Raw genomic sequence first — 72,089 nt, 5'->3', positions numbered from 1 at the left:
GGAACCATCAGGTTTGTTTGTACTTGTGCTATAATGACGTTCTGGCGTAAAGTGTCATTCTGGGTTGACCTAACTTTATTTATAAAATCTGAAATATATGTTTTGCGTATTTTTTCTTTTGTTTTAAAATCAGATTTCGTGCTTTTTCCGCTAACTTTTTGCCTATTTGCAAGTAATCACGCCTCGCTTAAAATGGTCGTTGTTGCGAGTCATGCATTTTTATAATCGCACGTCTTAGCATTATATTAATTTATTACCTTTTTTTGTTTATACTTTAGTGATACGCCGGATTTTGGTGGGTGCATTTTCTGTTTGTATGTTTATTCATTAATGTAAATGCGTTGTTTTTTTTGCAAATTTGCGTAAAATTCATTACTAGGTTGACTATCAAAATTATATTGCATTCGATATATATTACATTTATTTAAACCACAATTATAGCCAACGGTTAGCTTGATGTTCAGTTGTATACAAACTGCAAAATTGTTGATTTACTTGAATGTTTATCTATTATCTTTATCAGGGTGCAGTATCAATGGGTTCACAGGGGTTTTTACGAGGGCTGAACATAATAAAAAGACACCGTTAAGAAGTGTATTTTTGCAAATCTCTTAAAGTATTATAATATGTTTGCAAAAATCTTAAGTGCATATAATACAGTTGTTCGTGCAGGTTTTTGTCGATATCTTTAGACATAAGAATACGTTACTGAATACGTCTGAAATCGGTGCCAACATTTAACGTTGCGTGCAGCATATAACCGTGTATATGAATGTTGAACACATCGACTTTTTGGCCATCACCACATGCTTATTGAATAAAGTAATTCTGATGATTTTCATATTGTCATGAGCCGCATAAAAACTGTCGTTTATGCAATAGTTAATATTCTTCAGAAAAATTTCTGTAAACAGTTATTTGAATAAAGCACCACTTGCCGGTGTGTTAACATCCATTAACATCCATTTGTGAACTCCATAAAGTCGCGTGATCCTGCATCCAGAGTATTGTTTGCTTGTTAAGCCGAGTGTTCTTTAATAGAGAACCACTGACCAATCCCATTCACCAATTATGTATACCTATACATATTTATATTTTTGTTATCCCTTTAATTATCTTTTAAACCTGTATCCGGTTAATTTGTCCCGATTGTCACATAAACAGTATCTTTTTCTTTTACATTAAAACATGTATAAGTTAAGGTTCATAACAAAACAATTCATAACCTAAATTAAAAAAAAAAAACACAACATCACATGGATGCAGCTGGTTCCAGTCAAATCTCTGCGCGAGGGTTGGGTGTTGTAGTTGTCAGTATGATAAACTCATACCTAACAATTTGATTTGGCTTCACTGTTTTGTATATATTTAATATGTATTGATGTCCCTTTGAATGTCCTGTCCTGCAATAAATTATATTCCATTATATTGACCTATATGGTTCATTTGGACAGTTTGTGGATATCGCAAAAGCATAGAAAGCAAAACACTACAATCAATCTCATTTATAATGCTATACTTATTCGTTTATATCATATTTATCCTAGTGTTTTCAATTATTCATCAACGAACGCCATCGAAGTTTGTGACATGTTTAAATAGGTAATGTGTTAATGTTCTTACTTTTTAGTTGACTTGATAACCTATATGCCGAAATAACATCAAATAAGCAATGTCTTTCTACTAAGCCAAGTCATACAATTGCGGAAAAATAATATATTACATTTCATTTGAGATCATACAGCAGTTCACCAAAGCAAGTTGAGTGTGCTAAATGTGTATTAATAGAAAATTCATGTAGCGTGAACAAACGATGAGGAATTGTGAATTATAATTAGTAAATTGGCATTTACAACAAATCAACCTATATTTAATGACACATTTCACGGTTAACTGTACACTAATAATTAAGCCTTCACGGAAACACTCACGAAGTGGTGGACGATTGGTATACGTGATTTAAATCACGCATAAGTATTCATTACGGGTATACTTTATTTATACGATATATACCGAAAATATTTCATTATGTCAAAGTCAAACAAACCATAAATCGTGCTAACTCGGCCTATCCCGGCGAGCTGCGTTAAGATACTAATCTAAGTCGGACGGGGTGATAACAGTGAACGAGCAGGTGACGAAGGCACAAGGTCCAACGGTGTCGTCTCGATTGTCCCACATTTAAAAAACCAATACACCCTTTCACTCTGGATCAGCAGACGATTTATTTCATAAATCAATCTCTGGGTTAATAGTCGCCATCTTTCGAACTACTTTCAAAAGTACAACAACAACAATAACAGTAGAAGACAATTTTAATTGCGAAAAGTTGAAAAATTGAGTACATGTGTCACGGTTGTTGAGTGGAATAGTATTATTTTCAACTGTGTACGAAGCATGTGAACTGGTAGTGGAATAACCGAATTGTTGGTGGAAATGGAATTTAGAAATATATCTAATAATTCATCATTTTTCATGTCATGATCGTGTAGAATTATCATCAGCATCATTTATGTGGAACATTGCAATATTCAAAATACAAGTGTTTCATAGCTATGGTGCTTTTGACATAGTTCACTAACCATCAAGACTGAAATGATTCATGCACACAGGTAAAGTAAATAATTGGATTTGTGCAGAATGTTTATTTTTTACAAATTATTATTTAATTTAACCAATTTATTTTAGATAGATTGCACTGAAACTCATAGTCTAAAGCTTAGTAAGACACTTAAGCCAGTTTTCTGAGAAGAAACAATACTTGTTCAGAGTATAGCAGGCTCATGCGGACTCTGGTTTATTTATTTGGCCTCGGCCTTTAACCTGGGTCGCTTTGATTTCAGGTGTTTAGCCCCCATATCAACAAGGCTTTCTCGACCCTATATGTACTTATTCATATTGTTTAAAGATTTTGAGAACCCTCGCTCAGTGTCAGTGGGGATAAAACAGGGACCTTCTTATAGCTAGATGAATGCATCAAATATGCCAGCAACACTTTATAATCAATAACTTTATAATTGATGATTCTGTTCTTTTAACTACATTACTAATTTACCAAAACAATGTGATGTAACGTAACATAGATTAATACATAAATTAATTATGTATCCATATATAACATAAACATTATGTTATATTTAATTACAGATAGACATTAGGTTGATTTCTTGCATGTAGAAACTGGTTCAAATTGCCGGGTCAGTTTATCAAGAGAAAGTAAACATGACCTATCCCTGCACTCATTGTACAGTTCAATAAGTCAACATGGTGAAAGATCAAAGATAATTTATATCTTAAGTCTGTATGTTTAACGAGGCATTTATTTGATGGAGTGACCAACACTGTTGACATAAGGGATTTAGGGTGATGCTTTGTTTGCATTTAAGACTTTATATCACCATGTTTGATAAGCGTGTAAAAACCTGAATATTAGTCTCTCAGTACAGTACATTAAGATAGTCAGTTAAGGAGACTTGGTTTGGGTTTCGAGGAGAACGGATCGGTAAAGATCCAATCATGTAGCTATCAGACTGTATTTGTATAACCAAAAATATTAAGTATGTTAGACATTAAATTGGACTAAAAACTGATACGTGGTGTTGTTGAATATTTTATCCTACATTATGCAGAGACATGCGTGACACGAGAAAATGGTAGTTAATGCAAATCTCGTCATCTTGGCAAAACGCGCATGACGAGATATCGAATGATATGCTACACACCGGTAATTAAAGAGTAATGAACATTGTTAGTAACTATGTGTCGTCCATGAACTATGAACGATTACGTGCCAGTGAAACACATTTTTATGCTCCCAAAGGAGGGCATATAGTGATCGCACTGTCCGTCTGTCTATCCGTCACACTTTGCATTTAGGTTTCGAAAAAATGCTCATAACTTCTATGTCGCTTCAGATGTAACATTCATATTTGGTATGCATGTGTATATGGACAAGGCCTTCCCATACACACACAAATTTTGACCCCTTTGACCTTGAACTTAGGGTCGGCGTTTAGGTTTTGAAAAATGCTCATAACTTCTATCAAAGCGTTTATCGGGGGCGTATGTCATCCTACGGAGACAGCTCTTGTTTTTGCTACTGTCCCCTGCACAAACCATGATATATCTGCATATATGCATCCAACCAAATCAGTAAAACTATTTGTCACTTAATTACAGTAAACTTATTGCATGTTAACTTTTCAACAATATATATATATATATATATATAATTATATATAACAGATCTTGAAAAAAACACACATCAAACTTCAAATTGTTTTAGTAAATTATAGGCTTTAATTGGTATTGTGACATTGACAACACTCATGCATGCAACTATACGATTATACAACTATGGAACACATTATTCATGAGAAATTCCAATACATCAACATCAGGGCTTTTTTTCCTTCTTTAGGACACGCCGAAAAACGGCCCTTTCCCCTCGGATTTTTTTTCCCCCTCAGCTGGTTAATTTTCCCCCAGACTTCATTTTTTTCCCCTTTAAAAAAAATGTGTTTTTTTAACTTTAAATACATAAGTTAACCTGATCCAGTGTAGAAAAAATAACATATTGCATAATTAAATTATCTGTTGCCTTGAATTTGTTTTAAAAACAGCAAAATATGTTAAATTGATAATTTAAGACTTTCCTTATTTTCCCCAAAATCTGGAATTTAGCGTGATTTTTTCCCCAAAATCCGGAATTTCGCGCAATTTTTTTCCCTCAAAAAAGGCCAGGCTCTTTCCCCTAAATCAGATAAAATCCCCTGAACATAACGTCTCAGATTTAAGGCAGATAATCTACTGCTTTTTTGCTGCCATTTTTACTATTACACATTTTTTCATTTTATGTTATGTTGCATTGATCTTGTTTCTAAATTAACCAAGCAATCATGTTAAACTTTTGAAGAAAGATGTTGTCTGATAAATATTGAAAATATAATCACTACAACATGAACAAAATTCAGTTGAATACTGTGACCAAGGAAGATTTGCCAAAGAGCAATTCAGATCATGATTTAAATTAAATACAAGTAATATGAAAGTCTGCCTATTGGATCCCAGTTATGACTTATTTGTCAAATCTGCACATTAATTTGCCCTTGGCCATGTAGAATTGGGGACTAAATACCATCAAGTCATGTAAAAAGGAGCAGGGTATAGCACGCTGCTATTGGTCTCTTGAGCTTTCACATGAATTTTACGGGTAATTTTCATACAACAAATGATATTATACAGTGTAATGATAAAGCATTATGAGCACAAATTATATCTCTTACTAGTGGTGCAAAAATCAATTAAGTGTCACATTTCAAAAGAAAATTTATATAAAAAGGTATTATTAATTGTTAAAACGTTATAAAAGGTTATTTCAATTCACTAAAGCATTTAATTACAAGAACAAGTGCATTTTATGTCCATTACAATACATGTAACAGTATTGGCATTGTATTTATCTGCATTTGATGTGCATTTAATACACCTAAAAATGCAGACCAGGCACACTTCTAACAGAAACAAATGTATTTTTTTTTCTGCATTTTTCCAGCATTAATACTCTTCAAGTGTATTTTTTATCATCCCAAATACACTTTACCAGGAAAAAGGTATGTTAAAATGCATTTTTAGTTTGTTTTAAGTATATTTTCAAATGCATTAAGACACTCTTTTGCAAAAAATGTTGAACAAAAACTTGAAAATATTTAATATACTAAAGTGAAGTAATAATTAAAGTTTTGTATGAGCATCAAAAACAGTGTCAAATTCATACCAGTGCCTATTTAGTAGCAGTAGGCCTTATATGGTCTACTTGTGGTAGAAATAATGCATTTTGTATAATACAACATACATAAATTAAAAAATATAGCTGCCCATACAGTTCAATACAATGTTCAATTAACTACACTATGCAAAGTTGAAATATGACATCAAGCTTGGAATAATCTTTTCAATAATATATAATATGCTGTTTTAATTTATAAGTGAAATAGACACTTGCATATAAAAACTGATTTTACATCAAAACTAAATGTTTAATTTGATTTTTAGCTCCACTGGCCTCCTGTGTCCATCGTGCGTCCGTGCATTAACTTTTCCTTTAAACATCTTCTCCTAAACTACTGGTCCAATTCTGATGAAATTTCTTAGGAATGTTCCTGGGTGAACCTCTTTCAAATTTGTTCAAATTATGCCCCTGGGGTCAAATTTGACTCTGCCCCGGGGGTCACAAAATTGAAAACTTGCTTATATAAGGCCTATTTTGTGAAAACTTTCAAAATCTCCCGTCCATAACCATTGGGCCAAGGGCTATCAAATTTGGTATGTAGAGACATCTAATAGTCCTCTACCAAATTTGTTCAAATTATGCCCCTGGGGTCAAATTTGACCCTGCCCCAGGGGTCACAAAATTGAACATATGCTTATATAGGGTATATTTTGTGAAAACTTTACAAATCTTCTCGTCCATAACCATTGGGCCTAGGGCTACCAAATTTGGTATGTAGTGGCATCTTATAGTCCTCTACCAAGTTTTTTCAAATTATGCCCCTGGGATCAAGTTTGACCCTGCCCCGAGGGTCACAAAATTGAACATATGCTTATATAGTGCCTATTTTGTGAAAACTTCAAAAATCTTCTTGTCCATAACCATCCGGCCTAGGGCTATCAAATTTGGTATATAGTGACATCTAATAGTCCTCTACCAAATTTGTTCAAATTTAATCCCTAGGGTCAAATTTGACCCGGCCCCGGGGGTCACAAAATTGAACATATGCTTATATAATGCCTATTTTGTGAAAACTTTAAAAAAAATTCTTGTCCATAACCATTAGGCCTAGGGCTACACAATTTGGTATGTAGTGACATTGTATAGTCCTCTACTTAGTTTGTTCAAATTATGCCACAGGGGTCAAATTTGACCCTGCCCCGGGGGCCACAAAATCAATTATATGCTTATATAGTGCCTATTTTGTGAAAATTTTAAAACTCTTCTTGTCCTTAACCATAAGGCATAGGGCTACCAAATTTGGTATGTAGTGACATGTAATAGTTCTCTACCAAGTTTGTTCAAATTATGCCCCTTGGGTCAAATTTGACCCTGCCCGGGGTCACAAAACTGAACATACGCTTATATGGGGCCTATTTTGTGCAAACTTTTAAAATCTTCTTGTTCTTAATTATAGAGCCTAGGGCTACTAAATTTGGTATGTAGTGACATCTAATAAACCTCTACCAAATTTGTTCAAATAATGCCTCTGGGGTCAACTTTGACCCTGCCCCAGGAGGTCACAAAACTGAATAAACGCTAATAAAGCGCCTATTTTGTGAAATCTTTAAAAATCTTCTTGTCGAAAACCATTCGGACTATGGCTACCAAATTTGGTATGCAATAACATCGCATAGTCCTCTACCAAGTTTGTTCAAATTATGCCCTTTGGCTCAAATTTGATCCTGACCCGCGGGTCACAAAATTGAACATTATATACGCTTATATCTTGCTTATTTTATGAAAACTTTAAAAATATTTTTGTCCTTAACTTTAGGACCTAGGGCTACCACATTTTGTATGAAGTGAGATATAGTAGTCCTCTACAAAGTTTGCTCAAATTATGCCCCTGTGGTTAAATTTGACCCAGCCCAGAAGGTCACAAAAGTGTACATGTCCTTAAATAGGGCCTATATTTAAGTATTTGCACATGCAGAGAAATTTGTTTCAGCCTTTTTTTCAGCAGTGGAGCGATACAGGGCCATAATGGCCCTCTTGTTTAAATACTCAAAAAATGAAACCGTGTTCATGCTTGCATGAACACAGTTTATAAATGCTGTCAGAATAATAAAATATGCAATTACTATAAATACAAATGCCAGGGAAAAGTGCTTTTGTACTAAAAAATTCGAATGACTATTACAATAATACATTCTGAATACTTTGGTATGTAATTAACAATTTTGTCTGAGAAAATCACTAAATTTTATATATTTATTCAAATTCACATAAATCATATATCAAAAACACATAATTACTTCAAATCCTTTCACACAATACTGAAAAAAATGCACAGTTTCTGATTGTTATTGATTCTTTATTAATTTATACTAGGGATGTCAACGAATATCCGAATATTCGAATATTCGGTCCCGGACCGAATATTCGGATACTGTTTTCCGAATCGAATATTCGGAAGAAAAAAAAATCGAGTAATTTCAAAGAATTTGTGTTCGTAAAAATCGTTCAAACATTGTCAAAAAAGTTGTTCCTCGTGTCATAATGTTTATTCCGGTTGGCGCGATAATGCGTCGCTATGGTGATGACAGTATACCGGTCATAAATCCCGCTAACAAAGCCAGACACTTTGTGTCAAAATTATGATAGGTGCAAATTGCGTCGGCAATCAAAACACCGACCTGCACTTGATCCAATGACTCGAATTACATTTAAAATTATCAAAGATTAAATGAGTAAAGGAAAAGCCAAGTTTGTGTAAAAAAACAAATTAGACCGTATGGCAATTAAAACACCGACCCGTCATGATCTAATAACTCGAATTACATTTAAAATGATCAAAGATTAAATGAGTAAAGAAAGAGCCGAGTTGGTGTGAACAACAAAACAGATCGTATGGTTATAAACACGTTGTCCAATCAAAAAAGCTTTAAGAAAATAATTTACTCAACCTCTAATGAGTATTTGCGTATCGTATGGTCCAAACATTAATTAATTACTCAATATTCAATCAGATATTATACTAAAAGAAATGTTTTTGTAATTGCACCCTCATTTAATTGAAAATATTATAATTGCTACACGCATAAAGTAAATATCTGTCCAAGCAAAATGCCACCTACGCCTTCCGCTGCTTGGAAGTATTTCACGACATCATCCGATAAGAAGTCGCCGATCCAAGTGTCTTTTAAACGTGGCAACTTTAAAAGACTGACTGTTTAGTCTGTTAAACATGTTCAAAGTGTGTTGTGGCTATGTACATAATTCGTTTAAGTTCAGCTTTAACTATATGTAGATCTAACTTTTTTGTCATGTAATTATTTTGTCGTCTTGTAATATAATGTTTCTCGTTCTATTGTTGATGAACGATATTAATAGTTTAAAAACAGTCTTTGTCATTCAATTTTAACAATAAAAAGTAATCAACAAAATCAGCTTCGAATTAGCGACGGCAACGCTGTGTCAATATTTAGTCACTTCCGGTGAACTTCCGGTAAAAACGAAAGTAGAATTCATGGAGTAATGGTACGGTAAACAAAGTTGACTTTTTTCCAACAGATGTTGACCGAATATCCGAATATTCGTTCGGAAGGGTGACCGAATATTCGAATACCGAAATCGGTATTCGTTGCCATCCCTAATTTATACATGTACCATTTTTTAATCTTGATGCATCCTCAATTGTATTATGCACATCTTAATCTGTTTTAACAATTATAATATAAAGATTAAGGCTGACTCAGTAAAATAATAATCCATGATTTCTGCAGTACTTGCAGACAAACTAGGAATACTGCTGTAATATCATCTATCTATCTAATGGGATATTAATTTGGCTTCAATAGAAAAAAATCAAAGCATACACATGTATATAATGTGTATGTATGTATTTATATATATATATATGTATATATATATATATATATATATATATATATATATATATATATATATATATATATATATATATATATATATATATATATATATATTAGTTAAACTTAAATTGATTGACCATCGATAAAAAGATACAATAATATATGTGTATATATATATATATATATATATATATATATATATATATATATATATATATATATATATATATATATATATATATATATATATATATATATATATATATATATACTTGTAAAACTAAAAATTTAAAATGTATGTTTCTATTACATCATTTAGGACTTTTATTTTCAGACAAAGTAGAGTGAAGCTTAAAACAGTATCCAATTGTAACAGTCAATTTTGGGAAAATAAACCTTATACTTATTTTCTGTGTTGGTCAATGTCATAATAGGTATAAAATGTATATTGAACTGGAAGTTTTCTTTATTTTAAATGATAACATTTGCTTGGTCAGCCATAATTGTCACAATCAAGTGGTCTTTTTACACTGTAGTTTTCTCACTGACTATGGGTTTGTTCTGAGAATGAGCCACACAAAGTATCGTTGGGGAGATGAGTTGTCAATTTTATGTTTATCAGTCTTTCATAATCCAGTATACCTGTAAAAAGTGAATTTGTAACTAATAATCACACAATATACACAATTAAAATTGTATGCATTTAGATTTATTTAGTACTGCACATTAATCATTTTCCAAAAATATGTAGCAACATTATATTATATAATGCTGCAATACTAAAGCAATTTACTTATTAAAGGTCGCTGATGTGTAATGGATGTGGTGTCCACCTAATGATCTGGAGGTCACTTGTTTGATCCCCAGTGTGGGAGCATTCTTAAGAAATCTCCAAGAGACACCCAAGTACTGGTTCTAGGCCCAGGAAACGAACTCAAGAGCATTTTACATACATGTATGTAGTTAGTACTTTAAATTTAATCGAACTAAAAATTGGATAAAAATTAAAAACTGAAACCCTTATTAATACATTTTATTTTGAATCAAGCAAATGTGGAAATTCGTTAAAAATAATGAGAAAAATTTAAAAATTCTACTTTAAAGTAATCATGATAATTTAGATTATTTTCAGAATATTTAATGATGATAATGATACAATTATATATTACCTAAATGATAAAAATAAAACATGTAATGTTAATTTATGAAAAAAACGTTTTAATTTTATCAATATCATGGTAATTACAACTAGATACAGGCAATTAGATCACAAACGTGCATTAATTATATTATTGATCAACCCAGACATTTGTAGTGATTTATGGTCACTATTTTGATTAACGCTCTATACATGACCTGTCATAAAAGGTATTTTTTAACCAGTACTACAATCGGCAATGATAGTCTGAATTGCATACATATTCCACCGTCTATTATCGATTCGCTTCCTCAAACTGAACAAATATTTAATGTTTACATCGCGAAACGTAATGCATCTAGTTTCACTTTCGGTTTGGTTGGTTTTGTAAACACCGTAATTTCATCTTAAAAATTGGATGATAGGGTGATTAAATAATAATGGAAAAGTAAATCACTTGGATAATTGGTCAAAATGCAACACAAATGAACGTTAATAGTGCTCTTAATATCAAAGTTTCGGTAAAAAGTTTGGCGCTAGTTCAACGCGCATCGTATACAGCCTCATAACAATAGACTGACAACCTTTTGAGTAGTAAAGTAGTAATACAAGGCAATATGGCGACCGTTAGCCACGAGGCCTATCTTACGGAGGAATCCGAGATAGCCGATGTATCACGATTGACACCCTTTATGTAGGTGTGAAGAGGGGTAAGAAGGGTAAAGTTATAGGTCGGTACACGAATTACACTTCAAACACTTAAAGGGATCTTTTCACGCTTTGGTAAATTGACAAAATTGAAAAAAGTTGTTTCAGATTCGCAAACTTTCGTTTTAGTTATGATATTTGTGAGGAAACAGTAATACTGAACATTTACCATGGTCTAATATAGCCATTATATGCATCTTTTGACGATTTTAAAACCTAAAAATTATAAAGCGTTGCAACGCGAAACGATTGAATAATTTGGAGAGTTCTGTTTTTGTCGTTAAATTTTGTGAAACTACGAAGATTGCTTATATAAGGTATAAAATACGCTAAGGAAGTGTACTCGGCGGAATAGCTCAGTTGGCTAAAGCGTTTTTACTTCAGGACTCTGGCAGGACTCCAGGGGTCACTGGTTCGAAACCTGGTCCGGGCAATGTTCTTTTCCTTTTTTTAATTTTATTCTTGATTTTTTACTGGAGCTTTTACGATCCCAGGTTTACATTTATCGATATAAAGCATTTAATGAATAAGTTAAAAAATGCCAAAATCTGTGAAAAGGCACCTTTAACAGTAATACCAGAACTGGACAAACATGCATGCGTTATAAACATAATTAAAGTATTATTTTGATTAACTACGAACAAAGTATAAAACGATAATTATATATTATTTGTTTGTCACATAAACACACAATTGTTTAATAAATCTATAAACATAATTAAAGTATTACTTTGATTAACTACGATCAAAGTGTAAAACGATAATTATATATTTTTTGTTTGTCACATAAACACACAATTGTTTAATAAATTAATCGATCAAAGTATAAAAATTAGCCGTTGATAGTATTTAAGCCGTAACAAACCTACCTAACTGCAGATCAGAAAACATGGCAAATGCACAACTTCACGTTGATTTTGTTCCTAATAAACATGGAGGGATGAGCCTTGTGCTTCACGGTTTCAGATTTGTAGTAAGTATTAATATTGGTTTACTCAACGACTTTAAAACATGGGGAATATAATGTTAGTCTGCCGTAATAATAAAAGTAAACATTTACGTTGATTTAAAAATAAAATATTGATCGAGAAGCATTTTATTTGTTTATTTTATGTTAGTAAATACATAAACAGAAATGAGAGAACAACTCCTCAATCATCGCACGGTACATCGTCGGTATCGATCGAAAAGGATGTTATTTCAGATTGTTACAAAATGCAGTTTTGTCCTTTTTTATCGAGACTGACGATATGCTGAAGTGTAGAAGTTGTAGATGGTGGACAACAAATTGAACCTAACTGTAGTTGGATTTTAGCCCCAGGCAGTCATCTTACCTGCATCTTCTGATATCGATTTTGAATCCTAAAAATCAAAATGTGGGACAATCGAGAGTAAACCGGTCCAACAGTACGCCCCTCTTGAAAGTGCGCATAAGTACTCTGGCTATTGACGTGTTTTTGTCGGCTGAATAATAACAGGTAATTACTATTTCACTTCTTGCCTGCTGTTGAATAGATTGTTGTTTGATGTATAACAAGATAATATTATTGTTATTATGTCATCAAAAAAACTTCATTACCGGAGTTAGGGTTAAAATTAATATTTGATGCGCAATTTAAAGGAAGATACAACGCAAATGCTAATTAATGTTTAATGTAACGTTTATGAGTCTGAAAAGGCCTAACAACGAGTTCTTAGGACCTATTCAATGTTTGGACAACGGAAATAACCTTAACCAAACGATTAAATGGTGTTCTTTTAACACATCGATTTCTGACGGATGCGTTCTTTCTGGAGAATAGAAAGCGTCAAGCATTGCGTGACATATGAAGATTAATTCAACGTGTTGAAATTATTATAAAGAAATGCTCGTCCAAGTTATTATTAGTTAATTCATAAAACATCATGCAGAATATGTATCCAAAAGCGATAAGAAACCATTCCGGAAAGTCAATTGAATTGGCGAAATAACTTGCAATTTAACAATAAAGTAAGTTGTCACATTATGGTTAGAAATTGTAGGTAGAATATGTGGGTTTACCTCATGTAAGAAATATTGAAAATTTTATCAAAAGGGCCAGTAAACATGACGGTCACAAAGTGCACATATGTTCAAATAAGCTTATCGATGAGGGAGAGATTAAAGAATAGTATAGTTGACACAAGGCCGGGTATGTTTGTATTGGTCAGGCAAAAGTGTTTATTCAGTTAAATCTTTCATCAAAAGGTTGGATAAAGCTTGTTAATATTTGGGTGGTTTGTTTATCCCGTTCCCAGGGCTTCATTGATTCAGTATCTTAAGTAATGTATCCAATCAGAAACAACCACGCATAGAACACTGACCAATGGGATTCGTAACTGAGTTTCACGGGGCAAATGTTAGAGGGAAATAGGCGGTTAGCGTTTAGACTTGGAGGTGTACGGATCGAGAAAGATACGATCATGTAGCTATCAGACTATATTTGTATAACCGAAAATATTAAGTATGTTAGACATTAAATTGGACTAGAAACTGATATATGGTGTTGTTGAATATGTTATCCTTCATTATGCAGAGAAATTAATATTACTAGATAGGGACGGACTTGTCCCATGCGTGACACGAGAAAATGGTAGTTAATACAAATCTCGTTATCTTGGCAATACGCGCATGACGAGATATCGAATTATAGGCTACACACCGGTAATTTAAGAGTATTGAACATTGTTAGTAACTATGTGTCGTCCATGAACTATGAACGATTACGGGACAAAGTATTATCAAACAAAACATACCAAATAAACGTTTTCGTAAACCCCCGTACTAGTTTGTTTGAGAGCCTGCCATCACCGTCAATTATTTTAACCGTTCACTGATAGTACATCTGACAATACCAATACTCCACCTTGTATGTTTTATGGCGAATCTCATATGGTTACGGACGCAAATATATGCAACGATTACTTGTGTACAACATATTAAGCTGTTATTTTTAAACACCGATAACCTCACTTTGCGTTAAAGATCAAAACTAGTTTAAGTGAAACTTATATCGCCGAAAAAGACGATGCTGATTTTGTTTACAGTGTATTTGTAAAAAAACGTCAATTGCCTCAAATGAATATTTCACAAAATGCTACGCATTTGCAACAATTTTTAACACCTACCATTCAGTGAATATTGCGATGCCAAACTTTACAAAATTATAGACCTCTGTTTTTCATTAGTTGAGCAGGTAATGTTTTTGAGCCTGCTTATACAATACATATTTGTATAAGAAGTTAGATACGGACATCATGCTTAAAAGGCTTACAATCTAAGGAATAATGAAGGTGAAATTTTATAATTGCCACGTGCAATTCAAAATCGATTGTATATAATTATGTCATCATCTCCTACCCATTTGTGCACGTTTCGTCATAAACAAATCCGGTGCACAGACTAACCTTAGGGGTACAAATTAAAAATCAGTTTTGAACGCTTCGTCATCAGCGTATATGGTGTTCACGATAATCTTTTGTTAACGCATAGTAATCTACTAGCCTATTGTGCATACTTACCTGTTGTGAATGCTTTATCATGTACTAACCTGTTGTACACGCTTACCTGTTGTTCTCGCTTCATTATCTACTAACGCGTTGTGTATGCTGTATCATTAAATAAACTGCTGAGCACATGTTTTCTAACATTAAGTGCAGGATTCATCACCTTCTAACCTTTGTGCTCGTCTCATCATCTACTTACATGTTGTGAACGCTCCATCATCTACTAAAATGCCGTGAACGATTCATCATCTACTAACCTGTTGGGAACGCATCATCATCTACTAACCTGTTGGGAACGCTTCATCATCTACTAACCTGTTGTGAACGCTTCATCATCTACTAGCCTGTTGGGAACGCTTCATCATCTACTAAAATGCCGTGAACGCTTCATCAGCTACTAACCTGTTGGGAACGCATCATCATCTACTAACCTGTTGTGAACGCATCATCATCTACTAAAATGCCGTGAACGCCCCATCATCTACCAGCCTGTTGGGAACGCATCATCATCTACTAACCTGTTGTGAACGCTTCATGATCTACTAGCCTGATGTGAACGCATCATCATCTACTAACCTGCTGTGAACGCATCATCATCTACTAACCTGTTGTGAACGCTTCATTATCTACTAACCTGTTGGGAACGCTTCATCATCTACTAACCTGTTGTGAACGCTTCATCATCTACTAGCCTGTTGTGAACGCTTCATCATCTACTAGCCTGTTGGGAACGCTTCATCATCTACTAACCTGTTGTGAACGCTTCATCATCTACTAATCCAGTGTGTTCGCTTCATCATCTACTAATCCAGTGTGTTCGCTTCATAATCTACTAGCCTGATGTGAACGCTTCATCATCTACTAATCCAGTGTGTTCGCTTCATCATCTAATAGCCTGTTGTTAACGCTTCGTACATGTAATCTACATATCCGTTTAGTATGCTTCATCACACACGAACCTGTTGTGAACCACTCGTCATTTCCGTACATGTTGTACACCCCTCGTCATCTAATACCCTATTGTGTACGATTCATCATCTACTAACCTATTGTGGAAGCTTCATAATATACTAGTCTGTTTTGTTCATGTAATCATCTACTAACCTGGTGTAAACGCTTCATCAAATGATATCATATTGACTACGCTTAATCATCTACTAATCTATTGTGAAAGCGTCATCATCTACATACATGTTTTGTCCACTTTTCATCGTCTACTAATCTGCTGTGCACTCTTCACTGTCTACTTACTGGTTATGCACGCTTCATCATATACTTTCCTGTTGTGCACGCTTCATAATTTACTAACATGTTTTGAACGTCTTATCATCTACTTACATGTTGTGAACGCTTCTTAAAGGGGCATTTTCACAGTTTTTGGCATGTTTTGAAATAAGTCATTGGGAAAATAGTCATTAAATGCTTTATATTGATAAATGTAAACATTGAATCTTAAAAGTTCCAGTAAAAAAATCAAGAATAAAATTTAAAATAGGAAAAAAAGTAGCCGCAGCTGGACTCGAACCAGTGACCACCGGAGTCCAGGAGTAACCTGGAGTAAAAACGCATTAGCCGGCTCGGCTAATCTGCCAAGCATTCTTGGATAAAGTATTTTATGCACTATATCAGCAATCTTCGTAGTTTCACAAAATTTAACGACAACAACAGAATACTACAAATTTAATCGTTTCTCGTTGCAACGCTTTATAATTTGTAGGTTTTTAAATCGTCAAAAGATGCATATATTGGCTAAATTAGACCATGGTAAATGTTCAGTATTACTGTTTCTCCACAAATATCATAACTAAAACGAAAATTTGTGAATCTGAAACAACCTCAATTTGGACAATTTACCAAATCGTGAAAAGATCACTTTAATCAACCAATAGTTGTGAATGCTTCATTACTACTTTCATGTTGTACGCGATTCATCATCTTCTAAGTACTTGTGAACGCTTCATTATCAACTAACAAGTTGTTTACGCTTCATCATCTACAAACCTGATGTGCACGCTTTGTCATATACTTACATTTTATGAACGCTTCATTATATAAAACCTGTTGTGAACACTTTATTATCTACTTACATGGTCTTTCTACGTAGTTCGGTCGAGTTTATAATGTTGATTTACTCTACACTATCAAGTCCATGGGGTATTTTAACCAAACAATGATAAACACGGGTCCCGTATGGAAGGTCCCGTGTCTGTACGAAAACAACGCCGAACTCTACCGCCATTAGAAGTTAAGTGTCTCCAGACATACTAGTTCATTTACACGATTAATTTGGAATACATAAAATCAATCAATAATAAATCTGATAAAAAAACGCATGTCTCGCGTGTCAAGTTTATGTGTGACTACATGCGAGCTAAAGGTATTTAATGGATACTTACACACATATATATATATATATATATATATATATATATATATATATATATATATATATATATATATATATATATATATATATATATATATATATATATATATATATAGGGTCGAGAGCCTTGTTGATATGGGGGCTAAACACCTGAAATCAAAGCGACCCAGGTTAAAGGCCGAGGCAAAATAAATAAACCAGAGGCCGCATGAGCCTGCTATACTCTGAACAAGTATTGTTTCTTCTCAGAAAACTGGCTTAAGTGTCTTACTAAGTTTTAGATTTTGAGTTTCAGTGCAATCTATCTAAAATAAATTGGTCAAATTAAATTATAATTAGTAAAAAATAAACATTCTGCACAAATTCAATTATTTACTTTACCTGTGTGCATGAATCATTTCAGTCTTGATGGTTAGTGAACTATGTCAAAAGCACCATAGCTATGAAACACTTGTATTTTGAATAGTGCAATGTTCCACAGAAATGATGCTGATGATAATTCTACACGATGATGAATTACTAGATATATTTCTAAATTCCATTTCCACCAACAATTCGGTAATTCCACTACCAGTTCAAATGATTCGTACACAGTTGAAAATAAAAACATTTCCACTCAACAACCGTGACACATGTACTCAATTTTTCAACTTTTCGCAATTAAAATTGTCTCTTACTGTTATTGTTGTTGTTGTACTTTTGAAAGTAGTTCGAAAGATGGCGACCATTAACCCAGAGATAGATTTATGAAATAAATCGTCTGCTGATTCAGAGTGGTTGCATCATGTGCGCCAACTATCCAACCGGCTCTCATTATATTATAAGCAGACGACAAATGTTGATTCTGATTGGATGATTAAAATTATAATTTATAAGACGCAGGATTTATAAATTGATTTATATTTGTAGCGTACTTCCCCTTTTGTTAAGCATACTGGTGTGAAACCTTTGATATCGAATTTACTTACTGCAGTGTAACCTATTCTATTATACGGAAGTTGCATCACTCTTCAACAGGATTCATCACTGCGCAGATCATTGTTTCAAAAAAAGCAATTTTTAGCCGGATTTTTTTCGAAAAAATCTCGGCTTATAGATTGATGTTGTCGGGCGGGCGGGGGGGGGGGCGGGCGGGCGGGCGGGGGTGGCGGCGTGCTCGAAAATGTTAAAGTTCTTATTTCATGGTATAACTTTGGTATGCTTGGACCTAGAGTCTTCAAACTTGACATGAAGGTTGGCCAGGATTAACAGATGACCACTGGTCATTTCAAGGTCATTCATTTGAAGGTCAAGGTCACTGTGACCTTCAATATAAAAAATGTTAAAGTTGTTATAACTTTGGTATGCTTGGACCTAGAGTCTTGAAACTTGACATGAAGGTTGGCCATAACTAGTTAGTAACCACTGGTCATTTCAAGGTCATTCATTTGAAGGTCAAGGTCACTGTGACCATGAATGTAAAAATGTTAAAGTTCTTATTTCATGGTATAACTTTGGTATGCTTGGACCTAGAGTCTTCAAACTTGACATGAAGGTTGGCCAGGATTGACAGATGACCACTGGTCATTTCAAGGTCATTCATTTGAAGGTGAAGGTCACTGTGACCTTCAATATAAAAATGTTAAAGTTGTTATAACTTTGGTATGCTTGGACCTAGAGTCTTGAAACTTGACATGAAGGTTGGCCAGAACTAGTAAGTAACCACTGGACATTTCAAGGTCATTCATTTGAAGGTCAAGGTCACTGTGACCTTGAATGTAAAAATGTTAAAGTTGTTATAACTTTGGTATGCTTGGACCTAGAGTCTTGAAACTTGACATGAAGGTTGGCCAGAACTAGTAAGTAACCACTGGACATTTCAAGGTCATTCATTTGAAGGTCAAGGTCACTGTGACCTTGAATGTAAAAATGTTAAAGTTCTTATTTCATGTTATAACTTTGGTATGCTTGTACCTAGAGTCTTCAAACTTGAAATAAAGATTGGCCAGTACTAGAAGATGACCACTGGTCATTTCAATGTCATTCATTTGAAGGTCAAGGTCACTGTGACCTTAAATGTTAAAATGTTAAAATTGTTATAACTTTGGTATGCTTGGACATAGAGTCTTCAAACTTGACATGAAGGTTTGCAAGCACACTTAGATGACCACTGGTCATTTCAAGGTCATTCATTCTAAGGTCAAGGTCACTGTGACCTTGAATGTAAAAATGTTAAAGTTTTTATAACTTTGGTAGGTAAAAATGTTAAAGTTCTTATTCCATGTTATAACTTTGGTATGCTTGTACCTAGAGTCTTCAAACTTGACATAAAGGTTGGCCAGTACTAGAAGATCACCACTGCTCATTTCAATGTCATTCATTTGAAGGTCAAGGTCACTGTGACCTTCAATGTTAAAATTGTTATAACTTTGGTATGCTTGGACCTAGAATCTCAAACTTGACGTAAAGGTTTGCAAGCACACTTAGTAGACCACTGGTCATTTCAAGGTCATTCATTTGAAGGTCGAGGTCACTGTGACCTTGGATGTTAATATGTTAAAGTTGTTAATACTTTGGTATGCTTAGACCTAGAGTCTTCAAACTTGATATGAAGGTTGGCCAGAACTAGTAGATGACCACTGGTCATTTTAAGGTCAAGGTCACCGTGACCTTGAATGTAAAAATGTTAAAAAATAAAAAAATTGAGATCAAACTTTCCTAATTGTCAATTCAAGTTCATATTTGTGACCTTAAATGTTATTGTTGTTCATGTATATGCATGCATTCAAAACATAACACAAGGTTTGCTCATGCCTTGAAAAGTACTTACATTTCATTTTGACCTTTGAACAATATTTCAGTAATTTAAGTATTGCATTGACAAAAACACGAAAGGTACTTTCCTGTCATTTAAATCAAAAATCCGGCTTCAATGCGGTCATCTCCGACCGCGGAACTCTTGTTATTGCTTTATTGTGAATATTTGGACTTTTGGGTTCCGAGTAAACCGTATCATAGCAGATTTTGCTTTATCTTTACTCTGTTTAACAGGGGTTTTAAACGGTACAGATAATTTCGATAAATATATAAAGATACATTTTTTCCTTTGTTGTGTTGACCTACTTTCGTAGTGCCGTAGCGTCACTTCTTAATTTTTCACTGAATATTTCTGTGAGCGAATATTTCATTTATTATGGGTGATATTCGCTTTACAGCTGACGAATAACGTCAAATATATTATTTTATTGATTGGTGCGTTCATTAATTTTAATCAGCATCCCTTTTATCTTTGTTTTTATGTATAGCGTGGTTGACCTACTTTCATAGCGTGGGTACGCTAATTTGATAAGATACCAATAGCATCTCTTTTGTGACAAGGATTTGTGCAATGTCTACCTCAGTTTTGTTGCTGGGGCACTTGTTTGTTAAACGTTTTCACTTCTGGTGTGCCTCAAATCACAAACATAATTTAAATTTATCCTCCAATAGGATACAAATTTACTGGCATGGTGTAAGTGGAGGAATTCTCCTAAAAGTGCATTATTTTTGTGTTCCGTGATTTATTACTAGTCAACACCTTTTTACTTGCTTATGATTTTATTTTTGTGTATTTGTCTGCCTTAGCCTTTATAGCTAGGGAAACCTGTAAGTGTATGAGTGTATCTCTACACCACACGTATCTATTTTTTTGTTGTTTGTTATGAATTCCTTTTTAATAGAACTCTCTTTTTCCATGCGCTCTCCATTTCCTCGGTTGGACTGGTTTGTGGACTTTGTTGTTCATCCAACTTTATGGGACTATGTTGCATATATTTACTGATTTCTTTTCACTTATTTGCTTACGCTTTCAACAATTAATAAATGTCGGTTAGAGCTTCTGCACCAGCCCTTTTCAATCCATTTATTGTTGTCTAGTTTTTCTGTCCCACAAATGAACTAGGAATTTGGAGAGCAAAAAATATAAAATTATAATTTATAAGACGCAGGATTTATAAATTGATTTATATTTGTAGCGTACTTCCCCTTTTGTTAAGCATACTGGTGTGAAACCTTTGATATCGAATTTACTTACTGCAGTGTAACCTATTCTATTATACGGAAGTTGCATCACTCTTCAACAGGATTCATCACTGCGCAGATCATTGTTTCAAAAAAAGCAATTTTTACCACCATCCCTCCCCCTCCTCCATCGTCGTTATGCTTTTTGTTGTGGTTTATTTACATAGTGTCTTTCCTGTTTTACCTCAATTTTGTTGTTGTTTTGAACGTTTCATGTATGTAATGCAATGCTTTATTCTTGCATAATATTTTGTATGCCAAAATACACTGTTACTGTTTAAGACATTACCGCAAATGATCGGTGACTGATTAGATAATTGATTGCACTGTGTTATCGGATTATAAGCAATACACAGTGCACAAACACATGGTCAGCGTGTTTATTCTACGTATGTCTGTCAATAAACCGGGCTACCGCTCTTATAGATTTATAGTAGCCCGGAGGGCGTCAGCTGGAAAATTTCAGGAGCCCGATGAAAAATTTCGGTAGCCCCCGGGCTCCGGGCAATGGATTTGTGTGACACTGTATTTTTGCAAATATCTTAAGTTTTTGAACTCTTTAGTGCATAAAAGACAGTTTTTCTTGTGCCGATATCTTAAGGTGTAAGAATAAATCCTTTAATACGGTTGAAATCGGTGAAAAAATTCACGTTGCGTGAAGCATAATCGTGCGGTATTCATGGAAGTTTTTAATAAGAACACAGGTTTATTAAATAAAGTAATTATGATGTATTTCACATGGCCATAAGCAGCATAACAATCTGTTCTTTATTCACTGGTTGAAATTCTTAAAAAATGTTTTAAAAAGTGATTTGGAAAAAAGCAGCCCTTACAGGCGTGTTTACATCCATTAACGTTTAATTGTGAACCCAACAAAGTCCCGTGAGCCAGCAATTGAGGACGTACACAGCACTCTAGTTTTACGCAAATCTGTGTTGACTGCAACACTTGCTTCACAATAAGTGTATGTTTGTTTTGATAGTCGAATAAGAACGGGATGCATGTTCAAACAGGGAATACTACCAAGAAATAAAGTATTGTTAAGCAAAGAAAATTTAAAAACAATTTGTAGCCCCTAAATTGTATCTACACTATATGCATGGTTTCTTGTGTGAATTATCTGTTGAAAATCCTAAATAGATCGAAAATATATGGACATCTTATAAACCATGTAAATTGTTTGAATCATGTCTAATCATCGATATTGAATATTGAAAATAAATACAACATAAAGATTGAGGCCATTTGTTGTGAGAATCAACAAGATTTGCATATATTTTAAGATAATATATTATTAATACGTATATTATCATGCTTGATCCTTTATTGCCCTAATTCTTCATTTCATTTCAGGTGTTGCAAAATCTTAAACACGAATCAAAACTAAAATGGACTTTTGAATACTACTAAATGGACTTAAAATTAATCCGTAAATTTCTTACTTTCCTACACAGCTATAGCATGTGGCAGCGATTTCTTAAAATTAATCCGTAAACTTCTTACTTTCCAACACAGCTATAGCTGTAACAAGTTCTGAAATGGATATCTACAACCGTACAGAGCTGGCACGGACAAAGGCCCATGAACCGATGTATTCCATTGATAACGATGTATCAAGGTCTGTATCTTGTATTTGTTGTTTATTTATATTATAATAGCATCGATTAAGATAACTTTCTGTTGACAAACATATCTTGTGATAAACATGTACATGTATTCAGAATATGTTAAGTGATTTTTTAAATATTAGAATTTCGTGATTTCTTTTCAATTCACAGAAATATTTTATTTTTAACTTGAAAGTATGTCTCTTGTAAATGGTCAGATTCTTGCCACTACATTTTATTCACATACAATTAACATTTCAATAATTGTTAATGTCCAATTACCGAACACAAGTAAAGTAAGCATGAATAGAGGCATTTAAGAATTGTATAACATTGACAAACGAATTCAATGCCATCAAAGTCACGATGATTGCTATTTCTTTTGTTTAAAGTCGTTTTTCCCGTAATTCTTAGTGTGTTTCTGTTTACTAGAATAGTATATACATGAGCCGTGCACTAGGAAACTGACCCTTATTGCATGTGCTGTAAGTGCCGCCCTCGATTAGCCTTGATAGTCAGCACAGACTTATTAGAGATAACGATTAACATTTGTATGGTAGTTATTTCAAAGGAAGACGTCCTAGTAGAAATCCAGTGTATGCGAAAAGTGTCGTCCCTAGTGTACGGATAGCGCAGGCTAATCTGGGATGACAGTTTACGCACTTGCATTAAGCCTCGTTTTCCCATAGCGGCGCTCATATTATCATACATATATGTATCGCCACAGGAGTTGTTTGCCTCTACACAGCTGTCGTTCACTGCTGGTCGACATCAAGGACATGTTCAACATGGAATATGCTGCCCTCTCCACCGATGCTCGTGTACAGGCTTGGAGGTACTGATTGTTGTTAGGTCACAAATAGAGTTATGTGCATTGTACTATAAAAATATTAGTTACTGCAAATTATCAATTTGTTTCTGTGTATTTACTCTATATGCGAGTGATAAAGCTACCGGTACATGCATCATAGCAATAGTTATCATTATTCCAGTTATTAGCATCTGCACAGGCACATCCTATGTGTTCAACAAATTATTTTCGTTATTTTTTCAAATTTTGGTTCCCTGCATGTAGTGTTTATCCTATGGTTATTTATTCCTTTAGACATCATTGATTCATGTGTGCATGTAACTTTTTTAGACTGCCTAATAAATATGAAAAATAACTTAAAAGCTTCCAATTATACTCATTCTTAAGTGTGTATAAAGTTCTTTATATATTTTGTCTGGAACCCAGGGACAGATTTATCAAATTATAACCTTAGTGTTATAGTGAAGTTAATTATCATAATACTAATTATAAAACTAATAAAAATTAAATATGTTTGTTTTTTCACCATTTTGGGAATGGTGCTGGTGCACTTTGGATGGGGAAAAATTGCAATGTTTTGACTAAACTTGTGAAAGATGTCTTGTTTTAAAAATTAAAAATGAGAATGTTCAGTGTTATATTTAATAAGGTTCAACCCATAAAGCTGCAGATGAAAATGTGGCTTTTTATGCCCCAGATCGAATGATCAGGGGGTATATTGTTTTGGCCTGTCTGTCTGTCTGCCATTGTATGTGTGTGTATGTTCCAAAACTTTAACCTTGCTCATAAAATGAAAACTCTTGGGTCATTGTTCTTTAAACTTCACATGTGCATGAATCTCGTGGAGATCTACAATCAAACATGGTTTGAGGTCACTAGGTCAAAGGTCAACGTCACTGTGATCTTTACATTCAAAATATAACACAAACACAGTTCTTGTTTATTTTGGAAGGGGTGGGAACCTTCGATTGGGTAAACTATATACTTTTTGACAGCGCCAATGAGGCCGAATTCTGGCCCAAAACTTGTTTGACTTTAAAACAACAATAATACTTGACATATAAACAGAAAGGAGCTGACCGACATAGAGAAGAAGCTCATATTCCCAAAGACAGTGATAGCAGTGGTAGGTGAAACGGGGGCGGGGAAGTCCAGTCTGTTGAACGCTCTTCTAGACTGCAGTGTGCTGCCCACCTCTGGTATAAGGGCCTGTACAGCTGCGGTGGTGGAGGTCGTACAGAACACCGACAGCAGCTTTTTTGAGGCCGATATCGAGTTCCTGCAGACAAAGGTAGGCACAGTTTTCAGACCTGTGAGCTTGTTTTGGTTCGAAGCTGTTTTACAAGGAATGATATAGGCTGTTTTTAATTCCTTTTTTAATTATCTGTCATTTGAATTGGAATCAGATAGATTAAAAGTATTACCGAAATTGATTACAGTGCTCAATTGTTTAGGCTCATTGTTCAAAAGTCCCAGCTAAATTGGTATAGCTTGCTAAGAATTCTTTAATTGTACAATAACATATTGATTCATCGAAATTCGGAAGTCATAGCTCATATTTGCTTTTAGATGGATCCCTGTCAGAGTTATTGGGGTCAGTTGTTAAAGGCACGTTCTTGGAAAACTGAGCTTAATGCATGAGTGTTAACTGTCCTCCCGGATAAGTCTATGCAGAGGCTAATCAGGGCAGATATTTTCCATTTTTATAGAATTTTGTCTTTTAAAAGAAGTCTCTTTGTAATAAAAATTCAGAGTAGTTTGAAACTGTGGTCCCTGATTAGCCTGTGCGTATTGCACAGGTTGATCTGGGACGCCACTTAATGTACATGCATTCAGCCCAGTTTCCCCAAAACAAGGTTTGTATAACCATTGTGTCCGTTCTCAGGAGTGGTTTGATGAACTGGAGGTGCTCCTGAAGGACCTGACAGCCCTGGACGGGACCATCAAGAAGGGAGTACTTAACCCCGATTCTGATGCCTACGCCTCGTACTGTAAGGTGTTGGCTGTCTACGGCCGGGTAGAACCCCTCCCAGTCCTCACCAGAATCACCACGGTGACACACTGGCTGGGCAAAGTGAATGTGCTCAAGTCAGATAATGTAAGTCCATGTTTTTGGTCTTGTCCATTATTGTACTGACTTGTATAAAAATGTTCATCACGATGGCCGTAGTCCGGAGGAAATAATAAAACAGATGATCTTTAGAAGAGCTACCATCTCTATGTACAGCATGTGGTCGAGGCTTTATAGTTCTGCCTAGGCGCTAGTGGGTACTGAATTCTTGCAGGATTTGTTTGGCGGTTTTGTCGGTTCCTCCAAAAGGGCAATTTGATGAAGGCTTATGGTGGATTTTCTTGTGCGTGTGATGATCTTGCCTTGTTAGCGTTCATAAAATGATGACCTATTGTAGTCTTTGACAGACGATGGTAGACACAAGTTACTTTTTGAGTTATGGACCTTTGTTTAGTTTTATAGATATGTATTGTCCAGATTATAATTCTTACTCTTATTTGTCACAAAGGTTAGTCATTTAAGGTGACCGGCCATGTTTCTCGTTATGTATTTGGCTACAGACAACCTGCTGACGCATAGACTTTTAGTTTAAAAAAAGTATACATTTGTTGACCTGTATGGTCATTGATTGCATGTGTAATTCAATAATTTATGTTTATCAGTTGCAAAATGTACATGCAACTTATGCAATTTTCAGGCAGAGGATTTCCGTCGTCAAGTAGAGACGTTCATAGAGACGCAGGACCCGGGGTCAGGGGGTCAGTACTGGCCAATAGTGAAGCACGTGAGACTGAGACTCCCACACTGTGACGTCTGCAGCAGTGGTGCTGCTCTTGTGGATCTACCGGGTGTCAGGGACTCAAACGCTGCCAGGGACCGCATTGCTAAAGAGGTACCTTGGTTTATTTTTAACTTTTTTGAAGGGAATGTTGTACAGATGTTTCTTTACTGTTTTTTTTGGCCTATTTCAAAAAAGTTACCAATTCCTTAAAACAAAGACAATGTGAAATATATTGGGTAAAGGCTGAACTAATATTTGTGGTTGTTGTGGTTTAAACACTTAAAATTCAACCATCATACTATTACAACACTAGCTTAAAGAACTTGCGTTGTAATTTCTATGTTAGTTTTTAATTTTTCAATATGTATGACAGAACAGTCAGAATTCAAATTGTACTGGAAATATTGCATAGTTGAACTTAAGTAAATATGATATTTAAAACACTTAAATCCTCAATTTTGGAGAATTTGTTAGCAAAACAACAGCAACACTATTTTCCCAATTTTAGGCAAAACACAGCTATTATCCCAATCCAAATAGACGGGCCAATTTCCATTCCCACAATGTTGAAAGAAAACACTGCAGGTTAAAGTGACACGCAAGAAGATACAGAATGTCATGCGCAAGAACCATGTCCCTTGATCAAAGGTCACTGTAAAATGTCAATACTTTGATCAGCAAATGATGGAGTTTGAAATGCTTTGGCAATATTAACTGGTATTTTTTATGGAGTTTAGGGCACAAAACCAGTGCCGATACGTTAGTCACTATTAAGGGTCAAATGAAAAAACAAAACATAGTACTGAGCATAACAAGGCTTTTCAAAGCAGTAATTTGGATGAAATTACAAGCCAATTGATTGGCACATAAAAAACAAGTCCCTAGGTTGAAGGTCAAAGCTCAAGTACAAGAGTAAAATAATTGGAATTGATTCAGACCTTGTTGGGTCTGTTCCTGAAATAATATTTTCTGACCGCAACTCTAAGACATTTGCAAAACTTTCGAGTCAATACCTAAAAATGTGTTGTATATTTCCAGTATGCCCTATGATCTCTTTGTCTATTGGTTGTTAAGGGTACGATTATTTTCTACTCTATTCCTTTAATGTCTTCAATAGTATTAGGGAAAGAGCTCAGCTGTGGTGTCTCGCCAGAATAATCTGTGCAGTCTGCACAGGCTTATCAGGGATGACACTTTTGGCCTAAACTGGATTTTTGCTTAGGAAAGACTTCCTTTAAACACAAAATACTGTTATGGCTTAAAGTGTCCCTTAATAGCCTGTGCAGATTTCAAAGTTGAATCTGGGACGACAATTTTCGCACATGCATTAAGCCCCATTTTCCCAGAACAAGGCTCATATGAGGTCTTATATGAACACAAGAAACTAAGAATGTTTTTGATACTTTCAGTACCTGAAGAACTGCTGCACTGCAGTGTGGGTGGTAAATAGCATTCCTCGTGCCATTGATCGCAAGATGGCCAATGATCTGCTGGGGGAGAGCTTTCATCGTCAACTGGTGATGGACGGACAGTCTGGCAGCATAGCCTTCATATGTACCAAGACTGATATACTCAATTCATCTGAGATCATCAGGTGGGTTTTATATGCATTATTAAATGGTTGTCGTAAACAACATGGATGCCATTAGACGTTGTCAGTTTTCATGATGACATGTTTTTCATGTGTGGTTTAATAAGTGTGGCCACAGAGAAGGATAAACGGTAATCGATCATGTGGGTTTTAGTTTTGCATGCTATTTAATACCCAGTTAATATTTTGTGGGGATATTTCAACTGTTAGTCTCTTATTGAATTAAGAGTTTTGAAATTTCAGTATGTAGGGAAAAACCATGCACATTTTTAAAGTCCTATTGATACTCGATAATTTGCTGTGATTTATGGATTTAATATTTTCTAAGATCGCTGAAACTTGACAAAGAAACAAAAGAGTTGAAAACAGAAATCAAAGCACTGGAAACGGAAAAGGCAGACCTCGACCTATCTGTTGCTAACAGAAACCTAGAGCATAAGAGGTTACAAGGTACCATTAAAGAGCTGGAAACGGATGTGATAGAGTCTCAACAACAGGAGGCCATCCAAAAGGTAGGCCCACTATTGAGCAGGGTGAAGGAAAACTACCATTTGTTTAAACAAATCAACCTGTAAATCTGTATTTTGTTTTTATGAGTTAAGCCAGTTGATCCACACACACTTTTCCTGGGCTAGCCTGATAAGTGATAACCAATAATAAGTGTATACACGTTTGTCAGGAACTGACAATACATTTGTCAGGAACTGACAACTGCTCTAGGTAATAAATCTGAAATAGGAGGAAAAATACAAAATAGAAAGGATTTTACTACCAGTCCCCACACAAGCTATGTCGCCGGGCCAGTGGTTGAGCCTGTAAGTACTACATTTATTAAATTGAATCTTCAATTCAAATGAAAATGTAAGGTCATTTACCAAGGCACATAACTCTGACCTGCAACGGAGCAGAATGACCAGCAATTTTACAGAATAATGCCCCTTTTGTACTTTTAAAATTAGGATTACGTTTGTGTTTAATAATTAACAATTTCAATTTGTATTAAACAATCTTGATGAAACTTTGATATTGCACGCTTGCATGAAGATTGCATCCTGGGCTTGTTGGGTCAAAGTCACTTGTGTTAATAAATAGATAGGTTCTTTAAAAGAACTTCAGTGAGGATGGAGATTTTTATGAAAATGTTTGTGCAGGTAGCTTTCATGCTGTTTTATTGTTGGATTTGATTTTTTGGCCAGTAGTGTCAAGTTAATGTGACTTACAATGTCAAGGCTTTAATACTGATTTATTGTTGGATCGGATTTTAGGGCCAGTAGTGTCCAATGTGACTTACAAGATCAAGGTTTTCATGCTGTTTTATTGTTGGATCGGAATTTAGGGCCAGTAGTGTCAAGTTCAATGTGTCTTACAAGATCAAGGCTTTCATACTGATTTATTGTTGGATTGGATTTTAGGGCCAGTAGTGTCCAATGTGACTTACAATGTCAAGAATTGAATTAAATTCCTTCACCTTAGTTTGGATTCAGTGTTAATGCCCCCGAAGAAGGGCATATAGTGATCGGACTGTCTGTCCGTCACACTTTGCGTTTAGGTTTCAAAAAATGCTCATAACTTCTATGTCGCTTCAGATAGCAATTTCATATGTGATATGCATGTATATAGGGCCAAGGCCTTTCCATACGCACACAAATTTTCAACCCTGTGACCTTGAACTTAGGGTCCGCGTTTAGGTTTCGAAATTGCGTTTAGGTTTCAAAAAAGGCTCATAACTTCTATGCCCCTTGAGCTATAACCTTCATATTTGGTATGCATGTGTATATGGACAAGGCCTTTCCATACGCACAAAAAATGTGTTACCCCCTATACCTTAACCTTGAACTTAGGGTCTGCGTTTAGGTTTCGAAATCTGCGTTTAGGTTTCAAAAAAAGCTCATAACTTCTATCAAGCGTTTATAGGGGGCATACATCATCCTATGGTGACAACTCTTAATTTCCTGTAAATGTATGAGAATGTTTGTACATGCAGACTTAGCCTGTGATTGCAGTTTGTGCCAGTTGTATTAATGTCAATGTTGCTGAAAATAGAACAAATGTTTTCTATAAATAACTTTGCTTTAAGCTATAATGCTGAATGTTTTCTTCACAGTCATAATATCATGTGACTAACAGAAAATATGCACTTCACTATCAAAGCAGATGCATAGTTAAGTGCACTGTCCTTAAATAGCTCTTGATATTTACATTAGCTGTAAAATCATATTTGTAATTCTTATGGCATGTAACAAATTACAAGCCCAATGGTGTGCAAAGAAATTAAAACTGTTAGTCTATACGAAAATTGGAAACAGAAGAACTCATTTCAGGTTTTCAACCAAACTTCGTATAAAAGTGAAATTTAAAGTTAAACTAGAATGTTGCCTTTTTTGGCTACAGTTAAAGAATAAAAAAGAACCTTTTTGCTATAAACCTGCCATGTTTCTGCTGCAAAAGTCGCCGTGGCATAGTGGATAAGCTGCCCGCCTACCAAGAGGTTGCAAATGAAGCTTAAATGAATAGAATTAAACTAAAGCTGCCATGTTTTTCGTGCAGGTGTTCAGCAAGCCTGAGGAGACCCAGATCCCAATGTTAAGGGATTACGTAATTGAGATGACAGGCATTAGACAAAGGCAGCACAATGAGCGACTTTCCCAAAGCTTGAGAATATTCGTGTCTGATATTCTACTGTACGCCAGTCATGATGGAAAAACTGTATGTTGCTTTTAGATTGTTATGTTATATATTTTGTTCATTATTCTACTGTACATAAGTCATGATGAAAAACTGTATAATGCTTTTCGATTGTTTTGTTCTATATTTTGTTCGTTATTCTACTATACATTAGTCACGATGAAAAACTGTAAATTGCTTTTGGATTGTTTTGTTCTATGTTTTGTTCGTTATTCTACTATGCACCAGTCATGATGAAAAACTGTATGTTGCTTTTGGGTCGTTTTGTTCTATATTAAATAATTTGGTTAATTATTCTACTGTACACCAGTCATGATGAAAAACTGTATGTTGCTTATGGATTGTTTTGTTCAACATTTGCAAAACAATTTAGGGAAAATCTTTTTTGGCCTGCAAATGTACAAGAATGTGCAGCTCTTTTAAGGAAAAACAAGCTGCAAAACGTCTGTACATAAAACGTCAATGTCCCTGTTCTCTATACAAGGATTATAATCAACAGTATTAATAGTGCAACATATGCAACATAAATAGGATCTGGCACTAGTTGTCATATCATACCATATTTTATTAAACAAATTCAGGAATTTTGTTAATAAGCAAGCCTTTGGCGAGCTTACTAACAAATTTCCTGGAAGAGTTTAATAAAATATGGTATGATATGACGATGAGTGTGAGATCTTTTTATCAGCTGCTTTTAAATGAGCAAATTAAATAAATATTTACGCAAGCATAATGATAAATTCCGAATGTTGTTTACATTTCGTGACGTGATTTGAGGTTGCAACGTCATTTCAGCAAAATAACAAAATTTGATTGGTCAATTGAACAAAATGTAAGCGAATGAAAACGCTTAAAAAGTATATTACACATGTTTAAGATGAACTTTTTGTAATGGTTATATTACATGGGAAACAGGGTATGGCATGTGATAAATGGTTTTCCCAAAGCAAGGCTCAATTATTTTCTAATCAGAAACTCTTAATATTGTTCCAGCCTCAAATGTTGTCATTGGTGCAGAGTAAATTACATCTTGCAATCTTTCAGGGTGCGAAAGGTACCAAGTCAGTTGTTGACAACGAGTTGCAGAAACTTGAGAAGGCTCTGGAGCCAATTGTGGGAAAGTTGTCAGCAGATATGGACGCCACATTTGGGAGTGTGAGACAGAAAATGGAGGAAGGGGCTTCAAATGCAGCATCAGAGGCCAGCAATACCTGCGCAAGATGGAGCGCTCCTGTATGTACATTGTGAAACAAATGGTCTGTGAAAAAGGGGTTTAATGCATGTGCGAAAAAGTGCCGTCCCAGATCAGCCTGTGTAATCCGCACAGGCTAATCTGGGATTCCCTTAACTAATTTTTTTTGTAACAAGGGACTTTCTTGACAGGAAAAATATTATAAAAGCGGAAAGTGTCGTCCCTGATTAGCCTGTGTGGACTGCTTAAGCTTATCTGGGACAGCACTTTACGCACATGCATTAAACCCCTTTTTCACAGAGCACGGCCCAAATACTTGTTTTGTTTTTTGGTGTGAGTTTATGTTTTTTTATTAGTTTCTGAACAAATGTTTGATAGACTTACCACCGGTCCATCAGCCAGATTCATAATTGGATCCTGCTAAAATTCAACAGCAAGATAAGCTAGGTTGATAAAACCTGATAAGTGGACCATATTTATTTCAGTTTTGTCTGTCTGTCCATCCTGTTGTCTGAAAAATCTGGATCTTGCAAGTACTTAAGCCAGTTTGACCATTTTGAAAATATGCACGCTTTATTTGATTTTTTGTTTTTAACAGATAATAAGTATGGTTGCTTTGGTTACAGCATTAAGTGAATACTGAATTCTGAATCATGCCATAACTAAAAATTGGTTAGGTTGATAAAACTTTATCCTGTTCATACTTACTCAAACGACATTAACTTAGTTGAGCACTGTTGTTTTGTTTTTGAACAATCATGGTTTAGATTGCAATTTGAAATGCAGTTGCAAATAGCACTGGTATTATGGCATCAGGCAGTTAATAACATAAACTTGACTTTAGATAGAAGTTGTGTAGTGGATATGATGTCTGCCTAGTGACCGGGAGGTCACGATCCCGGTCACGATTTCGATCCACTGTCTCTGTGGGAGCATTATTAAGATATCCGTCATAGAAACCAAGCACTAGTTTGAGGAAGCGGACTGGAGAGCGTTTCTAATAAGCCTTAGGCTTTCTTTGCAATCAAACTAAAATAAATAGGTTTTAATTTAAAACTAAACTGACTTTAAAGTTTGAAATATGGTGGCAGCCAGTTATAAGGACAAAATATGGTGAATACTCAAAAACTTAAAAGACAAGGTAAATATTAAGAATGCTCATTTGTGATACCAGATGGTGAATACAGTCCCAGCTTCTTGTGTTTGAAGGTTGTCAGCGGCGATCTTCACCCTAACACCTACCTTGCTACAACGCGCAAAAAGGGGGTACATGGAGAGTTTGACTTCAACGAAGACTTAGCTGAGCCCATGTACAGGAGTATGACAACTGTTTGGGACTGGGCTTTCAGGTATTAGGATGAGCCACGTTCTGGGATTTTCAGCTAGAAGATACCTCCTTTAAAGTAATAATTACATAAAGTGGAAAGTGTTGTCCCTGATTAGCCTGTGCAGATTGACTCAGGGAAGAAATCAAATGTTAAAATGTTTGACTGTGATTTATATTGATAAATTGAAAAGTCTGCTTAATAATAACTAGCTTTTGAGTTACATATTTGATGTTCTGCATGTTCTGTACACAATTAAATTGGTTTTAATTGTCCTCTATTTTTTGCAAATTATGGGCTTCGTTTGAAATGTGCTTTTAGATATGAAAACTATAGCGGATAAACTGATATCTAGCTCTAATTAAAAGATGTTCAACTGATTGATTAAGATCTAAATAGGTTTCTATCAAACTTGTCTGTTGCTCACAATACGTTTGTATAATTGAGCGCTAAACTGCATACATGCCATTCGCCCCTATTTTAGTGGGACAGTCGTCTTTGTGAGATGTTTGTCAAGAACATGTATTTGGACAATCTTTGCAAACAATTATTGTTCTACAATTTACTATAAAAGCTGCAGTTTTAGTTTCTTTTGGCAAAAGCACCATTAATAATTCTCTATTGCCTGCTTATAAACAAAATTTGCAACCTCACGAGCCCACCTATCTGTTACTTGGATTCGTTGCAAGCCTGGTTTAAGAAGTCTGACCGTGAAAGATTTAAGAAGTCTGACAGTGTAGGGTTTGAGAAGTATGACAGTGTAGGGTTTAATATGTTGACAGTGAAGGGTTTATGACATTGACAGTGTAGGGTTTAAGAAGTCTGACAATGTAGAGTTTAAGAAGTCTGACAGTGTAGGGTTTAAGAAGGCTTACAGTGTAGGGTTGAAGAAGTCTGACCGTGTAGGTTTTAAGAATTCGGACAGTGTACAGTGTTATACGTCTGACAGTGTAGGGTTGAAGAAGTCTGACAGTGTAGGGTTGAAGAAGTCTGACAGTGTAGGGTTTAAGAAATCTGACAGTGTAAGGTTTAAGAAGTCCGACAGTGTAGGGTTTAAGAAATATGACAGTGTAGTGTTTAATTAGTCTGACATTGTAGGGTTTAAGAAGTCTGACAGTGTAGGGTTTAAGTAGTCTGACGGTGTAGGGTTTAAGAAGTTGACAGTGTAGGGTTTAAGAAGTCTGACAGTGTAGGGTTTAAGAAGTGTGGCAGTGTAGGGTGTAAGATGTCTGACAGTGTAGGTTTTAAGAAGTCTGACAATATAGGGTTTCAGAAGTCTGACAATGAAGGTTAAGAAGTCTGACAGTGAAGGGCTTGAAGGCTTGTATCAATTTCCATTTCTGACATGGTAGGAATGATGCGATGCTGAAGCTATATATGAAATTTGTTCTGGGAAAACTGGGTTATTGTTAGGCTGAACCCAAACCCTTAATATTTATGCTTAAAGTGTCGTCCCAGATTAAACTGCTCAGTTTGAACAGGCTTATCAGGGGCGAAACTTTCTGCTTTGTGGAAGTTTTTGTATGAAGGAAGTCTCTTGTAAACAAACCCCCAATGTAGGGGGAAAGTGTTGTCCATGATAAGCCTGTGCAGTCTCCGTAGGCGTATCTGGTAAGAAACTGTATGCACCTTTTAGCTGCCCAGTTTTCCCACAATTAGGCTGACTGTGATTGTTGGACTTATCCTGTTTCCAGTGGAATGTTATGGCAGGCCTTGGACACTCTAAAGACGGACTTGATGACAGAGCTGAGCAAGATCACATCCAGCCTGGGGTCACAGTTGAGTCAAATGGGGGTCGACTCTTTAAGATGTGCTGAAGTGGCTACACAACTCCTAACCTCTGCAAACCACAAGGTCAGCTTTGCTGCAAATATACTGAACTTACTATATACTATAATGTTTACTAGAATAACTAGGGTATTATACTCGCTGTGTGATGCTAAAATCGGTTTTAATGTCATAAATACGTTACCTACTATCTATTAGCTTATAGCTTTCCAAGGGGAATTAACTCATCCGGAATTTTAACTGGGAACCGGCCACCTCATTACCGTAATACAGGCCAGGTTAAACATTACTGCAACGCAACCTAGGCAAAAATCGGTAACCAATCCTCAATATTCTTTCCGGATCGACCAGGTGTAGACGTGTCTTTTACAGCTCTGAATTGAAAATTGTTTTTCGATTTATTTCACTTGGTTGATTGGGGTTTTTCATAGATAAATTGTGTTATTTATCTTTGTACTTCTTATTCGGAATATTTTATGTGGATTTTATGGACTTTTGTTTCAGTTGTAAAGGTAAGCCATGCTTGCTTTTGTTGAACAATCGTTTATTTCTACCATGCTGGGTGTTTTAGGCGCGAAAGAGCACGTGCAAAACGTTTTTTTTTCTAATGCGTGAAACTTGTTTTCAGCTTTGCTGCGTTTTAGGTACATTCTCATGTACATGAGCACGTGTATATCGTGATCTTCGTCAATACGCAGTTGAGGAAAATTGTACAGTGTAAATATTCTTCTAATGCGTTACGAGATCGTGCAAAGCGTGCTCTTCTAATTCTTTGACAGATTGTTTATCATTTGCCATTGTGTGCAAAAATGATTTTACATTTCATATGACAATATTAATTGATGATCATTATATTTTCATCTGTTTTGAATTAAACTTTTGTTTAATTTATGATCTACGGCAGTGGTATTATACGTACCATTGACTTTCTCTTTTACAATAATAACTTAGAGAATGTTAATTATTTTCATTATGGACAAATAATGATTTTATGTGCCGCATGATAATCTGGTCTGTGACCATTTTATTATTGAATATGTTTTGCTCTTGTCTTTCATATAATCGACTTAATGATGGTCGCAGATACAAGAGATGATAAAACCCGATGACGTCGCATATCATGGATGACTTATTTCATGTTCAAATTGTTGAAACTTTATTGTTTCAGCCTTGCCGGGTTTTTGTACGTACTCATGCACTTGAGCACGAGTTTTTCGTTTTTCCTCTTCAATAAATAATTGAGAAGGTAATCCAACTAGGATTTCGTGCCTTTTTCATCAAAAGATTATTGAGGCCAATTGTACAACGTTTGTTTGTTTACATATTGTGGTTTAACTTTTATTTAATATTTTAACCATTGTTTTTGTCTTTTGTAGGTTCTTTCTGTTTCTTTTGTTTCAGAAATGAACTTACAAAATAGAGGTTCATGTGGTCATGTCAAGGCAAGGTGGAATTTCCACAACACTTGCCTTGCATGTACCGGTTGCACTTGCTTCACAAATGTGCGGTGTGCGTATTGTGGGCTTATGACACAGCTGGTCGCCGACGGACGTCGATCAGCCACAACGCAACGAACCTACAACAGACGTTGATTGTCCGGTGACTTCACTGGATGATGGTCTTTAAATTGTTTTGAATATACGTACAATTGATGTTATCTTTTACAATAGTAACTAAGATAATATTAGTTAATTGTATTATATGCTAATAATTATTGTGCCATATGACAATCTGGTCTAGGACCAGTTGATTGTTGAATATGTTTTAGTCTTATTTTTCATATTCAACAACACGATGTCTGCAGAGAGGACATCTGATGATATAGCCTTCGCTATTCTTTCCCGGGCAGGATGAGATCTATTAGTAAATATTGCTTAGAAAGTAGATCTACATCACACCTTATGGCACCAAGATGGGAAGAAGAGCCATACGTCGGTAACTGCCCGTTGGCGGTGACCTTGGAGGGTCATCGCCGGTGACAGTACTGTTCACTTAGTGACGGTCCGTTCACCGGAAAACAATTTCCGGGTACTGTTCCCGTTAATTGAGGCGAGACGGGCAAGACGTGGAACACGGAGCTACCTCTCCGTCGATCGTCGTCAGACCATTGGGGCGTTCGCCATTTACCGGTCTGTGCCCGTAGACGTTGACCACGGAGCAACAACGGTACGTCGGTCAATGTCTCATTCAGGTTTGTTGAGGTATGTATGATTATAACATATATACCTAACGTTGACCACGGAGGTTCAATACTAGTGACGTCACAGTTTCAGAGATGTTCCTGTAACACGTTGAGGAAACGGTTCCCATTTACGGACAAGACGTGGAACACAGAACTATCGCATCGTCGATCGTCTTCAGATCATGGTGCTTTCGCCTTCACCGGTCTGTGCCTGTAGACGTTGACCACGGAGCAACAACGGTACGTGGGTCAATGTCTCATTCAGGTTTGTTATGGTATGTATGATTGTAGCATAGTATACCTAACGTTGCCAACGGAGGTTCACACTAGTGACGTCACCATTTCATATTTGTTTCATGAATGGTCCGTTACAGAACACCAGTTACCGGGGACTGATCCTGTCATGGAGAAGAATATCCGTCACGGGTTCTCGGTACCTAAGAAGAACCTTCTTACGTCGGTTTTTGCCCGAGGACATTGACCACGGAGCAACAACTGCACGGTGATTAATGTCTATTCAGGTATGTATTTTATGAGACATACTGTATCTAACATTGCAGGTGACGTCACTGTTTCATATTTCATGATCGGTCCGTTCAGCGAACACCAGTTTCCGGGGACTGATCTTGTCATCGAGAGGAATTTCAGTCGCCGGTTCCCGGTACCTAAGAAACGGGCAAGACGTGGATTACGGCTTTTCACTCTCCGTCGATCGTTGCTAGACCTTATGGCGCACACCATTCATCGGTCTTTGCCCGACATGTTGACAACGGAGCTATAACAGTACGTCGGTCAATGTCTCAGTCAGGTATATAAGATAAGGAAGGTAAGAATAAGTAAACATCATCTGACTTCTTATTCATCTTATTCGTCCACAGATACAACAACAGTAGACGGACACGCTATTCTTCATCGAGCACTGGCCAGAAGAAGAAGTCGTTCATCATCATCGGATAGGATAGACATCGAAAATACCTCGCTTTCAATGAGCAGTTCTCGTAAGCGTTCACGTCAACGCTCATGTAGACATTATTTTGGAGAATTTATTTCCAGCGTAGCCAAACAATATTTCGGCATCGCAGGTATATTGGAATTCGCCATTCATCATGTATGGATTTCCGAACCTACTGGTCATATTGACGTTTTCTATATTATTCCTTTACGGAATATCATATCACCATTACACATGTGTTGGTTTTCTTCGGCATCCACACATGTTGCAGTCTACGAACCTTATTTGTATACGAACATTAGTTCGTTTAAATTTCAGGCTTCGGGATTAGGTCATATTGCCACCACGACTACATTGGACACTTTGTGCCTATCATACTGATAATCTAACATTGTTTTCCGATTTACAGTATCAGTTAGATGACTTCTGCACCAATTATTTTCATCCTGACGCAGTCTTATTAGGACCGATTCGTTCCGATCACAGCGCACCGATCTCCGGACACCAGTCACCGATCAAAACAAGTAGTCGTTTTCTTCCTCCTCTTCTTCGTCATCGAGGGGGTTCGTCATCATTGCCATCGGAATTGAGTTTTGGCTCGTTCTTCTTTGTCGAGCAATACTCGGAATTCATGTCAGACCATATGGATTCCATCATATTTTGGCATTAAACCAATAACGTTACCGGTCATATTAAGGACCGTTCCGGTTAGGTTAACAGTTACCAATCACCGGTATTAACTTGTGTTTTCATCGGTCATAATTTGTAGCAACGGTTATCTTCTACTTTTCTAGTTGTATAACCCTTGCTATGATTCTATTGAATCCAATATTTTATGGATTGAACAATTTCCATGACATTTTGTATTTTTTTTAATACTCATGTTCTACTGATGACCGTTATTTGCCAAATCATCTACGCTGATTTGGTTTATGGTTGATTTTCCTTACCAGCTAATCCAAATTGGTGCTGGATATGAATTACTTATACTATAAGAATATGAAATACATCTATCTGTTATTTCTACTTCTATCTCCGCCGACTACATGCAGACTATTGGTCTTGCAGTTTGTTCGGCTGAAGCGAGCTCGAAATCTTATATTGGGCTCGAACATTTCTATTTGATCTAGAATTATATTCGAGAACCTTAGGTTAAATTTTAACACACCTTAACCTGTTGGATACAGACGAGCATTCTTTTTAGCTCTTTTTCATTTATAAACATTTTCACGACTCGTTTGTGATGATTTCAACTAGCACACATCGGTCGTGGTTTATTTCCAGACACAGAGGTGAACATATTATCACTCATTGTATTTGTATTCCAGGAACTTATTCGTTATTTGCAAGATAGCAGGTCGTCTCAACGCCTGCAGATCTTTTTCCTTTCGGTTAAATGAAAATTGATTTGCGCATGCGCGCCAGTGTTTTTCCAAATCGCTTACACGTAGATGCTAAAATGTTTCGAGGAAAGTTGTTTCTCATCTAACGCTAGTAATGAGCGAAATGCGATCATAGATCGCAGTGTTAATGCTACACCGCGAATGCAGTTCGTAGAAATCGATCAACAGCGTGTGCGATTGTTATACATTCGTCCACTTGACATAACTGGATACTTAGGTTATTCTATTATTTTGCCAGTTTTGGAATATCTTAGTGAGTTTTTGCCATATTTGTATGGTATCTACTTAGTGAATCATGTGATTATGGTTCTACGACCTTTTAAGTCTCCTGTACAATTAATTTCAGGAACTTCTGCACAGGTCAAATATCATATCTTAGAGAGAAATATGTATACAGATCCAAACATGTGCCACTACATGTCTGGCCATTATTTAGTTGTTTCTGCAGAAGAACATATTTCTGTTAGAACTTCAATACTTGTTACTTTTGAAAGGATAATTCCATCAGAACGGTATATGAGGTTCCCTGGAAATTCTTTTTGACTGGGTATTTGAGAGCATAGTTATTACCTTAATCAATCTGCTAGATGCATACATCTTTTTCTTTGATGATAAGAAATGTGTTCTTCTTTCCATCAAGGATAGAGATTATGCTTTCGTATACCTTGTTTTGTGTTAGTCATCACAACTCTGTGCTAATTTGGAACTGATCCAAGCTATGGAACATTAACACTATGTTGTTCGTTCTTAAGCGGTTTTGGCTTGTGTTATTGGGTTGCTTGATGAGCTTCCTATGAATTTTTTTTCATCAGCCTTATTAACAGTTCCAATATAATTTTTAAGACGGGTTTTTCCTTCTAATTATGTCTTTACCATACTGAGAAGTGAAATTCATGCTTTTTCTGTTGAATAAGACCAATTTCAGTTCGATCTGATGTCGTCTTCACTTTATTGTGTCAGCCAGGATTCCTTGCTTATATCAACTCTATATGACTTCTCAAAATCTTCAAGTTTCCAAGTTTTCTTAAACTGGTAGACATGTAGATAAGGATAAACTTCTATGGCCAATCAGGGCTTTGAAGTTCTATCTCAGCAGTGTTAGTACATTCGAGGTTCTAAAAAGACACTCTTCATTTCCCTAAAAAAGGGGGGGGGGAGATGTGTCTGCGGTTTCTATTAACTAGGGTTAGACTTCTACAAGGAAGGTTTACTCTTATCTCTTATCTAAGGATTCATTCCTTTTTAGGATCTGACCGCATGAAGTAAGAGCTTTGTCTGGTTCGTGGGCGTATATTAATCACACCCCACTTCTTGACATGCTCCAAGTTTTTTTCTGTAGGAATCCGACCACCTTTTTCATCTTTTTATCTTCTTTTTCTGAAGTGCCAACAAAACCATTTGTATGTGTTTGGTCTTGTTGTAATTTCAATAACGGAAGTGTCTTCTTTTTGACATAGACATATTTACTCTGTCTGATGAGTCAAAATTAATACCGTTTTAACGAAGATAACCTGATAAACCTTGTTTTGGGTTTTGGCTGTCATTAGCTGGTAACCCTTTTTATGGGTTCTACTGTGATGGGAAAATATTTACGAGCCTTCCCACCTCAGCTTCAAAATCAGCTAATAGATAGTAGGTAACGTATTTATGACATTAAAACAAATTTTTAAAGTAAAATTCATTTTAATTATTAAATACTTACCTACTATCGGTAAGTCCCACCTCCCACCCCGCTATTCGATTAATATTTTGTATATGTATTGAAAGAATATTGAGGATTGGTTACCGATTTTTGCCTAGGTTGCGTTGCAGTAATGTTTAACCTGGCCTGTATTACGGTAATGAGGTGGCCGGTTCCCAGTTAAAATTCCGGATGAGTTAATTCCCCTTGGAAAGCTATAAGCTAATAGATAGTAGGTAAGTATTTAATAATTAAAATGAATTTTACTTTAAAAATTTGTTTTACGCCAAATGTGGCCAGCGTAGCTCTAGAACAGCCTGGGCAGTTTTGTGAGGAACTAGTCTGTCTGCTATTGAGACCACTAAATATTGAATGACTTTAAAGCGGACAGGGAAGCTCTTGATAAGACTGTGCGAATGAGTAGGCTTGTCTTAAGTTGTTGCTGGCTGCATATGTGTCTGATTGTTGCATGGCACAGCTCAAATGGGATTTGTACAGTGCAGGGCCAAGTCCTAAAATACATAAATAAGGCATTGTTTTGTTAAATGCTAATTATAAGTATGTTTTCATTTCCAATAAGTATATAATATATTATATGCAATTTTGATGGAGTATCATCAATCACCAGAAGCTTTAGTTACATAAAAATCTCAACAATCGGTCCATGACATTGATATATAGTATCAGTGCCCTGTTCTCTAAACACTTTTCATACTGACTGTCAATTGCCCGTAGCTTTCAGCAACGGTCAACAGACTTAAGGGTTTATAAACCAGGGTTTGCAAAATCATATGTGTATAAGTTTGTCGGGTTGGCCAAGATCATTAATGTTAAGAAAAACTAGCATTTGCTTTTGAATCGCTTTATGGATGGTGAAAATACCATTTTCAACACTAGATAAATTGGTATTATATCATATGCAGCCAGCATGGCTTTAGACCAGACAGCCCTCAGCAAAGTAAGATCAGGAGCTCACCTGTCCGCTATGAAGTCATACAAGGTTTTGTAGTCTAATTGTCAGTCATTATGACTCCTCTATTATATTTTACGTATACAGATGCATATATATTGTTCTGATATTAGTTCCGTCTGTGAAGTAAGATCAGGAGCTCACCTGTCCGCTATGAAGTTATGCATGGTTTTGTGGTCTAATTAGCAGTCATTATTAGTCCTTCATCATATTTTACGGATACAGATGCATATATAGTGTTCTGATATTACTTCCGTTTGTGAAGTAAGATCAGGAGCTCATCTGTCCGCTATGAAGTTATGCATGGTTTTGTAGTCTAATTAGCAGTCATTATGACTTCTCCATCATATTTTACGGATACAGATGCATATATAGTGTTCTGATATTACTTCCGTTTGTGAAGTAAGATCAGGAGCTCACCTGTCCGCTATGAAGTTATGCATGGTTTTGTAGTCTAATTAGCAGTCATTATTACTCCTCCATCATATTTTACGGATACAGATGCATATATGTCCCCAAGCCCATTTTTTCATAACGCGGCTCAAATGTGATTTCATTATTACTGAAAGTAATATCAGATCTTTTATGATAAAAAATACAAATCTTAACATTATGTTCAACATTATCAGCTTTTAGAAATGGTAAGCAAACGAAAGGACTTGGTGACCAGGAAGCAGCGAATTATTTCCCGTATTGTGACCCCAAACATTCAAAACTCACTGTTCGTTACTTACTACATGTGCGCCTCGGAGTCGGGCCCTGGATCGTTCGAGCAATGCAAGACGCACATGTCAAAGGGCATCGAAAGGGAAAGACACTCCATGTTTAACAAGGCCACAGAAAACATCATGCAAGAGTTACTGGCCTTGCAGGTAAAAACCTACAGATGTAACATATTTTTATCAATAAGAGAGTTAAGTATTCACTAAATAACAAGTTTCAAACCTGTATGAAATTGTACTTCAAAAGTTATTTATGAATTGATTTAGATTGGGACTTCCTCATGTAATTAAGACTGATAAAGGAAACAATATGTTCAAGTTCTGACTTAATTGGTGACTGTAATATAGAAAATTACTTTAGCCATTAACAACATAAATAAGCCACATTAAGCAAAAATGGTGTTTAATGCCACATGATGCCAGCGTAGCTTCAGTCCAGTCTGTGTATTTGAGCAGTCAAATCACCAGCTACACTGTTGGCTTACAGCACCACAAAGTCTGGCCACTAGGTAGCTCCTGACCAGACTGCAAGATTACATTTACTGATCTGGAGCTATGCTGGCCGCATATGGGCGAATACTGTAAAACCATTAAATTTCGTGTGGTACGAATTTTCGTGGATTTTGTTGTTCCGCCGAACCACGAATTCAAGTACCAACGATTATTTTTACATTTTTAATCCGAAATTGGTCTTTTCCGAATGTCATTGCGGACATTCTCTATTGTTTTCGGTTATCACAGATATTTGATTGAGATATGCTAGGTAATACAATATGTTGTTTTCTTGATAAGTGTTTGGGTAATAATACTTTTTTAATCAAGTGTGGACTTTAAACTGTACAACAACGATTGTTCTCTTTTACGTGACGTCGTCAAATTGACAGTTTGCAGATTTATCACATATGTCAATTAGTGCCAATTAAAGTTAAAAGAGACAAAACGGTTTTCACACCTGTATTTTGGGGACCTTATTACTCAATTGTTTCTACTAGGGGACCGATTGAGCAGAGAATTGCAAATATTGTCAAAACAACATTGATGGCAATTAGCGAGCGGGGACACACAAGGTAGCCGCTTTATTCGCTTTTATCGACAATTATCGGCAACACTTTCATGCTTCAGTGCGAATTAATCACACGCCTTGCTGTCAACACACATTAGCAGATAATTCTTTGTTATTACTCTGGTTGTTTTTAGAAAAGTTTAATTATTATGACTGTCAATCTTCCCCGAAAATTTGAAATCCACGAAATTACGTGTCAACGAATTAGTTGTTTTGTATTAAAACACGAAATTTCATACCGACGAATTTCTATACGTTTACAGTAACCCATTTTCACATGACACCACTCATATACATAAAGGTTGATAAGGCATGTGCACACAAGTTAATAATGTAAAATAAAATAAAAATATTACAGGTGTACATTCCTATATATAAGGAATGAATGTATGAAAAAATAATCAATATAATTTCTTCACGTTAACATCAGTCTATAATGCAAGCAGAGATTGATTGGGGGTACATTTGCATCTTTTTGTTTGTCTGTTGGTTGCTTTGTTGGTTGTTTCATTCGTGAAATGTTAAAACTTAGTTGAAGTACTTCAACATCTCTAAAGCGCTAAATAAAATTTCAAAAATATCGTAACCATGAGGTGTGGATGTGCAAGATACATGCGAGTTAATTGCTCTTGAACATAACTTATTTGGCGGTTTGGGGTTTCAGTCATATTTGCGTTTGAAACTGTTTGTTTCGTGATTGCAGCAAGAAGTCATAGCGCATGTGAAGGATGTCTGTGATGTACTCCTACAGGACATCAGGGCTGCGTATGAACCCTTGTATGCTCACTCCATACAGATCAGAGCAGCATTCCTGAACTGTATGTATGATTTGAACCTCGCTCTGTGAAAAGGGTCTTTTAGTGCATGTGAGTAAAGTGTTGTCCCAAATTAGCCTGTTTAGTCTGCACAGTCTCATCAGGGACGACTTTTATCATATTTTTTGTGTAAAGTCTACAGTGTTGTTTTTTTTATGAAATATTCGGCGTTATTCGACCCCATTCCCCCATCTTTAGAGTATATATTTTTCCCCGAAATATTTTTAAAATTCCCCTCTCGGAAGTGTTATTCAATTTTAATCAATACCTCATTTAAATACGTCTTTTGTTACGAATTTACTACAATTTTCCTGAACTGCATCCGCGTGTTTACTTTATTTTAGCCTTTACCGCAAACCGTACGTAGTTCACTATCACGACTTTCGCTTTACGACATCTACCGCAAACCATACGTATTCCATCATGTTGCACAACAACAAAAGCTATCGTAAAAAAATTGACAAATCTGTTTTAACTCAAAAATAAATTAATATTCTTTTCAAACAAGTACAACTTAAAAGTCAGTCTTCTTCAAATGCCGGCAGTGAAACGCCAGAAACGTCCGATTAAGAGAGTGTTGAAAGACTGTTTAGTTTGCTCAACCTGCTTTGCACGCCACAGAGAAACAGGCTTGGGGAAGCTACACTGAAGTCCCTGATCAGACTTTGTCTGCACACGGAGAGACTTGGTGAAGAGGAGGTCACCAGAATAATTGATAAATTCGCTGAAAAGCTCAGAAATGTTGAAGTTTGAACATGAACATAACATGTTTATGAATAAAAGAGTTTGAATTATGTTTTTCTCCCTCTGTATGGTGAATTATAGTGTTAAAACTTGATTTTGTACTGTTACTAGCTAAGCATAGAAATTTCTCCCTTTTCCCCTTTTACGCGCGAATTCCCCCCCCCCCTCAGGGGACCCGACCCCCTTCCCCCAAAACTTAAAAAAAACACTGAAAGAAAGTCTCATATAAGCAAAAATTCAGTTAATGCTGAAGGTGTCCTCCCTGATTATCTAGGACAACACTTCAAGCACATGCATTAAACCCCCATTTCACATAGCGAGACTTATTTTCAGAAATGTGTAACATTTGTAAATCCCCACAATGTGGGGGTATATTGGACTCAATCTGTTGGTTTATCAGTCTGCTCTCGTAAAATGTTTTACATCTGAGGTGCAAATTACTGTCTTATTCCTCATGCATTTAAATTTAAACTTCCAGTATGCTATAACCATAGAGTAAACGCTTGAGTTGTCCTCACATTCCTGCATTATTATCTGCCCTTGAATACATGTGTCAGTAAAAATAATGACAAAGCTCTAGTTTGTTAATGATGCATAATTATTACCCGCTATCAAAGTTTGCAGGGTTTGGAATCAACCTGTTTGTCGGTTGATTGGTAGGTTGGTTTGATTGTCTTGCCTCACATGTATTCTTTGTGTAGAACAAATTGCCTCTCATTTTTGTTTGCATCAACATGTTACTGTATCGAGATTTGATAATACCTAAATAAGTACAATTCATTATAGTTTTGTGTGTCGTGATCTTGTATGAAGATATATGTGCCCCTTGAGTTAGGCAAATTGTTAATACATACGTCATTGTATATGTTTACTTTGTGTCTTAAATTAGTCACTCAGCTTTTTGGTCATCAACATAAAACTTAGTGTGTACATTGTTATACTATGTTGAAATGGAAGATGTTGTTCTGGTGTGTGTTGAAATATTCTTCATGGAGTCATGTGCCCATGGACTATGTCAAAGTTTGGATATTTAAAGCCTTGTACATGTCATCCGTTTGTCGCAAAATAGTCCCTCAGTTTTCTGAATATCCACATGGTACTTCATATTTTGTTTCCAATGTGTAGAAGTATAAGACATAGATTGTGTGATTGTTTCGATATTATTTGAAGTTCATATTTTCCTTTGGAACTTTCAGGTACTTGCTCCATGGTACATGTGTTTTTTTTATTGCGAGTTAGTGTGTCTGTTTTATGAGTATCAACATGAATATTTATAGGTATATTGTTTGTACTATGTCAAAGTGAAACAAGTTATTCTTGTGTAATTCACAATATTCTTTGCAGATTTTTTTGCCTTTGAACCACAGTGTTTTTCCCCACCATTTTGGGAATGGGGCCGGGTCGCTTTGTATTGGGAAATTTTGCGGTGTTTTGATAAAAAATGGGAAATAAGTGTTGTTGTTTTGATAAAAAAGCTTTAAAATTGAGAATACGAGTGTTTTTCAGTATTATATTTGCTAAGGTTGACCTTATATGGATGTGAGATGAACAAAATATTAATATCTAAATATAAAAAAATATTTTTCTGGGGAAATCTACCATTGGGAATTTTTAGCTCCCATTTGGGAAAAATATATACTTTTTTTCCGTTGGGAATGGGGCCGATTACCGGACCCGATTTTGTATGAAAAAACGCTGTCTTGGCCAAATTTTGGGTACTGACATAAAGTACTTGTATGTTTCGTATTTAAAACAGGTTTTTGTGTGTGGTTACACAACTAAATTGGTTTTGTTATATGATTTGTTACAGAGTTATGTGCCAGAGATTTAAGGCAATTGATTTAATATAGTTACATGAAGCTTTTCGTCTATGTGCGAGATGAATATGAAGTAGCGAAAAAAAGTTGATTAATTTTACTATTAAATGGGGTATTTGTCATCTTAATTTACTGTTCTATTTTACGATGACATTGTTTATAAAAAAAATCAACCAAAAGGGCCTGCATGGCTTTTTTTCCTGATTAAATAGCTTTAATTATGCCATTTTAATTTCAGGCTCTGAAAAAGCCTTGTTCACAATTTACCAGTGCACATTCTACAAACAAACTGGTGTTAATTGTGAAACTTCTCACATGTTTTTGTATAAGCAGGCACATTTTGTTACAATTGAGCAGTTTCAATACACCAGAAGCGTATCAATTAAATGTAGTCTCCTCTAAATGACAACATTTTGTTAATTATGGTTTGTTTTCACATGCAGGCATTTCAAAGATTGCAAAGAGGTTGGAAGAGATTGGCTTTGAAAGCCATGACTATCCAGTTTCAAAGATTGCAAAGAGGTTGGAAGAGATTGGCTTTGAAAGCCATGACTATCCAAACGCTGACGAAGGACTTGCCTTGCATGGTAACAACCCAGATAACAGCGCTGACATGATCCTGGAATGATGATAGGGCATGACGCATCAGAAACTGTCCAGAAACAATTGAATTCTTACCATAATTAAACTGTTGTGTCTGATTCTTACCATAATTAAACTGTTGTGTCTGATTCTTACCATAATTAAACTGTTGTGTCTGATTCTTACCATAATTGAACTGTTGTGTCTGATTCTAACCATAATTAAACTGTTGTGTCTGATTTATTACCATAATTGAACTGTTGTGTCTGATTCTTACCATAATTAAACTGTTGTGTCTGATTCTTACCATAATAAACTGTTGTGTCTGATTCTTACCATAATTAAAGTGTTGTGTCTGATTCTTATCATAATTAAACTGTTGTGTCTGATTCTTACCATAATTAAACTGTTGTGTCTGATTCTTACCATAATTGAACTGTTGTGTCTGATTCTTACCATAATTGAACTGTTGTGTTTGATTCTTACCATAATTAAACTGTTGTGTCTGATTCTTACCATAATTGAACTGTTGTGTCTGATTCTTACCATAATTAAAATGTTGTGTCTGATTCTTACCATAATTAAACTGTTGTGTCTGATTCTTACCATAATTAAACTGTTGTGTCTGATTCTTACCATAATTAAACTGTTGTGTCTGATTCTTTCCATAATTAAACTGTTGTGTCTGATTCTTACCATTATTAAACTGTTGTGTCTGATTCTTACCATAATTAAACTGTTGTGTCTGATTCTTACCATAATTAAACTGTTGTGTCTTATTCTTACCATAATTAAACTGTTGTGTCTGATTCTTACCATAATCATTAAAACAATCGAGTTCAATGCATGCATGACTTGTTGTGTCTTGTCTTGTACTGAATGTGGTGAGTCATTGATATGTCTGGACTCTTTAAAACGGTAAATGAGGGATTGTACTATCCTTGTGCAAAATATTGAGCACTTCAAAAGGTATCACCGCATAGCACTTAGGAATTTATTTGACAAATATTGTAAGGAATAACTATCACTACAACTGTTCAGGGGCTACCCTGTCCACTGTAAAGTTATGCATGGTTTTGCGGTCTCATTAGCGTTCAGTGTAGCTCCTGACCGGAATGCACGGATGCGTGGGCTCGACTGGAGCTAGAATGGCTGCATATGACATAAGACCCATTTTTGCATGACGTTTGTTACATCGCTGTAACATGGAACAGAACCGCAAGTGAAGACATAGCCTATGAAAACCATGATGACAATGTCTTGTGTGCAGACTGTGGTGTCTATTAAACAGGAGAGAGAGCTGCAAGGTGGAAGCAGTGTTGTATGTCAGTCATTATGGTGATTTATTTAGGACCAATATGGGGCTGAAGTTCGGCCATATTTTCCTGCACTTACGGTACATTTTTTTCCTCTATAATAACCAAAACATCTTCTCAATTGTCTGCATTCTGGTCCTATCACAATGACTGTAATATCATAGTTATATTTTTCCAGGTCAAGTGAAGACAGAGCCCATGGAAACCAACGACTAAGTCTAGTGTGCATACTGTGGTGTCTATTGTATGTCAGCCATTATGGTGATTTATTAAGCTCCAATTTGGGGCTGAAGTTCGGCCATATTTCCGTTAACTAACGGTACATCTTTTCCTCTGTAATGACATTTTAATTCTCCTCATAATGTAAATTTTATTTTGAATACATGTTGACCTAATTTAGACAATAATTGACTAGGCAAGAGGCATTTGAAGGACTCGCAATAGCGATTTATTAAAGAGGTGTATTCACTGTCAATACGTGTTTAATCGGCTTATAACAGTCGCTTCGTAGCAGCTTTATAAACAAAATGAAAAAACGGCAACACGCATCTACTGCAATCGAAACAACAAATGCAGAAGCAAGTATACTAGACAGTACGGTATTTGAAAATGATGAAAATGCTGCTAAAAACACGCCCCCAAATAGTAACAAACAGAAAAAAATCGAAACCGGATTCCAAGAAACAAAAAACAATGTCAACCTTAGTTAAAAGTGCATCAAACGAAACTAATATAACATCTGAGCAATTAATCGAAAAAAAATAGAGGAAATGAATAACAAACTGTCCAAAGTTCTTACAAAAGAAGATTCTTCCTTCATTAGAGATATTGTTAAGGAAACTGTCGAGCAAATAGAGGAGAAACTTCTTGGGACCGTTTTACGAAGACTCGAAATCCTAGAAGGAAGCGTTTTTGAACAAAAACGTGACATTGAAAAATTACAAAATGACGTCTTTGAAAAGAACAAACAAATTGAGGAACTTAAAAGCAAAAACGAAATGTTACATGCTGAAAAAAGCACTGCCACCATTCATAATGAATTCGAAAACAATACGGAACAATACAGTAGACGAAACAACATCAGAATGACTGGCGTTCTAGACGATCAAGAGCGACAGTTGTCAAGCACCGTAACACAGAAAATAGTATCGCTCGTAAACGAACACCTAGCCGTGTAGGTATACCGATAACATCGAGTGACATAGACATCCCCCACCGATGAGGAAAATTTAAACCAACCGAAAACAGGCCTATTATTATAAAATTTGTGAGACCACAAACGAAAGTCGACATCTTACGAAAAGCTGAACAATTCAGAGGCACCGGCATCTTCATCAACGAGGACCTTACAAAACCTAACGCTGAAATCCTGGCATCAGTGCGACTTAAAGATAGTGTTAACATCGAAAAATGCTGGTCCTTTGAGGGAAAAATCTACGCGCTTTTCAAAGGAAACCAACACGCCACACCGAAAGCTTTCGCGGATTACAAAAACTGGTAAACAAAGCCTTGGCCACGAAAGTCTTACTCCGAATCACTCAATACCTCCTCCCAGGCGAACTCTAGACGGTTAACAAAAAGCAAAAATTGACAGTTTAATCCGATTTGAATTATATATTGATATCTAATGAATGTATAATTACACTGAATTTATGAAAAATTACTCTTTTTGCACTCTTTTTCTCGAACAGGTTTTACGTTCATAATGAACGAAAATCAGGTGTAGTTTTAAGCTTTTCTACTATACATATTGCGGTCGTCCTTTTGTAAAATAATAAAAATACATTTCTTCCATCTTTTATCAATTGCACATATGTTGTTGCTACGTCCTAGCTTTCTGTGCACTACTTATCAACATAGTTACTTCCCTTGTAATCAGACGTCTCAGTTAATCATCATCAAGTAATTCAGTATAATAAAATTGATGATAAACGCAATTCTGTTTCTGTAATAAACATATAATGCGTTGTTTGCAATCTACGTTTTTTCTCTTTCCTGTTATATAAAATAAACATGGTCAAAACACAAAAATATACTTGTAAATATGTACATATTGGAATTTTTTTATAAATACTTATCACAACCCTGTATGTATTGAGTATTGATTTAGGTGTTAATTGTCTGGAAAATATACACGATTGGCTGCCTTTGTTTGTTTCCCCATCTCACTGTTAAAACATGAGGCAGAAACAAATAAGTACCTTTCTATTTAATATGTATTATATTACATGTATATAGATTTATCATGAAAATTCCCGTGTAAAATTGTATTTTTTATATGTATTGATATCAAATTTAGGATATTTAAAATACAGCATTTAATACCATTTGCCACGATACTGCTTCTTTTTGTCTCATGTGTATGTAGTTCTAAGTAAGCAAGAAAGAATTCTGTTCCTATTAAGTATGAAATGCATAGCATATTCATCCTGGTTAAATATTTTTGAAAACAAAAAAATACACAATCAAAGCGGCGCAATAGGGGGCGTTGTGGTTCACAAACGCAGCAAACTATTTTGGTATGCAGGCATTTAAAACTGTATGTAAACAGCTCATAAATAAAAAAACATTAAATTTTTCCTATATCAGTAGTTTATTAATATAACACCCAATAAACGATAACATAAATACCATACATGTTTGTAAAAACATATTGGATTATTTACTTCATTCATGCCATTACAATATGTCAGAATTATTTTGGGATAGATGTCAAAACAATATTTTTGATTTTTTAAGATACCTCAACTTTAATAAAAAGTAAACGTATACACAAGCTACGCATAAAAAAGTACAAGTACTTTTTAAAGCTGTACTGACAATTTTTAAACGCACGGTACATCAACCAACAATTTTATACTCGCTCTATTATCTAGAGTAATAACCCGCTCACAGCTAACGGTCAAAACAAGTGGAAGGCAGGGAATATGCATTTTTTATGAGAGGTTGAATGCTAACGGTTGATAATTTAATGGGTTATTTGTATTGATCCGTTGGGTAAATGCATTGTATGTCTGCTTATGAAAACACTTTGACAGCTGTTATGTTTTGCTTTTGTGTTTCTGAAATAGTCATATTTAAGTTGTGCAAACAATTTCTGTATATTTATTCTCTTCTTAATTGTGCGACTTTTTAGAAAAAACAATATATTTGTATTGAATTTTTTTTATAACTATTTATTATTATTCCACGTATGGTACAAGTGTCAATACAAACCATTATAGCATATAAAGAACGAAAACATTATAAATTAAATATTTAATAAATTATAAAGTATTAATAAAGTTAATTTTGAATAAATTATATGTAAAATACATAAAGTTTGAACAATTGATATATGAACAAATGTATTTAATTGGTATTAAATTGGTACTCATAAATACCTTAATTATATCTTAAGCGAATGCACTACTCAGGCTTTATGAATGCATGAGTACTGTATATATGCACATATAGTTGTTGTTACGCCTTGTACGTGCTCTTACTTTAATTGCTGTGGTTGTATACATGAGTACTGTATATATGCACACATTGTTTTCGTTACGCCGTGTACGTGTTCTTACTTTAATTGCTGTGAATGTAAGAACACATCATTTTTTGCGTTTGAAGATTATGTTGTATGTAGGTCTACTGCAGTCGCGTCAAATTTAATAGTATACTATGTAACGCAATACTAATAAACTCAGTCATACACAATTAAGAGCACACACACACGCGCGATTATGGCTGTCTAAACTTCCGATTTTCGTGTTTTAGACTGCCCGAGAGTGGCGTCTCTTAATACATACTAAACAGTTTAAAATTATATTCTAGTTTTGCTTGGTAAACCGTAGCGGCAATTTAGCGTGCAGTAGGTTGCCACAATGTACGGGAACTTTTTATGAATGAAATAAAATTATGAACACATGCATACACACGAACATAATAAATACACTATGATAAATTCAATTATTAAAACTCCAAATTTGAATAAAATGAAATAAGTAAGTATATTGTTTTTATCAGTTGTTTGCATTAAATATTATCTAGAAATAGTGATTTATGATTATATTTACTGACTTGTATGTGCTATTTTTATTCAGTTCATTTTAGATGTTGAAAAGATACCCTAAAATGTTCACTTTAGTGAATGTAGTCGTTAATTATTTTTCCCGTACTTTTGTGTTGTTTTTTTTTATTTCTTCATTTCTATGGAAAATTCATCTTTTTGTCTCCATATTTTTTTTTCTTTTTTTTTTGTTGTTTGTATGTATGGATATCTTATCTCTTATAATAGAAAGCAACTGGACATTTAAAAAAATTCAACTGGACAAGCACACACACATTATCATTTACAACACCCTTCACCATTTTAAATGATTAAATTATGTACTTTGAATGTAAAAGGGCTAAACAATAAAGATAAACGCATAAAAATCTTCAAATGGTTAGACGAAAAAAAATATTCCTATTACAAGAAAGTCACTTGACACACACCTTAGCACAAACCTTAAAAGATGAATGGGACGGAGGCATCTATCTCAGTGGACAACATACTAATAAACAAGGAATTGCCTTTCTAATACAAAATAATATAGGGATCACAGTCGATAACTTTAACGAAATAATAATTGGCAGACAAGCAAGTATAGATATTAAAATACACGAAACACAATTAACATTAATCAACGTTTACGGCCCTAACATAGATGACTCCACATTTTACGAAACATGACAATCCTTTATAAATAATAACCAAGATAAAAACATTATAGTCGGTGGTGATTTCAATACTGTTCTTAACCCATTATTAGATAAAAAAGAAGGGAAACCTTTATACTCATCCTAAAAATAGAAATATTTAAAATAACATAATTGAAAACTACAATATATTAGACATCTGGCGTACAATATATCCAAACGAAAGCAAATTCACCTGGCACTCAAACACAAAACCAACAATATTTTGTAGATTAGACTATTTTTTAATATCCGAGTCTCTTTGCAACATTATTTACACATGTAACATAAAACCAGGATTTATGACTGACCACTCTCTAGTTGAACTTAAACTGCACAATATACAACCTGACAGAGGCCCAGGATACTTTACAATTAACAACAGCATCTTATTAGATACACAATATCAAACACAAATAAACAGGAAATATTAAATACAGTTCAAAATAACAAAGATGCAAACCCAAACACCTTATTATAGTAATTAAAGGAAATATACGTAACACAACAATTTGATACACATCATTTAAACAAAAAGAAACACACACAATTGACACTGAAACCATCAAAACCATTGAAACACTTGAAAAACAATTGCATCAAACAAACACAAATGATACCACCAACATTGAAAATGAAATAACATTAAAAAACAAATATTAGATGGAATCTATCATACACATCTCAATGGAATAATACTAAGAGCGCGTGTACAGCATGTTGAACACAATGCAAAAAAATACAAAATACTTCGCAAACATCGAAAAACGTAGAAGTGAACAAAAAACTGTACACAAATTAATAGTCAATGGCGAAGATATAACAAAGAGAACTCAAATACTAGAAGAACAACGTTTATTTTTCGAAACCCTCTATAAACGAAAACATGTTGAAAATAATACCCTTTTTTAAAATACACATCACACTTTAAATCAAGAAGAAAAACTATTGTGTGACGGATTACTAAATGAATGTGAATGTTGATTAGCACTCAAAGAAATGCAAAATAACAAAAGTCCAGGATCTGATGGCATCACCATTGAGTTTTATAAAATATTTTGGAATGATATCAAAACGCATTTAATTAATTCACTAAACCATTCATATAATAATAAAAACCTTAATACGCTTCAAAAACAAGGTATAATATCACTCATTCCAAAACCTGGAAAAAAACTTAGAATCCTTATCAAACTGGCGCCCAATTAGCTTACTAAATAATGATTATAAAATTGCAACTAAAAGTATAGCAAACAGAATAAAAAAAATATTACCATCAATCATTTCAAAATCTCAATCTGGTTTTATAAAAGGACGTTACATTGGTGAAAACGTTCGTCTTATCCAAGAATGCATAAACTATTTCAACAATTCAAACAATCCTGGTCTAATATTCTTTGCAGACTTTGAAAAGGCATTCGATTCGCTTGATCATTCATTAATGTTCTCTTGCTTAGAAAATATGAATTTTGGTGAAAGTCTCATTCAATGGGTAAAACTATTCTATACCGATATTAACAGTATAATCATTAACAATTGCTTCTTTTCAAACAGTTTTAACATAGAACGAGGGGTTCGACAAGGATGTCCACTCTCATCATCGCTATTTATTATTTGCATCGAGTATCTATCACATCACCTCCAATCAAATAAACACATAAAAGGCATATCACTAGAACCTGATGAAAATATCAAACAGTCCCTATTTGCTGACGATGCAACTTACTTCTTAAACGGCAATTACGATTCTTTCCATAACCGAATAGAGTCACTAACCCTTTACGGAATGGCATCGGGTCTTAAACTAAACAAAAGTAAATTTACTGTGCTACGAGTAGGTAAATTAAAACAAAGTAATGTCCTATATAAAAAAATTAAATTTAATTGGACATCCGATGAATCCACAACGTTAGGAATTACTTTCACAAATAATGAAAAGGATACAGTTATTATAAACATACTACCTAAATTACAGAATTTTAAAAACTACTTAAAATCATGGCATCGACGTAAACTTACACTAATCGGAAAAAACACAGTATTGAAAACGTTTGCACTTCCTAAATTAATTTATGTATTAACAGTTCTCCCAAATCCACCAAATGATATTATTAACGATATAAAATCAGCAATATTTAATTTCATTTGGGACGGTAGCCTGATAAAATAAAATGAACTCAGTCGATTCAATCAGTAGAAAATGGAGGTATCCAATTAACGCACATTGACTCATTCTTGAATGCAATCAAATGCAGCTGGGTTAAAAGATACCTAGATAATACCAATACGAGTAAATGGAAATTTTTCTACCAGAAAATCCTAAAAAAATATGGTGACTCCTTACTCTTTGAATGTAACATCAGCAATACGATCTTACATGAAATTGCAAACGAAAACATATTTCTAGCTGATGTTCTATCAGCATGGAGTGATGTCACTCATAATTTAGAAACCAAAACCAACAGTAAAACAATTTTATGGAACAATAAAGAAATAACTTCAAACAATAGGACGTTTTTCTATAAAGATTGGTTTGAACAAAGAATTAAATATGTCAACCAATTATATGACTACAGAATTAAAGATTTCTACTCTTTTGATGATATATGGTACATAAACGGAATACCTTCCCGTAATTTTCTGAAGTACTACACACTAATCAAAAGTATACCCATATATATTAAATCTGTAATCAATACAAATAATACACCATGTACTCAAACAACATTCGTAGAAAACATACTTGGAAGAAAAAACAAACAAAAAATATTTTGCACACTACAAATTAAAAACCCTACAGAAAACTCCAAAATCCATAATAAATGACAAGTCCTTTTCGGAGAACATGAACTTAATTGGAAACACATATTTACTATGCCATATAAAGCAACTATTGAAAGCACACTGAGAAATTTTCAATAAAAATACATCCATAGAATTATAGCTACAAATAAATATCTCCTGAAATGCAAATTATCTAACTCAAATCTGTATGACTTCTGCGGTGAAAACATTGAAACTATAAAACATCTTTTTGGGGAGTGCAAACACATCCAGCCTATTTGGATTCAATTAATATCTTTTCTTGAACAACAGCAACTAAACGTCAAACTATCTTTTTTAAATGTAAGTTTCGGAATTAACTCATTGAAATCAATAGACTATAATAATATTGTGAATTTTTTTCTTATATTGATGAAATATTTTATCTTAAACATGAAGTACAAAAAACAAGTACCAAATTTTAATTGTTTTGTCTATAGTCTTAAACTAAAAATTCAGATTGAGAAAGAAATAGCCTTCAGTAATGACACATTACAAATCTTTGAACAAAAATGAAATCGGATTAAATTCTCATAATGTTTTGTCCACTTATATACATTTCACTCTAATGTTAGTTTATCCTTCTAAAATAGTTTTGTTTATTTTTTTTATTTCTATTTTTTCAATCTTACAAGATCATTGTGAATATACAACAAAACACACTAGTCCAGTATGCTTTCTTCCGACTTAATACAACTCATCATTTTTCATAACTATTCATCTGTTGTTCTTTTCTTTTCTCTCTAAAAAAATACAATCACGATGTTGTATGATCATATACATGTATACATTGTATGTATTATATTGAAAAAAGAGGCATTTTTGTAACCAATGCTAGCTATTTTCATATTCAGCATAATTTAATTTGCCTTTTCTAGCAAAGTATGAATTAAATGTATTTTTTTTAAATGCAATAAAAACATGTAATCATTCATTTGAAAATAAAATTTATTAAATTCACATTTGTCATAAAATTCCCCATTTTAAAGGCTCTGCCACCTTTCCTCCATAGGTGAAAAATGAACAACTGCATTACGGGCATTGTTTCATTTCCTCTGGCCATGTTGTAAATAAATATCCAACAAGGGCCTTGGAAAAAAGGAAATGCAGGGGCAGTAGCGGCATATCCGATATTTTGGCTAGTCATGTTTTAATTCTGATGTCCAGTCCATTACGTTGTACAGTAACACCTATCATATTGTTTTAAGTTGGTGTCCATTACCTTGATTAATTACAAAATCAACTACGACGCTCGTTGCATCTACTTCAGTCAGCTGCCCATGTGTCTGTAATCATGTCACTGATAATTACCGATAAATATTAGCGCTCCTACAGTGGTAGTGATGAAATAGTAAGAATCTCAACAGTCCAGGATTTTAGTAAATGTTGGTTAAATTTAAGCCATTTAATCCTACAATTTAGTTATATATTATTCCTAATATTGTTGTGTGATGCAGATTTTTATCAATATAATTAATTTGTTTAAGTATTAAAAATTATAAAATTGTGTGAACTAATCTCTTTATTTAAACTTGATTTTCAAGAAAACAGACCAATTACCAATTTAAGAATAAATTTTATATTTATTATCCCCCGCCATAGGCAGAGGGATATTGTTTTTGCGCTGTCCGTCCGGCACTTTTGGGGCCGGAGCCATATCTTGGAAGTGCTTTGGCGGATTTAATTGACACTTGATATGAGTATATATATGGATAAGAGGATAATGCACGCCAAATGGCATTGTACAATATCTGTTAATAACGGTGTTATGGCCCTTTGTATCTTGAAAAAAATGCATTTTTTTGTCCGGAGCCATATCTTGGAAGTGCTTTGGCGGATTTCATTAAAACTTGGTATGAATATATAAATGGATAAGAGTATGATGCAAGCCAAATGGCATTGTACACCATATGTTAATAACGGAGTTATGGCCCTTTGTATCTTGACAAAATGGCATTTTTGTCCGGAGCCATATCTTGGAAAAGCTTGGGCGGATTTCATTGAAACTTGGTATGAGTATATTATATAAATACGATGATGGTGCACGCTAAATTGCATTGTACAACATCTGTTAATGGCACTTTGTATCTTGAAAAACTGGTTTTTAATATAAGCTTAGAGCTGTATCTCCACTAGCACATGAGCAAGAGCCATGAAACTTGACATAGTTGTTCTCAGTCATCTGGGGGTGCTTCAAATTCAGCACCCATAATCCTAGGGGCTAAGGTCAAGGTCACACATTGAGGTCAAAGGTCACAACTTTGATAAATTATTCATAATTTAGTCAGTCCTTTACTATGTTCAAGGGATTCTGTAATAACTGCCCACATTTGTTTTCCATTATCTAGATGAGTGTCAAATATAAGATCCCGGTTGCTAGGTTTTTGGTGAAAGTCACACACAACGGTTGAAATCACACATTTTTATTAAAAATTCCTTATTTGGTAAGGCTTCTACCATACTTAAATGGATTCTCAAAATGTCCTTATATAATTGTTCTCAATTATCAGAAAGTGGTCTTCTTTTTTGTATGCAAACCCAACACAGGTACAAATGAGTTGTGTATCAATTGGTTTCAAGCAATGTCATGACGTAAGCCTGAATTAATTTGTTGCAATTGATTCTTGTTGAGGAAGCAGTTTTCTACCAGAAGAATGGAAGTATTCATAAACACATTGAAGGAAATTGTTTGAAGCTTTCAAAAGACCTAGTTGCCTGGTCAAACAACCTATGTTTTACCGGGTTTTATTCTACTTCCTGGGGCTCATGTGCAATCACTACTTATTTCTATCCCTTGATGATGTGAACTGTTAGACAAATGTTCTTTAATAAGCTCTATATTTGATCATTTGTCATCAGCTATAACTATTTTGTATTGAGGTCACCATTGTGAAGTGGATGCGGGTTCCGCTTAGCAACCAAGAGGTCACGGGTTAATTCCTGACTGCATAAATATTGTTTAGATATCCCCTAAAGACACCAACTTCTGGTTCTATCAAAGAAACGGACTCGAGAGGGTTTCAATAAGCCTTATTCTTTTGATTCAATCGGGCTAAAATAAATACGTTTAAAATTATTCTGTATTAGGCTTTCTATTCAATCGAGCTAAAAAGGTTTAAAACTGTTTTTTATTGCTGTTATTGCTATTTTAGTTGGGTTTGTGGATCTGGCAGACGATGATTGAAGAGGTGTTCAGATTGATCATCAAGTACTGTACATGAAACCACGAAGTCACATTTATTGCCGGATATAATGCAATTGCATTGTGTTAGCACTTATTTTAGTAAGGATTCTCGCTTGAACAAGTTGATTTGAGAATAACAGTATATTGTTTGTGAAATCTTAAAAACTTCTAATCAGTTACATATGGAATTTATGTTATTCGCTCACTTGATGAAACCCCTCTGTCTTTGAAGTGCGTGTTTCCATAGCACATGTAAATCCCATGTTTGTTTTTTTTTTCATTGTTCAATGACATGACTGTCTCTTGCCAACTTTTCCCATTAGCTATAAAATGCCATTTAATCAAGCTTTCGTGTCGAGCTTCTGACAAAAAGTTTTGTCTACTCTGTCTGATTATTGTGCAGATTCACAAATACAATTTTGTTTAAATATTTCGAGCTTTAGTCTTAAACGACGAACAATGTATGTCAAATGTCACTTGACTGGCTCGATTAACATTGGTTTTATTATAAGTAAAATCAGTTTAACATTTGTAAAAAGTATTGATAGTGAAAACTTAAATGTCAGAATATTGTATGTAAATATTAAAGGCGAAAGGAGACTTTTAACGTAATTATTTGAACTAACGCTATCGGCTACATATAATCGACGAATGGCTTCCCGTGCCAGAAAAGTGAGTTAATCGAGAGGCTTTCCGTGTCACAACGAAAGCGAAAGTAGGCAGTTTTTAAGTAAAATTTACGATAATTATTATATAGCGTACATTGAACGTAAAGTTTTGATCATAAAGATGATATCAATGACATTAGATATTTGACATATTACGGAAAAGCTATGTTAAAAAGTCATCAAAGTGGCATGTATGCACGATTGTTCCACCACCCTCGTCATCATTCCATCTTCGATAGAGTTTGTGATAAGTGTTTGGACCTGCGGAATACTGTGACCCTGTAGCTGGATATATGCTTCAACTCATGGGCCACCTCTTTTTATGAACAAATGTGTTTACGGGTTTTAATTTTAGATTTTCTTATCTGTTTGCGAATTACGATCATCCATTTTTCATGTTTATAACTGAGAGGCAGCCGAGAATGAACAGAGAGGCATCATTATGACAGAGAGGCCACCAATATGCATCTACACCGTGCAAAATTAAGATAGAAAGTGTAAAATATATATATGTATTTTATAGAGAAATATCAGTGAATTAAAACTGGTCACTAGTTCAAGCAGCGAAAATTAACCCTGAAAATTATGGATAATTTTCACTGTTGCACTGTGAAATTATGTTTTTTAACAACATTTGTTGGGTCTGATGGAATACAGATTTTAATTAACTAGTTATCATAAAAAAATATATTTCCGTTAAACTCATGAATTAAAATATTTACCAAATCCAACAAATATCCTGTATTTTATACAGTACAACAAAACTGCTTGCAGAACTGATTGTGTTTCAATGTCACCCACATTTAATTTATACATGGGCATGAAATCTTCTGTAACATTTTAAATCTTAGATTGTTATTTTAGTTTTGAATGTACATTAACTGTTTAATTTCTGTCTCATACACATGCTTAGTGGAATGGTGAAAATATCAGTTGTAAAACGTGCTCTCTCCTTTAACTTTTTTCTACTTATAGCAATTGTTTTGGGGGGTTAAGAAAACATTTTCCTTAAAATAGAATATTACCATAAAGATCTGTTATTATTGAATGTCTAACTGCATTTTCTACTATTCTGATTTTTAACATAATTTTGATATGATATACTTGGCCTTTTTGTGGATAATATTATTGTCTTATCAAGCATTTCTTGCAAAATAATAGCATGGAAACTTGCTTTTTAAAACTTGAAATACGAAACAATATGTATATTTCAGTAGAAGACGGCAGTATTAAGAGGAAAAAAATGGGTAAAATAGCATCGATAAAACTGTTCATTTTATACATTGGTATGTGTTTTCTGTGGCTGAGGATTTCATTTTAAATCCAAATCTTGTCAAATCAAATGTGGTATTTCTGCCATATATAATTGTTATTCTTGAAAGTTTGTTTTTTTTTAATTTAAGTCCCAATGGTGTAGATTTTATTTTTATTCTTATAAGTGATTTACGATTTTATTGCTTTGTTCACAATTCATCTGTTTTGTTTAAAATTGCTTTGGTTTTTATTTGCTTTCAGCTTTGTTTCAGTTGTCTTCATGTTTATGTTTAAGTTCATGTTTGCACACGTATTTCATTCTTTTTCATTTGTTTGACATTATTCATTTGCATAACACACACAGTTAAAGCCATATTTACTGTAAAAAGCTTTCAAAACTGGACTTTCATGTGTTTTAGTATCAATCTTGCAATTCTGATCAAGAAAAAGGTTCTATAATTTTGTCATTACTTTGTTTGCATGCTTATTTTGTAGCTTAGGTTTCTAAAGAGACCTATTCACTGCATAGTATTGTATTAGTATTAAAAACAAAGATAATTTAATGTATGTCATAATGTGAGTTGCCTTAAATTTGTGTAAAACTCTATTTTTTTAATTTTCAATTCAATAAATAACAACACTATGTGAGCTATTGTAAAGGAAGCCTTTTAGCGCCGATATATTTGCTGCTATTTAACCTAGGATCGTTTTAAGGCTAACCTTCTAGATAGTGTACTTGTCAAATGTATTGCATGTTTAAACATAACTGTCGTGAATCATATACAGATATGCCATCTTGACAATAGAAAATTCACCTTTTTTCAATACTTCAATAAAGTGAAGTATTTTAGCTTGTCAATCATGTGTGTTACATTTTCATAAATCATTACGCTTTTATGTCATAAATATATCCCCATATAAAACGTGTCTCCGTGTCTTCCTTATAGTGATGTATCAAATAAATATTTGTTCGCGGGATGATAAGAACAATATATGTTTACCTATTCGTCCTGTTGCGAGTGCCTCATGTCGGGAATTTGATAAGGCTCTACGTCTTAACTGACCTGAAGATTTCCTATATAAATTTTAAGTTTACTTCTTTTTTCACTCGAGTCATTTACCAGCAGTTACTTTACATAATAGAACTGGTAATTTGTTTACTAGTCACTATTCGATTTTTCTCACAGATAATCTTGTTGATGTTTACAATTATTATGACTTCATATACTGTCCAGGGTTCATACTTGAAACATGAAATATTCATTTTTAATGGCCATCATTAAGTGCCATTATCCCTTTACCCTGTATATATTTTATAGTCATATCGGTTAAGCTCACCTGAGCGCGTGTGCTCTTGATGAGCATATATTATCGCCCGTATGCGTTAATACTCGTACAGCCACATTGTAAGATTGCCCATTCTTCATGATGCCTGGTCAGAGCGTTTGTCCGAATGCTGTATCGGTCGAGTTCTAATATCCCAATAGGACAATTTATCTAACATTGCTGTTTAAAAGATTCCATTTGAATAATGCAAACTAACTGACACCGGTTATGGCTTACATTAAAATTATAATGATACATTTAACGTCTGGCCAGCACAAGCATTTTTCATTGAAATTCGTGGTCATAACTGAAACACACGAACATAAACAAGTATGAATTGTACCACTTAAACAGGAGTTATTTACCTTTCAAATATTTATGACAGAGTGACAGAATACTACGATTAGTAAATAAACGACACCACCGAATTCAACATTTTATATTAGCTTATTGTTAACATTATCAATATGACTACTTGAGCGAGGAATGAACACGTAAAAAAGCAAAGGTCAACTAAATGACTTAACTTCGTAGTAATCCTGTCGCAATTATGTTCCTATTCTTAATACCTATAGTTGTCATTCTGCAAATTATCTTCTGTTAATAGAAGATCAAAATGCGTGTCAGATATTTCCGATTAACTCACAAAGAACTTCACATAACACAACAGTTTACTTTCTTTTTTAAATCGCAACGTGTATTTAAGTCGATTAAATCAGCAATATATGACATCAATTATGTGTCATACTTGGAATTCTTTTTTTTAATCTTTTAGTTCCAACTGATAGCGATACTCTGCAACAGAGTGACAGTTTAACATCACGTGTTCTTTAGACATAGATCTATATGAAATACAACATAGTTATTATCTTCCTATTTATCACCCATACCTTTCTGATGTTAATACAAAAAAAGGACAAGACGTCCCAAATTTATTGAACAACTCGCCCCAACCGAAAGACAACTCGCCCAAAATGTATTAACAACTCGCCATGAATTATTTTTTCATATAAATAGTACATTTGATTGAAGATATTTATTATATAACAATATTTAGTGTAAAACGAAAGTCGATTTTATGGTGTTCCCGGTAATTTTACAGTGTTGGACTTATTCTTGATAATATACCCAAAATAGACTAGTCGCCCCAAATTTATTGGACAACTCGCCCCAATCGAAAGACAACTCGCCCCAGATGTATTGACGACTCGATATCATTTTTTTGTCATAAAAATAATACATTTTATTGAAGATATGTATTATATAACAATATTTAGTACAGTGGAACCCCTCTTAACCGGACACCCCCGGGACCGAGAGGAAATTCCGGTTTAGAGAGGATTCCGGTTTAGAGGGGACATTGACTTTTCCGGTTTAGAGGGGACATTGACTTTAAGAAGGTCTATTACATTGCTTAATGTGGGAATAAACACGTTCAGCAAATTTTCATAGTTTATTTACATATAACATTCATTCATACTGCATCACATTATAACAATACATTTCACTTAATCTGTTAATTCGAAAGCTCAACATAAATAAAACAGTGCACCCTGAAAAACAAACAATCGTATACATGTATGCATTTGTTAATTGAATTTATTTCCTTTGTACACTGAAAAACATGTCAAGAACGACCTGTTTTTTTTCAAACATCTACCACGCACGATAGTCTTCTCCGCCTTGTTTATCATTTCCTGAACACTTACATACATTTTAGTGTCCTTTTCACTTGCGAAGTTTGCAAGCTTAATAAGGAGCTGAAGAGCTCCTTCATAGGTCATGTCACTACCAGGGGGTGGGGGAATTCCTCTTCAGATTCAGCGTCGTCGGTCTCGAGTGTAGTGATGTTGTTTGTCTTGTAGTTTTCCACGATAATTTCTTTCCAATTTTCATCATTGTCCTCGGTCGGAATAACGGTGACGAATTAATCGAAGTCTGCCATCTGCAATGCCAGCTCACGTACCAAGACCGCCAGAGGCACGTCGTCATCATCATCATTGTCATCATCACCATGATTCCCAATCCCATCGTTACCATCATCGCCATCACGCTGGTTTGAAACCTTAAACCCAACTCCCTCAAAGCTGCTGGCTATCTCTAACTTACTGATCAGCGATGTCAGTTGTCGCCGTCGGTAGAGTGCCTTGAAAGCATGGATGGTGCCTTGATCAAGCGGCTGCAGGTGGCTGGTGGTGTTCGCAGGGAGAAACTTTACTTTGACATGAGAGAGCTGGTGGTCTTCTTCTTTTCCATGTGAGGTAGCGTTGTCTAACATCAGCAGTATGTGACGACCCTGACGCCGCATGTCCGCATTTACGCCCGTAATCCAGTCACTGAACACCTTGCTGTTCATTCAGGCCTTTTTGTTGTGCGTGTACTGGACTCCTAGCGCACTCACTTTAACATTCTTGAAGCAACGCGGCTTGCCTACTTTCCCTATCACGAGTTGCGTCAACTTTTCGCCTGTGGCTGAGCACGCTAGCATAACAGTCACACGTTCTTTAGATGTCTTGTTTCCACTGGTTGAGGAACCCTTTGCAGAGAGTGTATAATGTATAAAACTCAAGTCTATTTTACGGTATTCCCGGTAATTTTACATTTTTGGACCTATACTTCAACATAAGCCCAAACGACCAATACGTGCAAAAGCGAAAATGTCTTATGATTATCTCAAAATTCATGTCGGCGTGCAAATAATAAGTAATCAAGCTATTAATAATCAGAGAGGAGATAACTAATAGCTTATTTTAAAATGTCTGCCATTTTTATCAGCTAAATAAGTGATATTATATTTTTATGTTTTTATTGCAATTACCAAAACAGGTTTAAGTTCTTTGTAAACAAGTAATGAAATTGATGAATCAACATTAAACTTGTGTAGCGTTATTCGTGACGGCGACACAATGGATATGATTCACAATAAAGTCTTTTATAACGTTGTTTCAAATTTATTTCTGTCCTGTAGAATCTTTTCATTGTGTTTTTGTTACTTGAGTGCTATGTACTGTCACATGTTACAGTAAAATATACTTTCAAATCACATATATCACTGGCAATATAAGTATAGTTTGATATATGTATCACAACAGTCCATCTTCATTTCCTAATTGATTAAAACTCAACAATTAGCAATGTGTATGAATAATGAAGCACAAAAGACTTGTAGAATACTATGAACATATTTGTCATTGTTATTGTGCCCAGATGAATTTTTAAGTGTATTTCTTTGATGTCAAAATAAAACACTTTTCAGGTAACTGTTAAAAACTGACAGACACTGTTTTGGTTCATTATGGGATAAAGATATTTTGCTCATTTTGAAAATTGTCCCCTTTTACCACAATTATTCCTGCGATATGTAAGCTATTTCTTCTTTTTATTTTTAGTAAATAATTTAAGAACATTTTCTAGACACCCGTTAACTCTGTTGTGCAGACATGATTTGAACCATATTGCTGAATGAAAAATTTAATCATAAAAAGAAATTACTTCTTTTGTTATAATGTGTACAATACTTCCGAAAGCTCAGATAGAATTGAACTAAATGAAACTTCCCAAATATTTGCATTATAAATGTAAAATGCAACAAATTTTTCGATGAAAAAGACAATACAATAGAGTTTCTGCATTAAAGGTTACACTGTATATACGAAGAACAAAAATTATGGAGACATTCATTGTAAATATTAAAAAAAATAATTCAAGCAATTTAATTTCACGTGATTAAATCGTTAACATTAAAATGCCATAATAACAATATTAACCGAATGAAAATGAAATCAGAATCTTAAAGCAAGCAATCAACTCTTTTTTTGGGGGGAGGGGGGGACAAAATCTTTGACCTAGAAGGAGTGCTTTATCCGAAGAAGAACCCGGTCAATTAATTTTGTCAGTGGACAGTAAAATGAAACAACACAACACTGAACTATGACCAATCACAACACGCTCACACAGTATTGTAAAGAAAATATGTAAACCAAAAACAGTTCAAAAACATAATAATTTATTAATCGTAAAATCAAGAATTTTACTCGTAACTGATATGAAATTGCTGTTGAAACAAATGTTTCCAGAAATTGACAGTCAAGTGTGACAGTGACAGAAGAATATCAATCAATATTTAAAATAAAATCAATGAGGTGTATGAATCAATTAAATATCTTACAGAAACGTATTAAATGTTGGGTATCCATTGCATAATGCTGCAGGCACAGTTTTAAAAGCAGAAAGCTATGATCAGACAGTTTTTCTAAACTTTTACTGATAAAAAGTTCAGGGTCGCGAAATTTTATGGCAATACAGCATTAAAATACTAATGTACACAAACTACAACTATAAGTTTATCAATCAATGAAGAAATAACTGTATACGTCAATTTTAATTGAAATGGTCAGTAAATATTACGATTTCAGAGATCTGAGATGCAGATCGTGTTTTCGTTCGGTTTGTTTACTTTTTACCCGATACCTATCCGAATGGGAGACAACTCTCGTTCGCCCTTAGTTTCGAAAAGACCAAAGGATACTCAGCGAGATATGCCGATTGAGAGAATTTAGCTAACTCAATCGGACTGGCTCGGTCTTTTACATAGGTCGCCATTGTGAAGAATTTGTTTATGGTATGATAACTTAGACGACCTGCTTCGCTGAAGCAGCTTCGTCAAAAATGATAAGAGCCCTGACTCAGATGGACTAACAGTAGAATTTTATAAAACCTTTTGGGATGATATTAAAACAACTTTCATCGAATCAATAAACTATTCATTTATACACTGACTTTTAACTGACTTTCAAAAACAAAACATTATATCATCAATCCCTAAACCTAACCACTTTTTTAACAAATTGGCGACCAATATCACTACTTAATGTAGACTACAAAATAGCTACAAAAGCCATCGTTAATAGAATTAAAATAATTATATACAGTGGAACCCCTCAAAACCGGACATCCCTGGGACCAAGAGGAAATTCCGGTTTAGAGAGGATTCCGGTTTAGAGGGGACATTGTCTATATTACTTTCAGAAGCTCAATTACATAGTTGATACGGAAAAAACACTGTCAGCAAAGTTTAATAGTTTATTTACATATAACATTTATTGATACTGCATCACATAAGAACAACACATATCACTTAATCTATTGATTCGAAAGCAATATCATTCACAACATAAAACAAACAGTGCAACCTGAAAAACAAACAATTTTACAAATGTATGCATTTTTATGTGAATTTAGTTTCTTTTTACACTTAAAAACATCTTCCAACGACACAGCCACCCATTAGACGCTTTAAAGTCACTAATTCCTAGTTCCTTAGCAAAGCTCCGTGCCTTTTCCTGTATGATCGGACCAGAGATCGGCAATGACTTAGCCCTTACAATACAGAACCAGTCCCATACAAGTTCGTTAATGTTTCTAAATTTCATTACATTGTTAAACCGACTTTTGTTTGGTGACGAGTTTTCCCAATGAGATATGTACGCAGACTATTTTCGCACGATATCCCCGATCGTCGACTTTCCTACCCTATATTTCTCTGACAGAATCTTGAGTGTTGGTTTAGGGAACATCTCTGATTTTTTTATCAATTTGATTTTGTCTCCTAGAGACAATTCCACGCGCCTTCGCTTAGAAGGAGGTTCGGACATTTTTAGTCTTAGTTATATTTATATCCAATTTGAAAATCTAAATGAATATCTAAATGCAAATGCTTCAAGAACTCTGCAAATCACCATTTTATATGACACTAAATTAGAATTTGTAATAAACTACACAAAATATAATAGCATTAAGATTATTAAAATTTAACACGGCTTCTTACATCGACAACAAAACACACTAAAGAACTCTATGTTTGTTATCAGTAATTATAATCAGTATTATCACCTCTATTGATCGATAAATACATCACAGGGCAAGTATCTTTAAATTGGTTTGCGATTTTTACAGTTTACAAATTTTCGACCACCTTTATTAATTTCACGCGTCTTTAATCCGCTATTCAAAACTTTTCGACACTAGGTCTGAGGTGCGATAAACCGGCCCTGAGCGGTTTAGAGGGGTACAATTACGTATGGAATGACCCAATTTTGATCCAAAGAAAGACCGGTATTCGGAATTGAGGGGATTCCGGTCTCGAGGAGATATTTTACGCATGGTATTATAGGGAAAAAATGGGACCGGACAATTTGTCCGGTTTAGAGAGGATTCCGGTATACAGAGGATCCGGTTTAGAGGGTTTCCACTATATCTTCAATAATAGCAACACCACAAACATGTTTCATAAAAGGGAGATATATTAGGGAGAATATCAGACTAATTTTTCAAATAATCGAATACCTTGAAAACAAACAAATGCCTGGTCTTTTATTATTTTCAGATTTTGAAAAGGCATATGATACTTTAAATCATGAATTTATGTTTAAATGTTTAAAACATTTTAATTTCGGCGATAATCTTATTCGTTGGGGAAAGCTGTTTTACCAGAAATAAGTAGTATTATTATGAACAATGGCTTCATGTCGGAAAGTTTTAAAATTAAAATGATTTTAGGCAAGGTTGTCCTCTCTCATTGTCACTTTTTGTAATATATATCGAAATAATGTCTAATTATATTGAAAAAGACCAGAACAATAGGGGTATTGTCGTGAATAATGTAGAAATAAAACAGTCGCTCTTCTCAGACTACGCCATCTTTTTTAACAACGGTGCACAAAATTATTTTGAAAATCTTGTCAATACAACAATTTGGGCATACTTCTTAATAATTCAAAATGAACAGTTTTAAGAGTAGAGCTATTCAAGAATACTACAATCCGGTTTTACCATAATCACAAATTTATTTTGACATCGGAATCTGCAAACACTCTTGGGTTATCCTTTTATTACTCTAAAATAAAAAAATATGTTCATGAATTTAGAACCCAAATTTAATGCATTCAGTGATTGTCTTAAACAATGTCATCACATAAAATTGACCTACTTTGGTAAAATTACAGTAATAAAAACATTCGCCTTACCCAAACTAGTATATCCATTCACTGTATTACCGAACACACCATACAAAAAATAACTAAGAAATATTTAACTTCTTATGGAACGGGAAACCCGACAAAATAAAACGCAGCAAAATAATGATGAATTATAGAAATGGAGGCCTTTAATGAACAGACATTGAAATGTTCCTAAATTGTATAGAGGGATTATAGGTTAAACGAATACGTACATGAAATAATATTATGTGGAAGTGTTTGTATGATAAAAGCCTACAAAAATACGGTGGAAAATTGCTATTTGAATCAAATCTACAAACACAAGATATTAAACAAATATGTAAAGACAACGAATTTCTAAACAAAATTAATTAAAGGATGGAATGCGTGTAAAAGTTGCTATGAACATAACTTCAGCAAACATATTATATGGAATAATAGCAAAATAAAATTGAAAATAAAAATTTGTGCTGGAAAGATTGACACAACAAAGGAATCGTGTTTGTTGATCAGTTAATTGACTTTCACGTGAAGAAATTCTATAACTTTACTGATTTCAAATATATCTAAAATTCATCAGACAATTACTTTCTTAAATACAATAGTCTTGGAACTTGTAAACGAGCGTTTTTTAACAGGATCAAGAAAACACTCATTACTTGATATAATCAAAACATCGTACCAACCAACTTAAATTATACAATCTTCAGCTGTTTGAAAAAAAAATACAATTCCAATGCGGAGAAATAGACGGCAAAATATTTTTCAAAATAGACAGTTAAATTGGGCAAAGATATACACGCTAATTACGGATACAAATTTAAGATGCTTCCAATATTAATTTATTATGCCTCTAACTGCTACGAATACATATCTCTTTGTGCAAACTAACGAGCTCCAGCTTATGTTATCTGTGCAACGAATACAAATTAGATTAATATAAAGACAACTTTTGAACACTTAAGAATGTACATTTGAGTCGGATCTTCATGAAACTTGGCAAATGTTCTAATAATAACTCAGTCGAGTTTCTAAATGTTTGCGTTTTTCGGAAAACATGGCGACCAGTGGGGTGACAATTTTCTTTATATAGCTATAGGAAACCGTGTGGACACTCTGTATGTCACTTATTAATTAGTCAAATCTTCATAAAACTTGATAACACCATGTGTTCTTATGATAACTCAACCAAGTCTGAAAATCTTTGTTATTTGTTGAAAAACCTGTCCGCTAGGGGACGGGGCAGTTTTCGTCACATGGCTTTTGTGAAACCTAGTAAACATTCTAGTAGTCACAAGTATAGTCCAATATTCATTAAACTTGGTTCAGTGTTATGATGTCTCTGCCGCGTTTAATAAGTGTTCCTGTCCGCTTAAAACCATGGCCGCTAGGGGGCGAGAACGTTTTGTTTTTAGGGCTTTAATGAAATTTTGTCAACGCTCTTTTTGCCACATTCATTGTTTAATCTTCGTTAAACTTGTTCAAAATATGTTCACCAAACTCTCGGCTGAGTTCAAACTAGGTCACGTGAGGTCAAAACATAGATCGCTATGTCAATTAAAAAAGAGCTAATACACTCTTGAAGTCGTATTTGCTTTTCATTCTTTCTCAAACTCGGTCAGAAGATGTGTTCTAATGATATCTCACCCGAGTTTGAAAATAGTTCCGGCCCATTGAA

The 72,089-nt window shown here is 34.6% G+C and overlaps 3 protein-coding genes and 1 long non-coding RNA gene across 4 annotated transcripts; 3 read left to right on the top strand and 1 right to left on the bottom strand.

The window, feature by feature from the left end:
* The first annotated feature begins 18,254 nt into the window (after positions 1-18,254).
* On the top strand, positions 18,255-29,623 carry LOC127844706 (nuclear GTPase SLIP-GC-like). Its single transcript, XM_052375134.1, has 10 exons — positions 18,255-18,424; positions 20,306-20,405; positions 22,917-23,019; positions 23,736-23,843; positions 24,888-25,110; positions 25,705-25,917; positions 26,528-26,722; positions 28,021-28,205; positions 28,531-28,714; positions 29,615-29,623. The coding sequence occupies exons 3-10, from the start codon at positions 22,940-22,942 to the stop codon at positions 29,621-29,623; spliced, it is 1,197 nt and encodes a 398-aa protein (XP_052231094.1). The 5' UTR covers positions 18,255-18,424; positions 20,306-20,405; positions 22,917-22,939.
* Positions 29,624-30,719: 1,096 nt separating this feature from the next.
* Positions 30,720-48,169, top strand: LOC127844705 (uncharacterized). The gene is made up of 7 exons (XM_052375133.1): positions 30,720-30,908; positions 31,932-32,120; positions 33,289-33,428; positions 35,099-35,258; positions 43,010-43,252; positions 44,869-44,983; positions 47,985-48,169. The coding sequence occupies exons 1-7, from the start codon at positions 30,735-30,737 to the stop codon at positions 48,167-48,169; spliced, it is 1,206 nt and encodes a 401-aa protein (XP_052231093.1). The 5' UTR covers positions 30,720-30,734.
* Positions 37,506-37,849, top strand: LOC127845278 (uncharacterized). The gene is made up of 2 exons (XR_008033153.1): positions 37,506-37,614; positions 37,749-37,849. It is a non-coding gene; the product is annotated as an uncharacterized LOC127845278 (long non-coding RNA).
* A 17,171-nt stretch (positions 48,170-65,340) lies between the features above and the next one.
* Positions 65,341-65,769, bottom strand: LOC127844704 (tigger transposable element-derived protein 6-like). Its single transcript, XM_052375132.1, has one exon. The coding sequence runs from the start codon at positions 65,767-65,769 to the stop codon at positions 65,341-65,343; it is 429 nt and encodes a 142-aa protein (XP_052231092.1).
* Between the last annotated feature and the right edge of the window lie 6,320 nt (positions 65,770-72,089).

This window comes from Dreissena polymorpha, chromosome 9 (genome assembly GCF_020536995.1).
Source record: "Dreissena polymorpha isolate Duluth1 chromosome 9, UMN_Dpol_1.0, whole genome shotgun sequence".
NCBI lineage: Eukaryota > Metazoa > Mollusca > Bivalvia > Myida > Dreissenidae > Dreissena > Dreissena polymorpha.
Note: the sequence above shows the minus strand (reverse complement) of the source record. Positions and strands in the feature narration are given on the sequence as shown.

What these genes read in the sequence shown, in the direction of transcription:
- LOC127844705 (XM_052375133.1), top strand. Translation starts at nt 30,735, where the DNA reads ATGTTTTTCGTGCAGGTGTTCAGCAAGCCTGAGGAGACCCAGATCCCA. An exon ending in GTTTGGGACTGGGCTTTCAG is followed by an intron (nt 33,429 to 35,098) that starts GTATTAGGATGA and finishes TCCTGTTTCCAG; the next exon opens with TGGAATGTTATGGCAGGCCT. An exon ending in AAGAGTTACTGGCCTTGCAG is followed by an intron (nt 43,253 to 44,868) that starts GTAAAAACCTAC and finishes TCGTGATTGCAG; the next exon opens with CAAGAAGTCATAGCGCATGT.
- LOC127844706 (XM_052375134.1), top strand. Translation starts at nt 22,940, where the DNA reads ATGGATATCTACAACCGTACAGAGCTGGCACGGACAAAGGCCCATGAA. An exon ending in ATTGATAACGATGTATCAAG is followed by an intron (nt 23,020 to 23,735) that starts GTCTGTATCTTG and finishes GTATCGCCACAG; the next exon opens with GAGTTGTTTGCCTCTACACA. An exon ending in GGGACCGCATTGCTAAAGAG is followed by an intron (nt 26,723 to 28,020) that starts GTACCTTGGTTT and finishes TGATACTTTCAG; the next exon opens with TACCTGAAGAACTGCTGCAC.
- LOC127844704 (XM_052375132.1), bottom strand. Translation starts at nt 65,769, where the DNA reads ATGAACAGCAAGGTGTTCAGTGACTGGATTACGGGCGTAAATGCGGAC.